Raw genomic sequence first — 72,089 nt, 5'->3', positions numbered from 1 at the left:
AGAAACGATGACAAAAGCCCAGTCTTGTCCCAGGCATTGCCAACTTTGTGGATCCAGAGCCAAAGCCTGAACGGGTACTGCACCAGGCTCCTGCCAGAGCCAGTGAATGACACTTTTCCTGTGTCTCAGTTTGGGCCCGTTGCCCCTTGCTCTGTCACTGGGCACCACTGAGCAGAGCCTGGCTCTGAGCCCTCTGAACCTCCTCCAGGCTGAACAATCCCAGCTTCATCAGCATCTCCCCATGTGACAGATGCTCCAAACAAGAAACTGCAATTGCGGCAACTCTTTCCCTAAGTTCCAATACATTACAGATTCTATTACCTGAAGTTATTTGACCATCCAAAAAGATTCACAGACTCTATGGTTATCTCCCACTGAACACATATATCTGAACTACTCTAGCTCCTGTCAGCAAAATGGCTATTTTCAACTGAATGTCTAGGAAATATTATTAAAAATACAAAGGAAATATTGCATTGTATCTCCATAGAAATGGCATTGGGGTTTTCCACCTTTGTCTGGTAATTACCAAGGGACAAGAAAGTGCTTTGTTGAAAAGCAAAACGATACCTTTTATAGCTTGCAAATGCATTCTGTGATCTGAAAGCGAAATCATTTTCATGCACATCTACATTGGCAGTGAATATCCTGCTAGCCAAAATAGCTAGGCCTAGGCAGATCCTGACTTAAGAGATGTTTGAAGCAACTTGACAAACACACTGATGTTAAATATCCAGAACCACTTGTGCAAACCCATGGGAAGTGTGGTGACACAGTGAAGAATAAGGTTGCAAATAAGGTTATATGCTTGCTCAGCATGTCTACTCACTTGAACACACCAATACACTTACAGAGTTTAATATATTGACTTTAGTTGGTTATACTTGAATACTCTTCAGAATAACAGCATAGAGGCAGTGAGGTGAATCCCATTCCTTTCTGTGCATTATTACCACTGTAAAATACATTTCATGTAGCTGCAAATCTAGTGATAAGTAAACAGAACTAAACTCTGCTGGAGATATTCCATGTAACCCAGAGAACACAGCTCAACATTGCCAGCACTTGAGCACTGGTAGATAGAGCCACTTTTTCCCTAGAAGACTTTCAGTTGCAGGTACCACCACCAAGACCCTGTGCTAAGTGAACAGATGCTGCTTTTACCTTGTGACTTTTCCATGTAGAAACACATTTTAAGCAATGTCTTTCAGTGGCACTATCTGAGGATTTTGGCAGTGTGGTGGAGGGAGTTGTGCAGAGAGATATTGAATCTCTCAAAGCCCTCCTTGGCATTACATCCATTAACCTCCATTTCTGCAGTGAGACTGAAGTAGCCTTGTAACTACTTAGGGTCAATATGCCCCATTTCAGTTTGGAAATACCTCTCTGGAAAATGCCACTTTCACAAACCAACAAACTACTGGGAGTAAATTTACGTAGCAGGATGTTTTTTTAGAAAAAACAGATGCCTAAAATTGCCAGTGATATCCTAAAAGTGAACCTTCTCTAGGGACAACATTAAAGCAAACCCAACTGAATATGAGAAATCAAATAATAATACACTGATTTTCTTATGAAGCAAATACAGACTCTGACACATCCACCCACACAGAGCAGTTCAGTGACAGGCAGTAAGACAAAGCAGCAATATGAGCAACATGGGACTCAGGAGGAATAAACAATACATTTCTTCTGTCAACAAGAATATATTCCTCCTTCCATCTTTTTAATAAGTCACGCACAATATGTTAATGTATTGGGTTTACATGGCAAGGTTTTGCTAGCAGGGGGCTACCAAAGAAGCTGGTACAAGCTTCCCCTATGTCTGACAGAGGTAATGTGCAGACACTGCTGACCAAGCTCAAGCCCATCATGGTGGTAGAGCCTCTGTGATAACATGTTTAAGAAAGTGGAAAAATGGCTGTGCAACAGCAGCCAGAAGAGTTGAAATACATGAGAGCAGTAACTCTGGAGACACCAAGGTCAGTGAAGAAGGAGGGGGAAGAGGTGCTCCAGGTGCTAGAGCAGATTCCCCTGCAGCCTGTGATGAAGATCATGGTGAGGCAGGCTGTGCCCCTGCAGCACATGGAGGTCCATGGTGGAGAGGATATCCACCTGCAGCCCCTGGAAGGGACCCACACTGGAGCAGTTCATGAAGAACTGTCCCCCATGGGGGGGACCCCAAGCTGGAGCAGGAGAAGAGAATGTGGAATCTTTTCCTGAGGAGGAAGGAATGGCAGAGACAATGTGTGATGAACTGACCACAACCCTCATTCCCTGTCCCCTGCACCACTGAGAGAGGTCGTAGAGAAAATCAGGAATAAAGTTAAGCCCGGGAAGAAGGGACGAGTGGGGGAGAAGGCCATTTAAGATTTAGGTTTTATTTCTTATTATCCTACTCTGATTTGATTGGTAATAAATCAATTTTCCTCACTTCAGATCTGTTTTGCCCATGATGGTGATTGGTGAGGGATCTCTCCCTGCCCTTATTTTGACCTACAATCCTTTTGTTATATTTTTTCTCCCCTGTCCAGCTGAGGAGGTGAGTGATGGGGCAGCTTGGATGGGCACCTGGTGTCCAGTCGGGGTCAAGCCACCACAATTATTTTCTATTTCCAGTCAAACAAATCAGAGCAGAATCACTGTTTTCACTATCTGTTTACACTGAAAATTACTAGCTCTTGTTAAGAGGCATAATATTTGAGATAGGGCTTGGGTATAACATTTCTCTGTAGTGTAAATTCTGCAATTTGTAAACAAAATGTCAGTTACAGAGTAGTTCAACTTCTACTCTTCAAGCCTGAACATATGAATCAGATGAACATATAAATCAACATCTCTTTAATGTCAGTGAGTATTATTTTACTTACTTGCTCCTTGATCTGTGAAATTCTTATGCTCACTGCCTCTCTTCATAAAATACATTTCATTTCCTGCGCAAGGTGCACTTTTCCCTATAGTTTTCTTGCTCATTATTATGATAAGTAATATTATTTTTGTCTGTTTTCGTATATTCAGAAGATGGAATCAGGCTTTCAATTAAAGTATTTGGAAACATGTGAACAGGCAGTAGGAAGTAAGAAGAAAAACTACAAAACCCAAAGGCACAAAGTGAGGACAGTCTCAGAAACTCAAACAAGTCATAGAATCATAGAGTAGTTAGGGTTGGAAAGGACCCCAAGATCGGCTAGTTCCAACCCCCTGGCATGGGCAGGGACACCTCACACTAAACCATATCACCCAAGGCTTCGTCCAACCCGGCCTTGAACACCGCCAGGGATAGAGCCTTCACTACCTCCCTGGGCAACACATTCCAGCACCTCATCACCCTAACAGTAAAGAATTTCTTCCTTATATCCAGTCTAAACCTCTGCTGTTTAAGTTTTAACCCATTACCCCTTGTCCTATCACTACAGTCCCTAATGAATAGTCCCTCCCCAGCATCTCTGTAGGCCCCCTTCAGATACTGGAAGGCTGCTATGAGGTCTCCACACAGCCTTCTCTTCTCCAGACTGAACAGCTCCAACTTTCTCAGCCTGTCTTCATACGGGAGGTGCTCCAGTCTCCTGATCATCCTCGTGGTCTCCTCTGGACTTGTTCTAACAGTACCATGTCTTTTCTATGTTGAGAACACCAGAACTGCACACAATACTCCAAGTGAGGTCTCACGAGAGCAGAGCAGAGGGGCAGGATCACCTCCTTCGACCTGCTGGTCACGCTCCTCTTGATGCAGCCCAGGATACGGTTGGCTTTCTGGGCTGTGAGTGCACACTGCTGGCTCATGTTCATTTTCTCATCGACCAACACCCCCAAGTCCTTCTCTGCAGGGCTGCTCTGAATCTCTTCTCTACCCAACCTGTAGCTGTGCCTGGGATTGCTCCGACCCAGGTGTAGGACCTTGCACTTGCCATGGTTAAACTTCATGAGGTTGGCATCAGCCCACCTCACAAGTGTGTCAAGGTCCCTCTGGATGGCATTCCTTCCCTCCAGCGTATCAAATGAACCACACAGCTTGGTGTCATCGGCAAACTTGCTGAGGGCACACTCAATCCCACTGTCCATGTCACTGACAAAGATGTTAAACAAGGCCGATCCCAATACCGATCCCTGAGGGACACCACTCATTACTGGTCTCCAGCTGGACATTGAGCAGTTGACCACATCTCTTTGCATGTGCCCATCCAGCCAGTTCTTTATCCACTGAGTGGTTCACCTATCAAATTGATGTCTCTTCAATTTAGAGACAAGGATGTCGTGTGGGACAGTGTCGAACTCTTTGCACAAGTCCAGGTAGATGACATCAACTGCTCCACCCCTGTCCATCAGTTCTGTAGCCCCATCATAGAAGGCCACCATATTGGTCAGGCAGGATTTCCCCCTAGTGAACCCATGCTGGCTGTCACCAAGCACCTTGTTGTTTTTCATGTGCCCTAGCATGCCTTCCAGGAGAATCTGTTCCCAGATTTTGCCAGGCACAGAGGTGACACTGACTGGTCTGTAATTCCCCAGGTCATCCATTTTCCCCTTCTTGAAAATGGGGGTTATATTTCCCTTTTTCCAGTCATCAGGAACTTCACCTGACTGCCATGATTTTTCAAATATGATGGCCAGTGGCTTAGCACCTTCATTCGCCAGCTCCTTCAGGACCCGCGGATGGATTTCATCAGGTCCCATGGACTTGTGTACGGTCAGGTTTTCAAGATGATCTCGAACCAGAACCTCTCCTACAGTGGGCCCAAGGTCTTCATTCTCACAGTCGCTGCATCTACCTTCCAAGACTTGAGTGGTGTGCTCAGAGCCTTTACCAGTGAAGACCAAGGCAAAGAAGTCATTCAGAACCTCAGCCTTCTCCAAATCTCCAGAAGCTAATCTCCCGATAGCTTCTGGACGGGGCCTACGTTATCCCTACTCTGTTTTTTATCAGCTACATACCTATTGAATCCCTTCCTGTTATCCTTAACATCCCTAGCCAAGTTTAATTCTAACTGGGCCTTAGCTTTCCTAAGCTGGTCCCTGGCTTCCTGGACAACATCCCTGTATTCATCCCAGGCTGCCGGTCCTTGCTTTCACCTTTGAATTTTTCTCAGCAGCTCCTTATCCACCCAAGGAGGTCACCTGGCCCTTCTGCTGCACTTCCTTCTAGTTGTCACAGTAGTCAAGATAGGGCAATGCTAGGAGTAACATCATCTACCTCTAACTCTTCTACCAAAGCATCACTTTTGTTTCTCAAACACATTAATTCTTTTCAAAATTAGGCTAACACAACAATAAAAACCAGTACAGAATCTCAGGAGACAGTTTAAGCAAAACTCAACCCTGACCTGAGCCATGACTTAATAAATATATAGGCAGAATTCAGATCTGTGTTTTCCTGGAGAAAACACCATGATGTGGATGGAAAGTAAAATTTAGAGCACATCAGCATGGGAATTTCACCACAACCTCAACCTAAACCCAAAGTATGAGACCATTGCTGCTAAAATTCCCGGAGGGAACTGCAGATGTGTAGAGACTGTAAAAGGACAACTCCCTGTTCCCTCACCATGCTCCAAACTGCTTCTCACTGCTCATCTCCTGTTCTTTTGCTCAGTCTAGGACAACAGAGTCAAGTGAGGTAGGCATTTATCTTCTTTTCCTTAGGAGATTACACTACAGACAAATTAACACCATAGTCAAGAATTTTTACCCTCCATGTAGTTGAAGGTGTTTAAAATACCAAGGGGTGTAAAACATTATTGTGTACATTTTAAGTTGGGGTTAACTACTTGTAGTCATCGCTGTGGAGGAGCTCATCCATTACACAGAATTACATTGATGCCACAGACTTCCTGTCACACACACATTGAGAACAAGAAAATAAGCATGCAGCAGAACAGGAAAAAAAAAAAAAAAAAACCAACAAAAAAGCCACACAAGAGATTACAAAGATTCTGGAAGAGAAGGAGCATTTGTCTGTGCCTGGGTGAACCTTCTGCACAGCTCTTTTAATCTGCCTCCTTTTCTCGCCTATGCAAGAATGCCAGGCATGCAGTAAATTTCACACGTTCACAGCATAAATATATCCTTGCCATGACCTCTGGGACACTACACAAATCAGACATGCTCACAAGCAGCCGAGCAACATCCACAGTTTAATCCAATGAGACACATGTGTGGGTTCACAATTTGGAGAAAGAAGAAGAAATCCTCTCATTAATCTGCTCCATACATACAGCACAGAAAACACAAGACAGCCCATTCAAGAGGTACCACAGTCAATGGGAAGTGAAAGTACTCAGCATCATCCAGGAGGTATTCTACCTCTCTCAGGATCAAGGCATACTCCATTTCTTCCTTAGGGGCCTTCATATCTTTTGCTTCTAACAAAATGAAACTGCAGCTACTCACACTGATTTTCACTAACTACAAGGCAGGCAGAAATGCTCAAACATGATTTTTTCAAACGGCCTTGATGCTGTCACTAACAAGTGAGCAACTTCCTGTGAATATTTATTAAAAATTCACTGTGGCCTTAATAGACTTCAATAAATTTTGCTCTTTTCCCCTGCTACTTCAATTTGCTGGAAAGCCTGTAATGTTAAACCCACCAAAGTATAGCTGCTTTGGTTTATATGCAAATTCCTATCATCGTTGTTATATAAGTGATTATGCAATGAAAATATACATAATATACAAACCTGCCCATGTCACTGAGAATTATTTACAAGAGCTATAAATCAAAGCTGCATCCTGTTTTGATTTACATTTAAAGACCTACTGCATACAAAATGTTGTATATGCCCAAAATTTCCTTACAGTCACTGCACACAAAAAAAGCCAACAGAATTGAACTGCCTGCTGAAGGCTATTCTTTAGTCAAAGTCCATGCAAAATTGTATTAGAAGCTTTGAAATTAAAATATGAACATTGACTATCAGAGAGGGCCCTAAAGACAAAGACATTTACTCAATGTAAATGTTCAGTGAAGGCAAAGGTCACCTCAATATATGTATACTTTCCTGAAATCTGACCATGTTACAAACTCCACATCCTGTTCTAAAGGTTTGCTTAAGAGCTGAAATCTTTTCCTGGCAGGAATCAGCAATGAAATATTACTAACCTTGATGATTAATTACATTGTAATGGTCAAGTTATGATAACCTCACAAGATTGTAGAACCTCTTCTGTTAGGGCAGAGGAGTCTGATTTATCACACCACCAGGGCAGATCAGGCATGAGCAGAAGAGCTGCATGACAAGCTAAGCCTTCAGTTTGCAGGAAACGATGTTTTATCTGAATTGGTGGCTTTGGTCCAAATCAAGCAGAAAACAAACTCTTTTGAAAATGTCTACAAACTGGAAATTCCCAGAAAGGTCACTTCAGAAACATCAAAACACCTCCAGAACACAGATCCCAAGTTCCCAGTCCTGTGGCTGATCAGTGACATGATCTCTGGCAATGGCATCTGTGAACACCAGCTCAACACAGTAGCTGTGGGAGCTCACAAAAAACCTGGGGCAGCCTTGATACTGTGGGCTACCCCAGGAAGCCTGCCCAAAGTCACACCTTCATGTTAGGGAATGCAGGAGCTCCAGCAGTCTAGCCTAAGCCAAGACTCAGCACTTCCAGACATGAATTTCAAAATGGAGTTCAAGCTTCCAGGATTTTCCTGCTTTTAGCTTTACAGCAGGTTGGAAGTGGTAGCCCAGGACACTGGCTGGAGTCTCAAGCCCTCAAGCCCTGGACAGTCCTCAGTGCCATTGGACAGGCTACTCCTTGACAGAGGTAGCTGCATTGCCTGGGCAGTCCTACCAAGGAATGCCCCAGGAACAAGGGGAGCTCAATTTGGCAAGAACACCAAATGGGATAACTCCAATCAAAACATTTCAGGGCCAGAAGATGTGCTATTTCCAGCTAAACTCTGTTTCACTAATAAATCTGTAGCATGGAACAGAAATATAAAACTCAAAGGACTTACTCTCCAGTTCTTGCCCTCATATAGATTCATTTGTATTTATGAAACACAGTACAAAAAAACACTTATTCAGACCAACTTTAAGATCTTGAGACAAGAAGCTGACACTGTTATTTATGGGTACCAAGAATTCAGCAGTAATGCCTTCAGCTACTCTGTGTGCTCTGGCTGCTCCCTCCCACCTCTATACCACAAGGTACCGACTCAGATCTCTTGGCAACTGTTCACAGGGTTGAGATGAAAAATTTTCAAACTTTTGGAATAAGATAGAGTATTTGTTCTGTATAGAAAGGCAAATAATATACTGAGAACAAGGCAAAGCAAAGACAAAGTGTGACCTCTATATTTGCACATCTGCTTCAGTTCACACTCCAAGTGAGATTTGTTATTAAAAACTTCAGGTAACTGATATGCATTTTGAAGAATGTGAAAGAACAACACTGCTTCCCAGGAAGCACAGCAGGACAGTATAACACTTGCTTTTGGTTCTGCACTGACAATTCAGGACTTCAGAGGAGGATCAGTTGTTTGCAGAATCTCAAGTATATGATACAGTGCCCTGAGGGTCCCTGGTTTATTTCGGACTCCTTTTAACAAAGAGAGTTTAAATCAAGTTTTCCTGTAGAAACCAATCCCTTTTTTTCTTCTTGAATGTGTTTGTTATCAGATCACATAAGCATATTTTAATGCAACACTACAACTACTTTCTCATCTGCATTTTACACTTAGACAGCCGTATGACTTAAAGAAAAGAATACATTACTGCAGTGGTCTGAGCGGTTGGTGATGGTGTATGTGTCAGCTACTCTGGTTTGTATATCTTGGGCAAGGTTCCTTAGAATCTTTTTTCAGCATTATAACTTCTCTAACTACCCTGGTTCACAACAGAGCCTTTGAAACTTGGTCACTACAGTAGAAAGCTAAACTTCATCACCCAAAGAGTTAGAAAATGAACCTGAATCAGCATGTATCTTTTTGTCTCAATGCATTGGCTTGGGCATTCTGGCCCAAGGTGATTTGGAATGTAAGAGCCTTTTCAAAGTACTGCCAACTGAAAGTTCTTTTCTGTTAGTAGAGCCCAACCAAGTAATTCTATCACCACCACCACAGGGGTTCTGGGAAAGGGGCTGCTGGCTCTTACTTGTGGCTTCACATGTGTTGTAGGCTGAGAAATCATTGCTGCTCACCAGACTCTGCTCCGGACACAAACTGCATTCTGGAGTGAGCTGGAAGTGAGGTGAAAGCAGAACAGAGACATGCTAGACAAGGACTAAGACAAGTAGGCAAGAAGATAGATTGCTAGGATTAATAAGGAAGGCACTACTTACTTCTTTCTCTTGATTAGCAGGGTGTTAACACACATAAAATCATACAGCAAAGTCAATTCTGCCTGGGCCCTCCCCTGAAATCACACTCACATGAAAACAGAGCAGCACAGCATGTAAGTCCAGGCTATGCTGAATCCCCACAAAATCTAACAAAGCCACTAAGACAAAGCAACACTGGGGCAAGACCATTGCAACTCAGTGGTCCCTGATCACAAAGGGGGAGCTGGCACTCTTTCATTCCCACGTGTGTACCGACAATACATCCGTTCTCTTTTCCTGGGCCAGAGATTTCCCTTGCACCTTCTGGTCATTTACACATATGCAGCAAGTAAGTAAAATACTACCAGGTAGCCCTGACAGATACTGACAACCAACCTATACAGACTTTTCACATTGTAAGAGGTATGTGGACAAGAATAGTCTAAGGCTATATCTATTTTTTATAATGCTTCCTTTTAAAATTATTTAGCATAGTCCCACAGACAAAGGTCTATATTTATCTGAGGGATCTTGGTGAGTTGGCTGAATTCCATTCAGAGATTTAGGTTAATACATCTCATCTATCCTGTAAAAGTAGCAATTATGTATCTGGAAGCAAAGCTTGGTTTCCAGGGCCCCTTACCTATGCCAGTAAAGGTACCAACTGCAGCTGCAGTTTACAAGAAAAGAGACATTACAGAAACAACTCCACATTTTACAATCCAGGATTATGAACTAAATATTCCCCATGCAAACATTTCATTCACAGAACTGTGGGAAGAAGGAGATCATCTCATTTAGTACCAAAAAAAAACCAAAAAACAAACTTGTGACTCCAAACATGTATTTTGAGAATACCAAAGAACTGTGACATTTTTGCTATGCCAGAAAAATTATCACATCTTGATTGATTATTTTGCTTTCTCACTTCCTTTTCCATGCTGAAATGTCAACTATTTTAAGTAAAATCAGAATATTACTCAACCACAAACCAGAAAAAAGCCTTGATGCCACAGCTGTCATCAAAAAGGCACATTCCAGTTACACACTTGCAGTTTTACTATTGAGAAAACAGAGACGAAACCGTTCCAAATGCTTTGCTGCTTAATGACACAATCACTAGCGTATTATTAAAACTCAACACTCTGACATCCCAGTCATTATATCTGCGAACACTAAGACATTACGCAATGAGAAAACAATCCTTTTATTGAAACCAAGGATGTCTAATTGTGACAGGTGAATGTTTTAGCTACAGAGATGAAATCCATACACATACTATTTTTATGCAATGTTCGTGTTCCATTTACACAATTTGCTAGTTTAAAAGGCTTTTATAGTCAATCAAGAGTTCAAGTATGAAACTTCATAACAGATGAAAATTATATTGTGTTACTGAAGTCAGCTAGATAAACAATACTTTCTGATTATGATGATATCATTATGTGCTTCACGATGAACAGCAAGACAGAAAAAATTCACCTGGCTTCATATTCAAAGTAGTTGCTGAGATTCATGTATAAATGGATGAATGAACAGAAGGGTAATTGTGTATTATTTTAATATAATAAAGTCAAATTTATTCAAACTGGTAAGAAAAAAATGTGTTTCTTTGTATCTTGTGTGGAGTTCTGCCTTACTGAATTTGTGTTTGCTTATGATTCTGACAAGCTGCAAAAACTAGATATAAATACCGTCAACACTAAATTGTATCTCTATTCTTTGCAAGCAAACTGTCACAATATTATGCTCATTACAAAGCTTTTGAAAACTAATAGCTAAGTGAAACACTCGACTTAATGACTTGAAATAAATATCTTGCAACAGAACTGTGTAAGCCACTGTAAAAACAAATCTCTTAAACAGTAAAAGCACATGCACCGACCAAACAGGGAACCTGTGTGCACTGAAATCTCTCACAGCCTTGCCACCAACTTCAGTAAGAACTAGATCAAAGTAAAAACTTTCAATACTTTTATATTTCCTTCTGGATTGCGTCTTCCTTTAATTTCTTGCTATACCCAGCCAAAGATGCACTCCTCCTAGAGAAAAAAGGTGACAAAGGTGAAATGGTGCATTCCCTTTAATGTTAAGTCAAATATAAATCATGCCAAACAAATACTCTATTCAGATTCCTGTGGTTTTACTTTAGACCCTCACAGAAGGACTTGGCTCAATAAAAAGGCAAACTCCACCTTCCAGCCTTGGCAATTCCCACAGCCCTTTCTGATGAGGACAGAGCTGTTCTACTTTCCAAATATGACTGAAATCTTGAAAAACATTTGAGCCCAATGTCAGGAATACTGAAGTATACAACCAGTGCTTATTGATAACACCAAACAACAATATCAGTGTGTCTTTAGAATGTGATTATTTTGTTTAAGCTTGCTTGGCAACTAATGGTCTACATACATACCCTGTCCAGGGATGATGGCTCATTCTGTGAAATTTGGCTCATATCATTGCCTGTGGGAAAATATTATGTGGAGACATATCATCATTTTCAGTCACGCCAAATCTAATCTTAATTGCAACATTCCAAGGAGTAAATAGGTAGCAGTAGAATGCAAACAGATCTTCATTTTCTCAAGAAAAGTATTTATAGAGGCAATAAAATGCAGAATGAATTTTCTAGCTTTATTAATCTAGTTTTAAAAAAGAAGATGAAAATGAACTCTGTCTACGCAGATTTGTTTATCTTTACCTAAATGTCTGCTAGAATTATTCTATTTGCTTTTTGTTGAATGAAAAATTCAGATCAATAGAAGACTTATCTCCTTGATTTGATGTTTTATAACATCTGCTAATTAGAAAGAAGGTATTAGAATTGATGGTTTTCATCTAGATAGAGCTTAATAGTAGATTCTTGAAGCTTCTGAAAAGTGAGGTACAATTACAGTTGAGCATAGAGTTAATGTTGGGAAGGAGGGGTTGGTTGGGTTGGACTTTTTTTAAGTCACTAGAAATTATATATAAAGACAATGCTCTCCCTCCAGATGACAAAGAGAAATCAGTATTTGAAAAGAGAACAGGCCCTGTCCAGAAATACAAGCTTGACAAAGCAGCATGTTGCATATCTATAACAAACAGAAAAGCAGATTAGCAGCCATTATGCTGAGATGGTAAATCTACCAAAGATATTCTGTATCAGCAGAAAATTGGGGTGGGGGGTTTAACAATAACTTGCACTTCTGGAGGCAATCACCTATTATAGATTTCTACTTTTTTTTTCCTTGTTTCTTTTTCTTGAAAGCAAGCAAACCAAAATCCTGGAAGACCTTTATTTTTCTTCATTTATCCTACATACACATTGATATATATGTCCTATGTATACATATACATCCAACATACACATTAACAGCTACTCACAAAAACTTCTGCAGTGATCTAAGCTGTAAGGGAAAGCATGTGGAAGCTGCTAAATCAAAACCTTTAGATCTGATAGAAAAGCAGAGTGTTACAGTGGCTTCTGCAGCAGGCTTATAGCAGAAAAATCCCTAAAACACTACTAATCTTGAAGATGCACCCCCAGCACCAAACTACTCCTGGCTAGCAGGAAAGGGTGAGTCAGGAGGAAGGGTGCCCATGACTAATGCTGTGGAATTCTTACATATCGCAGGTACAGGCAAATAATCAATCACTCTCATTATTGTGATATTGTGAGGGTGGTGAGGCACTGGAACTGGTTGCCCAGAGAAACTATGGATGTCTCATCCCTGGAAATGTTCACAGTCAGGTTGGACAGAACTTGGAGCAACCTGGTCTAGTGGAAGATGTCCCTGCCCATAGTAAGGGGGTTGGAACTGGATGGTCTTTTAAGGTCCCTCCCACCCAAACCATTCTGTGATTGCTGCAAACAAATGAGCAGTAATACAGATGGAGCATTCACCAACAGTGAAGCGGATAGCATTTTAAATGATGGCAAAAATAAGAGAATAAGGATTATCAGAGCCAAAAAACAGTTTCTATATGAGGAGAGATTTAGTAGACTGGAACTTCTCAGCATAGAAATATGACAGAGGCCAATGGAATCTTGATTGGCATAAAGAATATGAATAGCACATAATTAATACCCAGCATCTCATAATATCAGAATTAATGAGGAGTTGGTTTTAAGATGAACAGAAGTTCTTTTCCACATAATGCAGAATATTTGCAGAATATATGCAGAATATGTTGCTGCAGTGTACTGTGGAATTTCTTTTAGTATTCCAGTAGCAGTCACTGCAGGTCATATGGGACATTCATGGGGACAGATTTCTGTTTTGAACCAGAATTGCACTTCTTTTGTTCTCATGAAAAAAACATTTTGAGGGAGTATTTTCTTGTCACACGTGTGGAAATCTAATCAGTGTGACACATACAACATTCAACAAAAAATGAGATACTGGCAACAATGGATATACTTCTCTGTATATGCCCCAACATGTGGAAAACTTCCATCAACACAAATGTAAGCTAATCTGAAGTGGTGTGGGTGAATATGCCATTTTAAACTTGCCTGGTAAGTCTTCATGGATTAGTATATTCTTTTTCCTAAAAACTCACCAGACAGTGAAGATTGAAATTCCAATTACATTTCTAAGCATACACTGTATTATCTTCAATTGTGCAGCAACTACAATGTCTCTAATTGAAGTTGGCTGAATGCAGAGCACCAGATTTAATTCCTGAGTCATTTTCCAGTAATGAAATAGCTTTATTCAGGGCACAGTGTGAGAACATGTTTGATGGTTATGTTAAATTTTGCTACAGCTATCTTTGGGGAGCACCTAATTTATTTATTGTCCGCATGAAACCAACCACTATTTTCCTATGTGAAAAAAAACCCCAAATTATTATTCATAAAAGTACTGCCTTAGACACATGTGTGAATAGTAGTTTAATTACATTTTTCACGTGTTCAGAAAAACTAGCAGATAATTTATGTTCATGTCTTCTTTGACATTAGTCCACAGCAAAAACACCTGCCATCCTTCCTCCAAATTAATACATACAAGAACCTCAATAAAACACAAGGGTTTTTCAGATATGTCTAGAAATGTCTGAAGTATGCAATGACTCCCATAACTTGTGAGCTGTAAAACCTACTACCCAAAACAAACAGCTGAATGGGCCTTAAACCTAGGGATCTTAAGTCAACAAGCTTGCGATAATAGTTTGTCTTCTCTTGTAAAGGAAACCATTATCAGTTCATTGCCTACCTTCTCCATTAAACTGTTTGCAAGTCAAGAGTCGGCTTCTGAGCTCCTCATTTTCTGCAAGCATTTTTGAAATTACTTTCCAGACCTTAGGCCAGACTTTAGACTGAAAGATAAAACTGAACTTTCTCAGTGAAGCATACAAAGAAGTTTATATTAAACCGTTTATAGGGCAGAACTTTTAATTCTTCAGCATGATTTTGAAGTCCAGCTGTTTTTTTGCTGAGGATTGAGAAGGGGGAGCTGTGGAGTAGGGATATATATGGGGGATATACTGAAAGAATCACCTCTATTTAAAAGTCAAAAGACATAAATTACTCCATGATTTTCCAGAGGATCTCCTCCTGTCTTGTCAAAACTCTTGTTTATCCAGGACTTGTGAAGTGCCCTTCTAGATAAGAGCAGCTTTACAAAAACCTGTGTAGAGCCATTAAACTCTCTTCAAAGTCATCCAAAATGAATGGGAAGTAAGATGGGGAATATGAAGATAGCTTATTTTTCCTGGAGCAAAACTTTCCATGTAATCCTTCAACAAGCTGTAATTCAGACCCCATGCTCAGATTCCAGAATAACAATGGCCTTGCCTATTTCATATCAAATCCAGATTCATCTGTTTTATAGATGTTGATAGCCTTTATTTTAGAGGCATAAAGGTCTGTCTATAGTGGGTACATTTCAGACTTGTGCACTGAAAATATAAAATCCAAACTATTGGCAAAGGCATTCAGACAAAGAGGCAAACTAACAAATGTAAATGACTGATAATATGCTAACGTTATGACTTTTACTAGACCCCATCCATGAAACTAGTTTAAATCTAAAGATAATTCCTTTCCCATGGACATTTATTGCTCAAACATAATACATATTCCTCATTCTTTTTGAAGACTATTTAATGTACTAGAAGAGTGATATTATAGTATGTTATTAGTTGTTCCCCTGAAGTCAGTAGTACTTTGCTGTTTTTAAATCAAATATCTGTGACATTACTATATTATTGTCTAGCTGATCACTTGTACTTCACGCATTGCAAAATCTCCTAATGACTTACTGTTTTAATAAAGGTGTCTTTTAAAATGTCAAGCATTTGTTGAACTACTGAACAGGAACAGAAATACATTGTGAATCAGAAAGTAATTTTGAATTGCTACTAGTATGGTGTTATTACCTCTCATTCTTGCTTTCGCTTATTTGTAACCTGTAGGGTTTCTTTGCTTAAAATGTAAAAGGAAGAGGAGCTGCAGAGCTTTTCCCAGCTGGGTTTGACCCAGCAAGGTGTGCAGCACCCTGGCCCAAATCCAGCAAAGCATTTCAGTACAGGCATTAAGTCAACAGCACACTCTCATTTTTCAAGGTAAGCACACACTTAAGTGCTTTATTGAATGAGAGCCAGAATTTTAAAGCCTCCAGAGAGGGAAAATAACACCATTTTTCTTTTCTGTAAGTAAGGTTTTCAGTAACAGACTACCAATTCAATCTTTTAATCTCCTTCATGCTCTCACATAGACAAAATAACCAGGAAGCAATTTTCTCAAATGCAAAGGCAGCTAATTCAGCTCCCACATTTTATACCTTTTGCTTCTTTCGTTTAATTACTTTATCAACATTCCTTGAAGGGACGGGAAAGTTGAAGGTGTCAGCCTTGGCCTCTTGAAGGTCACCTAGGAAGAGAGTTTAGAAAGCATATTCTGAGTGTTTACAACACATTCCTGAGGAAGCTGTAGATCTTCCAGAGGAACAACTTATTTCTGGTCCCAGCAGGTTACAGGATATCACATCTTTCATTGTGCTAACTATCACCTTGCTTATTTTCTCCATTATACCATGGGGAAAGAGGGTGTCTCAAACTCCACAAAACAGATTTCAAAACTGTACAGCAACCAGAAATTAAAACAACAGGCTTCTGGGCAATACAAACTAGCTTTTAATCCGCTCTTTTTCCCCTTCCTATGGCAGCTATTAAAATTCGCCTGGGCTTTAAGAGGAGGTGAGTAGACTGAGACAAGAAATCAGACAAAGCACTAAAACACAGAAGCAAGGGACATGATCTTATGGACTCAAGACATGCATAAACAGAAGGAGGAAGGACTCAGGTGAGTTCCGGTTATCCAAGTAGCTGCTGGACAGGCATGGCATGAGCTGAGGAAAAGGGTGACCCATGTGGGGTTGTTGAACCAGGTTACAGCCATGGGCTCATCTCTTGCCACAGCAGGTCCTCAGGCAAACCAGTTTCCTTCAGGGCAGCACATCTCCACCAGCAGGTATCCAAGGCAGCCACAGAGCTTCCAGTCACCCACAATCACAGGTTGCCTCCGAGCTATGGGTTGGCATCACTTAGATAATAACCCGTAACTCAGAACTGATGCTTTTAATTCCAGACTGATGCAACATTTCACTTTGCTATCTTCAGAAAAAAAGGCTTTTAGAAGGAGGAAAAAATAGAAGAAAATGAAAACATTTCAAGAGCAATGTTAGCAAAACTCAGGACCACCCTAACTGTGTCACCCTTCACTTCCAGATCACATCTTGGCTTCTTCTCCAGAAACCAGGTCATGTTCCCCATTTTCACTCCATTTCATCCCATGCAGCAGAGCTGTTTCATAACAGATCACAAACAGTGGAAAACTGCCTGATTTTGTTGTTTGCTTTTATAAAAAAGGCACCCACACCCATGCCCATCCCAACCTTCTTTGGCTCCAGCCACAAAAAAAAGAACATTAGGAAACATCTTTGAGCTGTCACAGCAGCAAGAGGTCCAGCAGCACAGCGGCTCTCTGGTTAGGTGGGAATCTTCTGAGAGGCAGGAAAGATCCTGAAGTTCAGTGTGAAATACAGCAGCCCTGTTGGACGTACCTTATTTCTGGCCTTATCGCTTCCACAGGGAAGGACGGGGAAGGCTGCAATGGAGGCAGCCACCTCACCTCACAGGATGGAGACACTGCAGCTGGACAGCATTAGGAGTTTGGGGCAAAATATAACATTTTTCACTCATGTAAGTTTAACACTATGTTCCTGCCTCAGTACCAGTCTAACTGTACCAGGCATAACAAGAAAAACACTGTGCCACCTTCACCCCTCCGTGTGCACAGTCTCTGCCTGAAGGAAGAACCCAGTGAGGCAGTATCAGCCATGCACCACACTGAAATAAACCATTCCCGCCCAAAAAGGAGACATGGTGCTGGCTCTTCCCTCCCGTGCCCAGGGGCACAGAGGTTCCAGTTATACATACCGTGCTGGCGGCTGACAGGCTCCACCACACCACAGCTCCCCACCGTCTGCCTCCTGCCACCTGCAGCAGGCCCAGGGCTGGTCTTGTGCCCTGGCACCCGGGCAGCCCTCTGCCTCCTGGCCTTCCCTCTGGGGCTCAGCTGGGAAAACAGGGGCCCATCCCGGCTGGCCTCAGTCTCCGAGCAGCTGCTGCCATAGCGGATGACAGAGCCGCAGCGGTGGGAGCCGAAGCTGTTGACATAGACGAGCGGCACACGCGGCCTACCCCGGCTGCCGCCGGGCGCCATGTGTGGCAGGGCAGGGTGGCGGCGAGGCCCTGCTGAGGCAGGGAGCTGAGGGGAGACTGGGGCAATGGGGAGCGCGTGGTGGCTGCTGCACTGTGGGGAGCACTGTGCCAGCAGCCCCTTCCTCTGTGCAGGCACAGAGGGGACCTGCAGAGCACCCCTCCTGCCCCATCCTGTCTGATCACAGACATCCCGTTTCCATGTCCCAGCTGGGAAAAGGGAGAAATAACTGTTTTCTGAGCAGGAACAACGAGCTAAGTGCAGAACAGGAGCTGGCCATGCACCATCCCAGTGTCTCCCTCACTCCCATAAGTAAGCTGCCCCACAAGGTTGCTTTTGGCCAGCATCAGTTAGGGTTTGGCTCAGAGTATGCGGACTGAAGTCATATATCGATCTACTTCATGCAAGTTATTGATGAAGGGATATAGGGGACTCCAGGCTGAAGGTAATGATGCATTGTTTGTCTTTGCTGTGACTTACAAAAGGAGAACAAGCAGCATCTCTCTGGTGTGGGTGCTTCTGCGCTGAAACACTGCTGCTGCATTGATACACCGAGTTTCCACACCAGATACTCGGAGCAGCTTACCTGCTCCTGCTGGGTGGCTCCAGCAACCCGCTGAACAATGCTCATGAAACATCAAATACCTGTTGTCATTCTGTCCTTCAAGCAACAGCAGGCACACACGGCATTGTGTGGTAATGAGGGGGTGCCCAAAGCAGTCAGGAGTCCTTCCCATGGAAGTTTTCTGCAGAGACATGCCCCATAGCAGCAGCAGGATCAGGAGACATGGCCAGTGACAAGTGGGATGTCTCAAGCCATTTAAGAGCACAAGTCCCATTGGTTTGTTTTTGCTTTGGCACTGAAATACTGCTCCGTATCATTTCACAGTTTCAGCACACTGCGCTGCTCAGAGGAGGGAAATAGTTGAGAGACAGGATAAATGTCATGAAAAGACCCGTTTCTAACTGTTCTAGCAGCAGCAGCCATATGAACGATGTCGCCCTAGAGAGAAGAGCACGAAGCAAACCGGAGGCTTCCCCCAGCCTGTGAGGAGGCTGAGCGAGGTCTCGGGGCTACTTCCCCTGGTCCCCCTCGCTGGGGTACCCTGGCAGGGCCGGGTGCTGCACAGGCGGACCCCGCGAGGTGGCAGCCTTACCTACCAAACCAGCCCGTGTCCCCGCTCCCTGGCTGCGGACCCGGCGCTCAGCGCAGGCAAAAGACCCACACTGGGAAGCGTCCCAGGATTTCCAGCTATTTTATACACTGTCAGGGGGAGGGAAAACGCGGCATTCTGCGTATGCAGCTGAAAAAGAGGAAAACAGCTTCCAGAGGCACAGCCTGAGGGTTTGCCAGAGGAAATCGCTATTTCCCAATATAAGGGCATCTACTGCAGGCTCTAAAGTGTATGGACTAAAAACGAGGTCACAGATAAGATACGACCATCGAGTCACTGCGCTTAAGATCGAATGGGATCTCAAAAACACGCAAACAGCAGACTCCCTCCTCTGCAAAGACCTGAGCTAACAAATGGTCCCAGTGAGGCAGCAGCCAGAGAGTTCAGTGTGGGGGTATTAAATCCAGAGAGATGCAACCAAATAGCTTCATTAGAAACTGATCCTGATGTGCAAACTTTGTCATGCATATTAATCCCTGGTAACGAAAGCTTTTGCTCAAATGCAGAGGTCTCAGTCCTCATGACAAAAAAATATCACTGAACACCTGCACACAAACCTAAACAGCACCATTTTCATTCCATGCCTGTCTTCTCGTTGTGTGTGAACACTTGCTGCTGCATCTTCCTGACCCAGAGTTCCCTTTGCCAACTGGCAGACTGCTTCCTTCCTATGGCCTCAGCAGGGCAGCAGGGCTGCCAAATCAGTGGTTTTCTCAGCATCTGTATTTACGGAATAGGCTTCCACCCTGATAATACAAATACACATGCTTTGTGTGGCACAGTTTTTTTCCACTTCTCCCAACAGCACATTGCCAGGACTTTGATTTCAAATGTAAATTCGGCTCAGATCCCTTTAAGAATCTGCTGAGAAAAATCAATGTCACCCAAAACCTATGAGTGTGGTCTGCAGACCTGGAAAATTCAGCTATTTTAGCTGCACGCTGTTCATCCTCCTTTTCACATGTGTGAACTGACTACTAGCCAGCTACTATCTCTGTATTTATCACTTGGAACAAACATCCAGCTTTTCACATCTTCAACTGTCTAGTTAAAAATAGACCAGATTCTAGCTTTCAGCCTGTGCCTCATCATGATGTTTGTTTCGTATTCAAATGTCAGCTTCTCCAGCTCAGACCTTGCATTGTTTCCTGAACTGTATTGTTTCAGTTTTACTTTAGCCAAGTATGCACCACCATCTACTTATCTTGACTGTCATTTTAAAATAAGGTAGGTTTTGGTGGTAGCAAGCCTACAGCTTATGCCAAGGAGAAGAAAGAAGCCAACAGGACACTGCTGGATGCATATTTAGTGATTTCCTAGTGATTCCCTGCAAAACCAAAACTCTTTCTACTGCTGGAGATTTGTTCTTCTATGAGAATTTTTTTGCAGTGGAGTTAAAAAGCTAAGTACTTGCATGATTCAACATAATTCAGGCAAGGCAGATTGCTTATTAAGTGCTACATTATCTTGATCAACTGCAAATTGTGAATACAGCTGAAATATGAATCTTAACACTGTTAACAGGGATTTTTACGTGGAAAGTATGCTAATTCTGACAACATCTACAGTCAAACCTTGTTAATTAGACCCTCAGCAGTAGCACAAACAATTACTGTATCTCCTTTTTCACAGAATGTTTAGTAAGAGTTGCTGGAGTGAGGTATTTTATTAGAATGTGGTTACTTTACAGAAGACACTGGGGACCATTTATTAGTATAACTAGGAATCATTATAAAAACCAAAACTCACTGCTTCTGGTAAATGGAAGCAATGCATTGTGCCTTCAGCTTTTGCTTACTTGTAAAATTTCATCACTTACAATGGCTCTCACAGTTAATTATGTAAGCAATAACAGAGTGCAGCAGAGAGATAAAATGGCCAGCTGCCATTTTAACACACCTGCATTTCATATTAATGAACCTGCATATCTCAGATTGTTTTACAAACCATACTTGTGGGAATCGCTTTATCCACACCAGTCGTAAGGAGAGGCGTATTTTCCCATTTCTCCATGCTGTGCATAAAAATATTTAGCAGACTAAACACCAAGTTTGTGACATAAAAGCCTGAGCCTCCCCGTGAGAGATTTTCAAATCACTGAGAAGATCCACAGACTTCATAATCAAAACCCAAACCAAGGAGAGTGAAACCCTTGCCTTGGAAGAACTTTATGTTACAGTACTTAAATAGAGATTGACAACCCCAAATAAAGCTGCAGGGGAAACTCAAAGAGGCAAAATGAGCACTGAAGATAACATGGGAATTAAACAAGCTTATTTCCTGGAAAGACTTGTAGTCAAGTGGATACAGCAAAAGGCAGGCAAGGACTTCAGTTTCTCTGATTTCATTTTTCCACACAAATGTGCCAGTTCCTGGTACTTAACAATGACATCCCTTGTTTCCATACCAGAAATAGTAAAACTTTATCAAATTTTAGGTTGCAGAAATGATGATCTTAAATGTTACTATGGCTCTTCTGGGGAATGTGCAGTCAGATCTTACATGAAAACACAGATGAAGTTCAGTCCTACCAACAATAAACCTCTAGTTATTGTCTCTCAGATCCTGGAAGAATTCTGGTTCAGTACAGAACATAAAAAGCAAAATTCACTAAATCACCCCCAGGTTCACCAGTAATGTAAATCTTCTGACACCATCTGTCCCAGCATGGAAAGCCCATTTTCTTAGCCTCTCCTCTGAAATCTAACACGATCTCAGGCCAAAGCATGCCTGCAGGCTAACACAGTCATCAATGCATCTGTCTGCATATACAAGACAGTCCATTTCACTGCAGTATAAATACTACTGAACATACTCATTCCTCAGCAGTAAGCCCACTTTGTAATGGCACAAGGTTCTTTGCAGAACTGTTCCAGATACTAAGTATTTACCCTCTCCCTGCCCCCAAAGATGTGAGGATGCTGCTAGAAAAGGAACAGAGCAGGGTTTCTGTCTCCAAGGACTGCTAGCCCTTCTGGGAAAACGGAAGCAGTCACTGCTTTGTTCTTCCATCACATTCCTCCAAAGGCATCCCCCTGTAAAAGCAACACTTGATCAAATTTTCTTGCCACTGACTGAAGAGCTGATTCCATCCCTGTGTACAGAGCAACATCTGCCTGTGAACAGCTGGCCTTGCTGAAGCAGAGCTGGGGGCTACTGCCTGCTGCTTCCAATGAGACTGCTCCTCAGAACCCTAAAAAATCACATTTTACTGAAAGAAAATTCAGAAACACTTGTCATGAATGTACTCCATACACAAACCAATGCTGGGCATGTGCTTAAAGCGACAAGCACTGTCTTGAAAAATGACACTTGGCTAAATTGACAACTTAATGCTTTCACATGCATAGCAAGGCATAAATGATCACTGAGCAAACTGATCCTGGTTCATGAGTCAGCAGCAGTGTGAGATGGCGACTTAGATTGAGCAAACATTTTCTCAGCCGTTGGGTTGGAGAAGGTTGGAGGATACTTTATTTTAATGCATTGCTCTATGGGTGAATTCCTGCCCCTCCACAGATTACAAAACTGTGTTATGAGCTGCACTCAGCATGTGTCAACTGCACCTACACCATCAGTCTGCCGTTTAGGTATTTAAGTAAAAGCAATGTTCTTTACTCACACAAAAAGCCAAGCAACATAAGCTGCTATACAGTTTTGGAATAAAAAAATGCCACATAGCTGAGGATGATAAAAACAAGTCCATTTTAAACATTAAGACTAATGCAAGACCAAAAATATGCTCTCACAGTTACACTTTACCTGCATCATGGGTTTAATCTCAGCTTTCATGACTCACCAAAATTAAAATTTCAGCAAGAAAAACACAATCCAACATAGACCTTATGTATTTCCGTATTTTACATATATCAGGAGGACTGAGAACTTTTGACTAGCAAATTTTGTGAAGGAACCTTAACAGAATAGTTATGGTTTCTGAAGCGCCCTATACAAGTTGACTGAGGGAGTTTCCTTTAGTGATACATTCAAATAAATTAACATTTAGTATCGAACTGTCTCTCTGAAAAGCTCTACAAAAAGTCAGCAAATTGCAGTTCCTGTGTCATAAAAACAGGTGATATCTGATGACATTAATCAGAGAATCTAGTTTCAGAAAGACTTTCTCCCCATCTTAAATGGGGAGCTCAGTAGTATCTTTAGAGCTCTGATTCAACCCCCTTCAATTTCTGACTGTAAAGACAGCTGCATGTATATTCTTATCCCAGAGGCTGTTTTTCATACTGACAGACTGAATCAGCTTATTTTACACAGAGGAAGAGATGTCAGTGTTTTTTCCTCATCTATCCTTTCTGAGGCTATTATTTGTCCTAGATTTCCTGTAGGCATGCAATGTTCATTTTGGACCATGGCTGAGCAGGTTTTCAGAGCACTGAATAAACAGCAGCTGGAGCATCAGGACAGACAGCAGAAGCTGTCCAACAACAACGTGTCATCTAAGAGACTCTTTCAACTATACCTTAGCCTTTAAATTTGTGCTGGATGGGTTATATCCATCTCCACCCAAAGTGAGTTTCTTCACTGATGTGGAATGTAGCAGTTCATTTAGTGAAAGTAGCACCCAAGAGAAAGCTGGTGGCTGACTCTCCTTGATGAACAGTTTGTGCTGAAAGAAAATAGTTGAGATTCACACACTGTGGAAATTCTGAAATTCCACCCAGCAGGCATACCTCCATCTTCCGAAGTCTGCCTCCAGTATTTACTTCTAGTTTTAGGACAAACTGAAACCCAAAAGGGATTTGTTGTATCATCTTTCCTAGAAAGTTACTTCTCAGCAATTCAGAAGCAGCCAAGGCCATCACTATCAAGAGTGATAATTTTCAGTTTTGGACAATCCAGACTTTTGGCATTTCATCTTAGCGAGCTGAATTTTTTAGACTCTCTGTAACAAAATGTCATTTATTAAACATTCACTAAGTATTCCGCAATCTTCGGAAAATTTTAGACTGAATATCCAGATCCCCAGCTGTAAATTAGATGCTGTATCCCGATGAACAACTCAAAGTTTATAGCATTTTAAATTTAAATCAATTAGGGAGTGCCTTTTTTGTGAAGGGCATCAATGATTCCACCACCATGGCATGAAAACACTTAAACCCTCCATGCACCAGGACCAAATTTCAAGATACCATACTTGTTAAAAAACACTATCAGATAAGCAACTGATAAGCACAGGCTTTCTGAAAGACCATTTGCACTTGAAAACGATGTCAAGACCTTATTAGCACATTGAGAGAGGCTGAACTATACCTGTTTCCAAACAATACCAATGCAGAGGACAGAGAGATAATGCTTCCCTTGCCAGCCAAGTCACATGCTAAAACTGGTCAATACATATGTGGTGCTGTTTGGCTGGCACAAAACCCAACACTGAGCAATTCATTAATCACTGGTCAGACAACCCATCTCTGTACTTTTGATCCAAGCCACACCAGCATTTTCTGCTTATTTTTAAATGGCCATTTTAAGGGATTGGAACTACCTGCATGGAGTCACCTGTGAAACTTTTAGTTCTTGTTTAAAACTAGTTTCTAAAGGCATTAGCTTCTAAGTTTGTACCAGTTTCTAAATTTGCATCATCTGAAGCCAAAGGCAATTGAAGTGATTAGCATCCTGCAGAACTCATCCTATTATAGCTCAGTTCCGTTTGATCTGCATTTCCTGAAGCACCCACAGAAAAGAATGATACTCTACAGCCACTTAACATTTGCAACAACATTCTTTAGATGATGGCACAAGATGTTAGCGCTCAGACACCAACAGCAAAGTGCTGGTCAGCACAATGAGCACAGACTGATTCCTACAGCAGTACTGTATTTTGGGCAGCAGTTTTCTCTCACAAGGTACATGTGCGTATTCCAACTCACAGTTCCACTTAACAGAGCACCTTCCAGAGGAATCCAAATTCTACTTCACTGAAGCTTACCTGTTTGCATCAAGGTAACAAAATGAAGAAAAGTTAATGGAATTCCTACCTAGTGAGGATTCAAAACTCTGAATTATGTTGAATATGTGGTCCTGTTGAATAGTCCTTGAAGGGCAGATACATAAGGTTCTAATACTTCACAAGACTTTTTAGACATTGTAAGTTTGGATATTTTGAATTAAAGGCTGACACCAGCAAGCTCTTTAAAATGCCAGACTTCTTCCGTTAGTATCAGATCACAGCCATGAGACAATCCGAAAAGAATCCTTGTCTGTCCACGCCTTGCTTGGCTCTACTCTGGCCCTAGTCTAGTTATCTTCTTGGCCCAGATGCACAGTGGTTTCTGACTTAGATGACGCACGATTTACACGTGCATACTCAGTGGTATTCTTCTCACTGAACATGTCACCTGCCCGGTTCATTTGATTTCACAGCTGTGCTTTGGTTTTCATTTTTGTCCTTGTGAATTAGCTGCAGAGAGCACCGAGAAGGAACAAGTGATCCAACTAGAACTCTGGCTAAGCTGATGTGCTTAAGGCTGTGCAAAAAATAGAAATGGCAGTGTTGAAACTGCTGAAAGGCTTTTCCAAAGCTACACTGGATTTCTAACAAGAACCAAATTCACAGAATTAAGTAGTTAGCATTCAAAAGTCCCTAAGGAAAACACATGGACACAAGCAGTGAAAAAGGTGGCTCTCACAGCCTGACTGAACAGAGAAGTTCTACAGTCCTCTAAACATTGCCCTGTCCATTTCTGCAGCATTGCACATTGATTTTGTACCAACTGGATGCAGAGTTCAGAGTACTCAGCATCTCTCAAGTGGTTATACCCTTCCTCACACACTCCCTACAAAACCATGCGCAATGTCTGGACCAGAGCAGTCTAAAGCACTTTACACATCATATAGCCAGACATGTGCAGTACACTTCATCACAATCACTTCCCCGAGCCCCATGAGATTCATCCACAAAGGAACACATTTCTACAGCAAGCTTTAAATAAAGGTTAAGAAGAAACATTGAGTTAAAAGTTTTATTCATTCAACATCTCACATTACAAATATTTAAAAATTATATGCATACTGGTATAAATAGTCATTTGCAAACTATTTAATAACATTAATTTTCACTAGCACTTCAACAAATGAACTCTTTAAAAAAAGTAACTTGTGTTATATAACTTAGAGTAGAACATACAAAAATATGAACTTAAACGTGAAAATGACTTTAATAAAAAATGAATTACCCTTATTTAAAATGCTATAATAAATACTACAACCTCCCCATACACAGTAAAAACTATATGGAAATTCAGCCAAGTAGTACAATTAACTGACATACTTAAATAACTTTTCCTTCTGATAATATGAGCAATACATTGGGGGAAAAACATATTAGGGATTAGTAAAAACTAGACACCCACTTGCTAAAAGTTTCACTTCCAAAAAATATAACAAAAAAATCTGATGAAAATTATAAAAACTAATTATACTTTAAAATTTAAAAATATAAAAAATAAAACAGTTGAATACAATATTGTCCCAATTCTTACAATGCTATCACAGTAGCTTTAAAATAAGATAATAAAATAAAGCAAATGACCAAAACCTTTTATTCCATTTTTTAAAAATAATCTCAAATTTACATTAGTAGAAAGATTGATTTCTGATTCTTTTCTTTAGAAACACCAGCAAGAAAGAGGATTTACTAGAACAGTAGAAAATGACATTTTTAAATGTCTGCAATTAAAAACAAAGAATTACACTGCAAAGATCTTCCAGAAGTCTGAAATAGGTATTGCACATAACTTGAAGTTAACTTGCCACAATTCATCACATTCAAGTTTTAAATCACCTTTTAACAGAAGGTTTTAACTCTTCAAAAACACAAGGGGTGAATTATCAAGTCTTTCCAACAGCATCCTTAGAAAAACGCTAAATTCATTCACTGCAAGTTTTAAATTTGCATTCTGCAGAGGTCTGTGTATGGAGAAGCATATACTATACCAAAAAGCACGGGGCAGTGGGGTTCCTTTACATATAAAATAATCAGAAACACTTTATTTTACATTGCAAAAATAACCATGTAATTACTCTGTAACTACATTGTAAGTACATGGCCGGTGCCATGCTAGTGTGATAAAACTACATGCGTATTAACCCCTTTGCAAATTGAAGTGATACCCTAAGACTGGTAACCTAATTACATGTTAATTATGTTTGGAGCTACATGGTAACCCCAACTACAAATCCCATGTAATCAGAAGGACATGTAATCACTAGTTAAGTACAGAGTAATGTATATAATTGTTTATGCCCTGTAAATCGAAGTGTAACCAAATAATCTGTAAACACGCTTGTCACACAATCACAAGTGAATATTAGTAGAATAACAATTTCTTACATTAGTCATGCATACTAACATTACATGCCTGCCACCTAGCAGGCTCTTTTTTCTTTAAATATAATTTAAAAGAGCAGACACATTTCTGCATCAAACACCTAACATCAATTTGTTATTAATAATAAAAATGGCTAAACATTCACCAAAAACGTCTGCATTTGTGTATAATCTTTAAAAACTTAGTAAGAAGCGGTAGACAATTCTGATGTTTCTTTACTTTTAAATTTCTACACTATATTTATGCATTTAAATTTCATGGGTCTAAAGACAGTGTCATTTGTCACTTTCATGCTTTTTCTTCTTTAATTCTCAACTTTACATATACTATTTTTCTTAAATTATATGTACACCAAATACCTGGTGCTGGGCTAAGATGTTTAAGCAACATGCTTTCTTTTCTCTGCAGATTCTAAAATAGCATTGCCAGTGCACAACATCCATAATTCAAAATGTATGCAGAGCACTGAAATGTATAAAAAGCAGAATATAAGAAAATAAAATTTATTAAAATTATTTATATTAAAAAATGAAGTATATGAAGATCTCTCAGTAATAAAAGTACAAAAAGCTACTCTTTGCAATATGAAAAATTGAGGTATTGCATAAAGAGATATCCCGTCAGTGAAAAGTGTGCCTAAAAATGCTCACTGTTGGAAAAACAAGATATACAAAAGTAGTGCATAACAAATATACATTATGTGCATGACAAAATAAGTTAGCTACAAAAACACTGTACCGAAATTCAGCAGGTCATGTACAAAGGGAAAATTATTATTCAAAGCTAGTTCTCAAACAGTGTTATTTCTTGTAATGGTAACCCATCTCACCTGTTTACTGGGTAGGATCGGCACAATAGCACACCCCAAGCCACCTACAAGCATTAAAAAAATTAAAGGAACATTCCAACTATAATTATGTACTTCAGAGAAAAAAAAGTCCCTGACAATCTACACAAGAGCACTCTGCATTTGCATTACTGTTGTCAATATTTTCAGGGATTTCATTAAAAGCAGCTCCCTTTCTATACTTGACTAGTAGACAGCAAATGTCTCCATTTTGACCTTTGGAACTTGGTAAGGTATAGTTCATTAAAGCCTGTATTGAAAATAAAAACTGCTTCTCATAAAGATAATCTGGGCTGGGGGAAGGGGATGAGGGGGCCGACAAAGGCTTTTAACTGAGCAGATGTTTTCCAAGCAGTGCTGAGGCAAGTCTTTGGTTTGAGAGATTCTAAGATGGTACCATGCCACTTGGGCACTTCAGAAGATTGCCACTGACTGCGTTTGTTTGCACACTGCTAAATAATCATTTGAGAAGCTGGCCAGGGCATTAGTTCAAAAGTAATAAAAAATAAATTTTCAGAACTACTCCTTCATTCAGCTATTTCAAACTAAACCCCTGCACCCACTCTTGACCATTCAATTAACATGTACTGTGTTAATGCTTCTCAAGGTAGAACTTATTTATAATAAAGCAGGCATTAACCTAGCAATGTTGGCACTTCAAATACCTGTGTTTCTTTTTTTCTCCATATTAAGTTCTGAAGAGGTGGAATCTTAGGATTCTTTCTACAGGAAGAGTAAGAAAGGCATATGCACACTTGCACCATTTCATGCACAAACTCAGAAAATAGTGCAAACCAAGACTTGGAAACTACTTAGGTTCATGCCTTCTGTTACAACTAAGCTAGAGGGTATTTAAAACTAACTTTACATCCAAGATGGGAAACAAATAAGCAGCCAATTTTAATTTGTGTGACACAATGGAATATCAAAACTTCAGAAAAATCAGTGATATCCTTGAGGTATTTTTAGGTTTTCTACTGTTTCACGTCAAAATGGAGAGCAAAGGCTGGCCCCTGATGAATGTTAGTAGATTAGGATATAGAGTTATATATAGCCATCAAAAATAAAATCTATATATTTATCCTTCAGGAGAGGAAATGCCAGTTAACTAGTTGTCATTACTCTAGCTTTGGTAGGATTTCTAGGGCTGTAACCAGACAATTGAATTCTTTTAAAGAAAAAAAAGTGCACTCCCCCCTCAGTAGTAACTTTACTCAACTTTTACATTCAGAAATTCTTAAAATGTAATCATTTTGATGAAAATATAGTAAGCTCTGCCTATCTCATTACTAATTTGGATGTGGGTGGTAGTCAGAGGCACAGTCAGATACTGAGCTAGAATTTCAGCCTCAAAACCCTTAACAGATTAAAAAAAGGAAAAAAAATCATTGTTGTAATGCTGCTTCAACTTTGCTCATGCATTTTTGTTGCTTTAAACATGCTCTTTCCTGTTGGCAGGTAAATGCTAACTTCATCTGTTGCTGGAAAAATCCGAAGTCGAAACAAAAAGAGAGGCAAAAACAGGCTTCCCTGGGGGAAAAGTGTCAGAACAGACTGATAGTGTTATTGTTACACGATTATTTTAATAAAAGTATTCTTATGTTCTTTATTAACAATAATTTAATTAAAAAACCAAAATACTCTATTGTTTCAATTCTCTTTTCTTAATATTTTTCTCTCCTCTAAGAAAATGTTGCATGAAATTAAGTGTTCTCTTGGTAGTAAAGACAAGAGAATGCAACTCGCTTGCAACATGTTATCAATACGAAAAGGAGTTCCCAATACAGTTTTCAATGACAAGATTCTACAAAATACCCATATTATAGGTCATTCTTTCATTATACTATTGTTAAATTACAGACTACTACAAAAGGGCATGCTATCTTGAATAAGAGAAAGGGTAGGGAGGGGTAGGGACAATCAGGATAACAGAAGAGTGCACTTAATTTGAGGCCTGCATATGAGCACTGCAGTGATCATTTAGTTCCAGCGGAATGAAATATGTCTTGGGCGATCTCCTCCCTCCTTCACCAGGGGCTTGTGGAATTCCCTGCCAGCGCGTGAATGGATAGCAGCCCAGCAATATTCACAGTAATACTGCAGACAGGTAACATTAGCACAGAAAAATGGAGCAAATTTTCCACCACAACGGGCCCCCTGACATTCATCACAAAGCTGATCATCCAAGACATATGGCTTAACTTCCACCTGTATTCAGAAAATGAGAAGAAAGTTTACAATTCTTAATGACAATGTAAATAATGACAATTCCACACTATTTACTGTGCTCTAGCAGGACTGTGATCACAGTTCTGTTTGAGGACATATCACAATCCAGAATTTTCCCTCTCATTACATGTGATCATCACCATTAAACAACCAAAACCACAGGCACTTGAGAATAATCCTGCTCCCACTGCCTTCCCTGATCCTTAAAACAGAAAACAGAAACCAATGCTGACCATCATGCCACCACTTATTTACAGAAAAGACCAATAAACCTATTGTTACAGAAGTGATACACGGACTCACATCAAAACCCTGGGCATTTATTTGCAAGTATGGTGATGAACAATTAAGATCCCACTCTTTCAGTTAGGAATGTAAACTGTTTACACAACACCAACCGCAGATTAAATATGCATGTGGTCCGCAAATCTCAATCTCTGAATTTCCAGCTTTAAAAAAAAAAAGTCATTTATTATATCAATGAACAGCACATTTGTGGTTTCTTTGTATGTGGCTTAATCTCCTCAGCAAAAGGAAACCCACCGAATCTTGACAGGATCAAATAAGCAGCTGAACATGGGACCAATGCCCACCTACGCTGCTGGCATTAATGGCCAGATGATGAGCAGTAATTCAGTACGGCAGACAAGAAAGGAGATGAAAATTTCTTCAAGTTCTTAACTGAGCATGACTCACAGGAACTTACCAGTTGGTGCTCCAACCATACAGCTACACTGCAACATCTGCAGGATACTAGCTTTTAGTCTAGGAATTTGCATACCAAAACCAAGCCTGCTGTACTGTCAGCTACAGCCCCTGCTCACAGCACTCGAGTGCTTTCTCTGTGACAGCTTTAAAGCAAAGCTTACTGCTTGCAGTATCCAAGCTAGCTAAATACAGCTCGTTTAGACATGCCTACATATTTAAATCACAACTGCAGCACTGCTATCCCCTAAAGGCTCAGATTCACCTCCAAACCAGTAATCACCTCCATTCCCTAGCTCCACAGAACTATGAAAGGTCTGTCAGAAGCACAATGCAAAGCTTCATATTAAAAAACATATGTATAAGTTCCTCTTCTAGAAGTGTTTATAGGCCTTCTCTGAAGCTCATTTAATCATGTTTTCACAGACATTTCAAAATACTCAGACTGCAAGTTGTCTCCACTGTTCAACCTGCACCTGGCTTAGGGATGTGCCTTTCTGTATCCCACAGCCTCTGAGGTATTCAAGGGCAGCTCATTCAACTAAGGACACTCACAGGCTCCTGTGATTTTAAACTTACCCAATTTTATCACAGGTCAGCCAGAGCACTGAAGTAGTTTGATGTCATGCTCAAAGTACATATAAACTACTTGGAGACAGTACAGCAGCCTTTTTCCTTTTTAAATCAATTTTTCTCCTCTTCCACTGCTGGAGTTGTGTTTCTCAAACACCCTCCTCCATGCCAGCTCAGAGAAATTAGTTTGTAAATGAGCAGAGACATATATTCCTAACACTAACATTCTGCTTTCATCACCTAGTTTTCTATCTAGTTTAAGGCTGGGTATTTATTGATGAGTGTCTTCTATAAGTGCTAAGAGGAGAATCTATGAAAATGCTATGCAGGGCTCCTTAATGTGGCAATTCTGCTGCTCTATTATGTTTACTCAGACACATTCACAGGCTGAACTATAGCACAGGTAATTATACCTCTGCTTGCTTTAGCCTGTTACTGCAGCACTGTGTTTTGTGCAAGATATTAGTCAGAGTCCTCAGCGCATTTATTCAGCATGTGCTGAAGTGCACTTGCCAAATACAGCCTGCAACTGTTACTTGTGCTAGGTACAGCAGGATTTCCAGCTACAGAGAAAAAGCTTAAATTACAGAAACTTCATCAAGCATGCTTAGGGTGGCAGCACTCATCAGCTCTGCAGTGATGGGTGCTGCAGGGCACTGAGCCTTTAATTTACATTATCTCTTTGCAGGGCACACGCTTCAGCAGCACCCCCTTGCTTAAATTTACAGGAAATCCCTTCCTGGTACTACTTCTGGTGTTATTTTTTGCAGAAAAACTTTATTAGAAAAATTATTAATAGTACCTTATTAATAAAAAGTAGTACTGCCACTGTTGTACTTTTATCACCCTCATGCACCCAGCCCCTCCTACAATGAATCCCCTAAGCACTTACCTCCCCACATTTCTTCTGAACTTCACACAAAATGGGGAAATGAGTTGGGAGGAGAGAAGGGGAAATAGATTGCAACATCTTTGCCAGAGTTCACAAGTACTTACTCAAATTTGTAGTCCCACCAGCTTCAATAGATCTATTCACCCAAGTGTCTGCTTATGCAAGCAGAAGTTGCACAAGGGCGGCCCAAATTATTTGTTCAAAGCTGTACAGAACTTATTTCAGAGCCAAGATTAGAACAAAGACATTCCAATTCACAGGCCCACAGTCAAATTGTTGCTACAATTCTTCTACCAAAGCTTTATAGCCAAAGCAGAAGTGAAATGATAATCAGCAAGGTTTGGAGATTTTCCTCTGTAGTAATTACAAAATTAAGATCAATAATGACAATCACGGAAGAAAAATCCAGAGACAAAGCATGAACTACAATGGTAGATTTAAAGATCCAAGTTTCTCCAAATTGTGGCCCAAAGATCACTGTTATTGGCAAGTCACATTTTATATAAATGAGAGTGCAGAGTCAAGCAAGCTGCAGATCCATTTGGCATATTCTTTTAATTTATGATAATAAAGGAATAAAATAACTAGATACAGCCTTTGCGTAAGCCACAGAACATGACTGTGAGGCTGTAATGCACACTAACGAGTTTACAACGTATTGCTATGATGTTCTTGAAGAAAACCCAGCACACAATGTGTAACACTGGGGCCAGATTCTGCCCACTCTCAAAAGATGCAGAACAGGAGTAAGAACTGCTCCATCCTTGGCTGATACCTTACTCCCTTACGTTATACAAACACTACAAGTGCAAATACTTGCAGCAGGAGTATATGATGAGCGCAATATTCTTATAAAAGGGCAAGGCAGCTGACATGCTTCCCATTATGCTAAGCAATTTGAGCAAGTCTGCTTCACAGTTGCCTCCCACATTCCAGAAACACCACTCCTTCATTTTTATTCTGTGCTGTATCTAAGTGGCACAATCTAGTCCTAAATATGCAATTAATCTGATATAACATTTACAGTCTTCACAATGACACACATTTACATGGAAAAGCATTTCTAGAGAAAGCACTGAACAAAAATAGGACATGCTTGAAGACCTTACCCGTTTATCTATCTCTCCATGCTGCAGCTGAACAAAGCGAGCACTGATAGCAGCTATGTAACTCTGTTGATTAGAAAATGCAACCCGCCCAGCTCCTTTTGGGTACTTCAGCTCAGGATCTGTGTCAATTCCAGCATAGCACACCCCTCCATACAGCCGATCCATTATCATTGCAAGTTCCACTAAACCAGAAAGGAAAATCAAACAGTGGTGTAGGCCTGGTAATTTTTAGTAAAAGCATCAAATAATAGTCCAGTTGTATTCATGTCCCCCACTATAAGTGTCAAGAACACTTAATATGTCCCTTGCTGAAATACCTTGTTTCCCCCACTGCTCCCCAAATCAGACTGCATATTCAACATGCCCAGCGCTGCGGAACACGCAGTGTACCTGCTCGTAAAGGCCGAGGAACACCACCAACAAAAATGGTTTTTCGTGGGTCAAGAGGCTGTGAACCATCCATAACAAAATCACTATCACTAAGGTTCCAAGGCCGGATCTGAACCTATGGACAAAAAGCCTTTTTTTTTAACCATTCACAATTCAAAGTATCTCAGTAATATAAATGAAAACAGTATTCTACAAAGAAAACCTCTTAAGCGGCTGTGCTTTCTAAACTTATTTCCTACTTGTTCAGCAATCATTTCTCAAAATGAGATGGTAATAAGCTCTGTTAAGACAGACTACTTGATCATGCTGAATTTCACCACTTCCTTGTTACCCAAATTTCTGGGGGAAAAAACTTGCCCTTTACTTACACATTTTCTTAATCATGACTGAACTGTCCTGTATGAACCACACTGGTGCATTCATATCTACGCTACTCGCGCTGTTCTAGCCAAGTGTGAGCACTAGACTAGCGTTATCTCAATGCAACAGGCTTCAGTGCACAAAGTGGTGTGTTTATTTACTGTGCAAAACTAGCCACTTTATATTTGCCTACAGCTGGCCAAATTTAAGCTACAGAAATAGAGCAGGTCTCTCCAATCATTAACAGACTTGCCATCAGCCCCAAAACCATTCATTCTTCTTATTTACAGTTCAATGTCACATGACGGATTTGTCTGTGTCAAAACATGTTACATACATTACTCAGGCAATATGAGTTCCATATTTTAATCAATAATAAGCATAAAATACTTGTAATAAATATATTTCCAGACATCAGCAATGCTGAAATTCAGCAACCTTTTTTCTAACAAAGGTACGAATTGTAATTAGACTAAAAAATTTCATCATGTCTAGTTTAAAAATAACTTGGTCTTCTCTTTGAGAACTTAATTTGACATCTTAAAGGAATTTAAACATTAGCAATCTGAAGACAAAAAAGAAGGGAAAAGGCATTTGAAAAGAACAATTTCTGATTATTCTGCAGGCCCTGACAATTCTACCTACCGGTTTGTCTTTGATAGTGGGGCTGGAAACACAAAGATAGAGCTTTCCATCTTCTTCAATACATGCATCAATCAGTGCCTGTACAGAGCTTTCATCTTGGAAGAGCAAAAATGCATACCCTACAAAAAGGAAAATAAGCATGTAACTTCTTTTGTCTATTTGCCTATAGGATAATAATTGAACCCAGAATTATGCCTGGCACCATGTTATCATGCTACCATACTGTAAAGCACAAGCTTTAAGGTGCCCTCACATATTTCCAACCCAGCCTCCTGCAAGTCCTCTTCAGAGACATGAAGAAAAGCTTGCTGATGAGCACATTCTTCCATTTCCTTTGAAAAGGATAAACCAGCAAGATGGACTGATCAAAAGCTACAGCTGTAGAAACAAACCTGCCATGTTGGTTGCTAATATAAGGCACAAATCCTTCCCAACTTCTGTGGAGGCCATTTAGTCCCTTGAAAGACTAGTCTTGACTATTATTTCAAAAATCAAGAACATGGGGAGAAAAAGGACACTGGAATAAGGTAAAAACCTTATAAGGAATAAGGAATTATTCTTGTGGTGCTGAACAAAGAAAGCAACATTCTAAATTCCATCATTTCATAACAGTCCCAAGGATTCAACTTTTTTTCTCCTAAACATTGGGTTATTGTCACAAAAAGCTTGTCTAAAATTAAGTCTTATCAAGAAAAATTACTCTAAAATGCTCATATATTACTGGTTATCAGGTATTTACCTTTAGGAGGAAAATAGGATTTGCTCTCTGCCTTATGTGGCCAGTCTACAATCAAAGGTCCAAAGCGACGAAAACTAGCAGTGATCTCATCTGTGAGGAGGACAGAAAGGAAAAGGCACAAATTGAATTAAAATAAATTGTATGGAAGACATTTGAAGAACACTGATTTCAGGTAGCTTCATCCTATAAATAAACACTCTGTGACCAGCAGATGTTCAGCAGCTCATAGCAATGCTTACTAGCTGATGGCGCATTTTTATGACAAGTCAGAACACAAATTAGAAAACACAACAGGTCAAAGACCAAGGTTTTCTTTCTACCGAGTATTATAAATAACTCATAACCCACTAATTCACAGAAATGGAGTCATTGTTTCTCTACAGCTAATGCCAAACCCAGCTTCAACTATTCTCTCACAAGAAGTCGAGACAATTTGCTGATTTGCTGGTACGCAATCTGCTCTGTCATATGCCTTATAATTGCAGAAACACTGGGAAAAAAAAGAATGGACTATCACAAGACCCAGCCATGCCTGTTCATATCACATGCTAGTACCACATGCTCAAACACAATGCAACCTTGACCTCAAACTAACATAGAATAAACTTGCAGGACAGTTATATAATTCTGTAGGAGAAATGGCAAGAACATATTACTGCATCAAGAAGAAATTCTTGCATCCATTTCAATTTTGCCTCTGACCTCCAACTGCTGGTATGAATTTGCATATGCTAGTCCCATAGAAGTCTCCTAGTTGAAATTCTGTTCTTGAAATTGAGTGAGCCTTCCTTTGCTTCTCTACAAACATGTGAACGGTCACTAGCTGAAGTTCTCTGGGCAAGAACTTTTCATTAAGAAATTCAAACAAAAGAACAAGCTTCATATTGTGAAGCAGCATCTATATTGGTACAGTGCTCAGCTGTATTCTGTTCCTGGTGTTAGAGAGCTTTCTATACTAGGATGCTGTTGGGGGTTCCTAATACACAACTTAGAAGACTTTCCCCATCCTCAAATTCAGTTAGAAATCTGAAAAGGTGTCATTAAGTATGTCTTTTTTGGTTTGCTTACACTCTTTGATGTCACTGCTAATGCAACAGCAACTGACAATCCACTATACTTGACTTACTATGCTACAGAAACTTCAGAAAACTACTAGCAATACTTTTCCTGCTACTGGCTTCTGGTGCCTACACAGTGACTGCAGCACAGCTATAAGCTTCAAGAGGTGATACTGTTTATATTTGCACCATATACTGTAGAAGTCAGTTAAATGAGTGGTAGCATATGTTTTTATTATTCAACAGCAGAAGAATAGCCTAAACTAGCTTGAATTATCTTACATTTGCCATGGGCTGAAAAGTGCTAATATCAGAAGATCCATTTACACATCAAAACCTTTCCACAGAGTTTGGATAACAATCATTCAGGAGTTAACAAAGAAAAGGTTTCACACCACAGTTTTGTCAAGAGGCCAGAAGAAGCTTTTCTGCAGGAAATTTTCTGGGTGTACCTTCATCAATATCTGGTGGCAGTCCCCCAACAAAGACTTTACGGGAATACCGTTCCACTCTTTCTCCATTCTGATGGGAGAAGCAGTGAGGTGATCCTAAACCACTGTGAAGAGTCTGATCCCCACGTCCATCATCCAAGAACCCGTCTTCCATTGGAAACAGTGAAGACTGACCTGAAGAGGGGGTTAAAAAAAAAAAAGGAAAAAACATACTAACAGAACAAAGCACACACTGCTTAAATAATACTTTAAAATGCACTAGTTGCTGCATTAGAATTGTTTGTAATTTTCCTTCCTTCTTAGTGAAGAGTTATGTTCCCAATTTCATATGACCCTTCTAGTTCTCAATATCACTCAGTAACTCAAAGGCATTATTCCAGAGAAAAGCTACCCACTTCATAACTGCACTACAACTAATGAAGATTTGAAACAAAACAGTATTTTTAATAGTTACTCAAATTGACCATTTTGTATAACATTTCATGTTTCCAATTACATTTCTTTTAATAAGGTGTAAGAATAGAAGATAATATAAGGTTTTTTTTTCCTAGGGACTTTTCCAACAACAGACATCACTAATATTTAAACTGTATATATAATTTTCCAGTGAACAGCTTCTCACAATGGGCAGGTACAATTTCACAGTGCAGATAGGAAAACAAGAATTCTAACAGCCAAATGTATTACACATTTAAATTACCTGGTATCAAAACATATCATAAACCACCCACTTGTTATTAACAAGAATAATCTGATAAAACCAGAAATAACCACTGTAATTTACTGCAAATGAAGACTGAAAACTAGGCAATACTGTGTCATTCCTAGAAGCAAGTTTACCTAGATGTTACAACAGAGTTTCGTTAATGGACTCACTCTAAGCCAAAATGTTGTAAGCATACTTCCCCTCACAACCCAATAGTCTCCTATGATTATCCTTTATCATACATTTCCTTACTAATATTTTAAATAAAATTTCTGATTTACAAATGCAACTGTACAATATAATAAAGAGCACACAAGCTGATCTCTTCCATTAATTCACCCTTTAGTTACAGCATTCAGTACCTAGACAACAAACTGAATAGCCTTCTACTCATTTAAGGAGCATTTTTGGAAATAAATATATATAGGGAAAGTAAGCAAGTAACTGAGGTGTGCTACAAGTTTTAGGATACATTTCTTTTTGCCTATGATGTGATACGCTATGCTTGCTTTTCCAGCACTCATTACAATCTACCGCAGTATGCACTGGCAAGGTTAATTTATCATGCTCTTGCTTCTTTCCTTTGAAATAAACTGATAATAAAATAAAATAAAATCCAGAAAACAGAAAATTTGATCTGTTCCAACATCCAGACATTTTCCATGAAAAAAACAAAAAAAAGCCCAAAAAAATAAAAATAAAAACACCCCAAAATCAAGCAGCTAACAAGTTAAAAAAAAAAAAAACCATCAAAACAATAAAATCCATACTCCATAGCATTTATGCAAATAAAAAAAAGGAAGGCTTGGTCAGCTTGCTTTGTTTGAAATTTCAATAATCTTTACACACCTTTAATTAAAATTAAAATCAACTATAATTGGGCCTATTTCTGTAGCGAGGCTAAGCTGGTTCCTACCATGATCAACATATCACAATACAGACTTAAATGTCATTTCGGTTTCCCCTACTGAACTGATGCCCATGTCTTTTGTTACATCTCTTTAAGACCCCAGTCCTGCAGGTATTGTTGGAAGGGAACAATTCTCCATACCTAAGCAGCCTTTTCAGGTTCACCAGCATTAGCATTGCTGTTAAATGATTCAACACGCATGCTTGCATGATCTGGTTCTTTAACCTAGTAGGCCAGGAAATATACTCACTGGAGTCTATGCTTCATCAAGAAAATCAACATCACCCAAAAGAACCAAAATAAACTCCAGCACTGACATTCATAACATACACACAAACACAACGCAGCCCTCCAGTGTAACAAATCACATAGATGATGTCCACTGTAAGGATTGTGATCACTGCAGCCTCAATAGTGCTACTGTGGAGTACTACCTAATTCAGTTCAAATGTTTATTTATAGCATGCAAACTATGTCAGTGTATGTGAAACTGATCCTTTATAATCTTAAACTTTTGGAGTTTGCCCTCTAGTAACAACTTAATGTTATTTCTCCCATGAGACATTGTCAACATTAGAAAATTAAATAGGAATATTGTTACCTCGCCTTCTCCCATATGTCCTTGCTGCATGTTAAATGAGAAAGAAAACAGCCTTTCAATCATTGTTATAAGGACCAAAAGACCTTGTTTTATTGCCTTTATGCTAACTCAGTGATTCTCAAGCCTTTTCATACTTCAGGTCATTTAAAATGGTGTTCGCAAGCTGACCTCCCCACCGCCCACAATACCATGCCATCCTTGAACCATCTCTGCTACTGATAAAACACGTGGATGACAAAGTATATACATACAGTCAAAGAGACTTTTTTTAAAACAATTTTAGTTCTTAACTTGCACATTTATTTTTCAATCTATTTCTTAACCCTCTGCTGGGCATATGACGATAAGTAAATGGATCTTTTCTCATGCACCAGGCCTCCTGACTCATTCTGCAAGGCACCACCACACTCTACCTTGCCAAGTTCAAGTGTGCTCTAACACTGATCTTCCTCTGAACCATAGGAAAAGCCCTAACACAAGGAAAGTGAAGGACTAGTGTCTAACTTTCTGCTTTGAAATTAGGCTGCTATAAAAGCTTTGCACAACACATAAAATCCTTGGTTAAATTATTACTGGCAAATTAATTAGCCAAAAAACTTAAAAGTCAAGGAGAAAAAGTCTGAGGCACCAAAACGGCCTTTCAGCCCTCCTACAATCTGTGTACAACAGTACAGATCCTCTCATACTAACTTAGTACACTTTGCTGTAACTATTCAACAGTTACACACTGCTTCTGACTTTTTGTTTTCCAAAACAAATGAGTTCTACCACTGAAAAACACATTTTTCTTTGATGGCTTCCAGAACCCATTGTCAGAATATGTCCAAGCTTTCTAATCAACCTTGCACATTCTTTCTCTTTTAATCTCATTAAAATCTGTGTCGGAAAGCAGGCCAACTGTTTTCAAAACTTGGGTTCTCCTGGCAAGTGCTATGAGAAACTCTGAGCACATCACGCATCTTATTTTGCTTCCTCATTCAAAACTGAGACTGACAATTGGTTTAAGCATTTCAACATTAGTAAACCACAAGAAGAAAGGAGTAATTTCCTCTTTCAAAATAAAAATTACATCAATCCAATTTGCTTAATGATTATTTAACATCTGTACATCCATTTTATTCTCTGATCTTTTGCTGATAGAGATACTTACAATTAATGCTAAGAATACAAAATAACAAAGCCCTAGTCTTCAGACTGGAGCATATGAACTTGAGTTTTCACACAGGCACTGGCTATATGGGAGAATATTAAAGGCCAAAGGCCTTTACAGTAATTTTTCCAGGGTAATTTTGACTTATAAATTTGAGAGGCACATATAGTCCCCTCAAAGTACAAAGTTTGAAAGAACTTGTCTCTCACAGAAAGCAATCAGCAAATCTCACTGCATTCTGACAAAGCTCAGAAGCCTTTGCAGGCATGGTTTAGAAAACATTAAGCACTTTCAAAACCAGCTCTGCCTATAAAGCCATAAAAAACTTGCTTGTGGTTTCTAAATTACTAACAAAACCACACAAACGCCTTCACTTGGTACACCCATTCTTGGCAACAAAGCATGCAGCACAGATACGGTTCCCACTGCGGATCTGTGACCACAATTTAGGTCAGCAGGCTCCTCACTGCTTTGCCACCTGTGTCACCCAAGGCAATTGGATTTTTCTCCTTTACCAGTGCGGAAAATGACAAAAAAAGCTCAGCCACCAGCTAGGAAGTATTTTGAGTGCCAAATACTACAGAAGAGGTTTTGAGAACTAAATACTAAGATTTTTTTTTTCTTCCTAATTTGCTTGTTTTTCTGCATTTGCTTCATCTAACCCACAAAATACCAACATTTGACATTTCAAAACATTGCTCAGAAGCCACAGTTTATAAACTACCCCAGTACAGCACAGATACAAACTTTCTCTGCTCACTGAATTCAGAGCTCATCACACACCATTAATTTCACACAATGTAATACACAACATGGAAACTAAAGAATGTTCTTTTGGCAGGCCAGAAAGACAGCTAACTGTGACTTACCAATCCTGTCTCTGGCTTTCATACTTTCATGTTAAGAGACATCTTTGCTATAGGAGTACTCCAGCTAAGCTGCAACATAAATGTAGTCTTAAGGTAACTGTTATGTTACAGAACCTAAAGAACACAAAGTGTTTATGCAATCGGTTCAACAGCTCACTAATAACCTATGGAGAGAGATTTCCCGATAAAATCAGTCTGAAATTTAAAATGCAGCTGCTTCAATTATTTTGTCACCTCAGCCCTCCCTGCAACACTCGTTTCTACGGTAAAAAAAACAAATCCATATAGAAAGCTAATGATCTGCAAAAATCTGCTGCTTTTGCTGTCTTTCATTTTAAGGAACTTAGTGAATAAGCAACCCACTCAAATTCTTGTGCCTTCTCTTCATTTGAGACATATAATGGGCTCCTGGCCATCTCCCTCTCTCTGTTTTAAAAAATCACATCTTTTGTGTTTAACATAGCTTCAATTAAATGTGTTGAGCTTTCTTCTCTCTATAGGAAGCATCAAAGACTGTCAGCACACTGTGTAAATCACATGTGCTGTTCTATAAAGTACACAGTTCCCAGTGACAATGATACTCCGCTGAAGAAGCAGGAAAAATGTATGCAGGAGTCCTAAATCACTCAAACCCTAAACTTACAACAAGCTTGTCCTGGAAATGCTCTTTAATTGTTCTTGCTGCCTTCCAGTTTGCAGGATGGTAGCAGGAGTTTCAGGTGTATTTTGTGCCATTAACTGTGGAAGATTTACATAAAAAGGTCAGCTCAAGAGCAGACTGTTTAAAAGGACCAGCAAGCAAGAAGATCTGTTTATCTCCAGTGAATGTCATCCCAGCTTCCTAAGACCACATTACAACTAGGAGAATTATACAAGCATCCATAGTTAATATTAATAGAAACATCACAGAGCCTTGGAATGGAGAGAGGAACAAAATGCTCAAAGTTAAATTACAGTTGTACCTTCATTCTCACTACCTTACTATAGTTGTTTTTCGGCACACAAAGCCTAGATTGATGTAATACCTGTCCAGTTCTGTACCTAAGTCATGTCTTTACTTCAAGAGCTCCTCAGGACAGGGATTCTGGTCTTTACCTTGGCACAGAGGCGAATATAATAACACACTGCCATCTTTTATATTAGTCATGGATATGCTCTCATTCATTTCCTCTCAAAGACCAAACCAAACCAGCTTTCATCAGTGAGTTCCACAGCAGCCAGTTTCTTAGGGTGGAAGGCAAATACAGTCAATACAAAAACATAGAAACTGAAACTGTTTACTCTGCTAGTTATTTTCTTCTCATAAACACAAGACAGGAGGTAATTTGGTGCTAGTCTATCTTCTGTTTCACTTAGAACTTAACTTTTAGAGATGTGAAGTACCAAAGTTTCACAAGTTTATTTCTAAATGTGAGCTAGATATCCTTGAATCTATTATGGAAAACATGTATGCTTTCATGAGTTTCATTATAAGTTATAGAAAAATAATGGAAGTACAATCTGGTTTTGCCATTCCAACAGCAAAGCTTTATTTCTAAATTATTCTGCACTAAACCATATTTTGTAACTGTAGCAAGATTGACAATGCTGTGCACAAAGCCATTAAAATACTGCCTTTTTCCCCCTACTATTCCCTGAGGGCTGGCAAGGTTGATTATAACTCCAGAGTTAGATTTTATCATCACTTCATGTTTCACAATGCACTGCAAATGGAATGCATGGACCAAGTGTTTCTACCACAGGTAACAGTACATTTCACAAGAAGTCCTGTAAGGTCATCACTAGTGAAGAATCTGACTGTATCTTTAACCAAATCAAAAGCGGAAAAATTAAAACTATAAAGAACATCTATAATCAAACCTACCTTTGGTTAAATTATATCTGTGCATGAAGGAGCAACTCAGAAACCAAGGCAGGTATTTTCAGAGAAGTATATATATACTTTCTCAAATTACAACATATTGTATTTACCTATATGTATTATACACAATGGTATTACTTCCTATTTAATAGAGCCTTAAAACTTCAGTCTTATATGGTATTTTCCACAGGAAAGCATATAGCACCGTAAAATCTTGCATGACAGGCAAAGAAAGTAGTATTTTATGCATTCCTTGATTTTAGTTCTAAAATACTGAGGACAAAAGGATCAGGCTACAGTTCCATGATTGCTGAGATAAGACACGTCCATGTGTGCAAAACTTTTCCCCAGTTCAAGCACATAATCCGATTTCTGCCAAATTATCCCCAGCACATGATATATTGACTGTGGAACAGTCACTGCACGGCAGAATGGCAGACACGTGATACCTGATCCAGGATAAATTCTGCCAATAAAGAATAAATTGATCAAAATTTAAAGCATTCAAATAGTATTTTCTTAATCTAAAATAATCTTACAAAAATTAAACACCTCTATATATACATCTGGAGAACGTGTATTTGTCACACTTTTAGCAATGCTGAAGTCAGCACAAAACCAGAAAAGCAGACTACATTTGGCTGCACAGTAAAATCAAGGATTAACACATTTGGAAGTATTGATTCTGCAAAATTAAGCCACAGAGATGACAAAACCTGCAGTTTTTTTCCCTCCTATTTTAAAAGCAGCACAATTTTAAAAAAAAAGTCAACTTATGAGAAATATAGTGCTAGTTTGTGTTCAAAATGTCCAAACAAATGCTGAAAAACAAGAGTACTATTGTAAATGCAAGTATTATGCTTTATTTCAAATAAAACCAGATGCCTAAAGACAAGTATTTACCCATTCCTTCTGTCGAGAACACTAACAAAATGCAGTTTCTGGTATTCTGTAGCATTTGAGCGCAGGTCTGACTAGAATCTGTCAATTTTAAATTCTAGGTCACTGCCACAAACTACAGCCAACATCTAAAAAACTGATTAGGTTTCTTTGGTTTCTTTTCTTCTAAAACCCTGAGGAGAATCTATGTATAAAACCCTTTTAGCTTTGGCTCTTCTTATGGTAACTCTGCTTTACCTGTGATTATGTTGAATTAATTGGGTTCACATGGTAAAAAGGTAGACCCTACACATTGCACAAAGCAGATTATCAGCATAACAACTTCTAACAGTTTGATTGTTGACAACTTCATACATCAAACAACCAGGGAGGACAGAGGGGGGAGAAGCTGAGAAACAGTGAAAGCGAAAGCTACTGTTTCCAAGGTTTGTGCAATGAGCTCCGAGTTCTTAGGGCTTTAATCTGCCCAAAGCAAAACTGCCTACCTGAAGAGACTATGCAGTTATACCCAGAAAATGCAGTAATTGCTCTCACTCTCCTGCACTGCACAAACCCAGCTGAAGTTGCACCACTGGACAATCAGGGCAGAAAGGCAAACGTGCTTCCAGCTCAGCCAGCCCAGCAATGGTTCAAATCCACATATGTGAAAAGCTCAAGCTTAACCTTCCAGATTGGGAAACCAAGACAAGTCCCAGCCAAGCTTCCGGGGAGCTGTTTAAGCCTGAGTCTGAAGGGGAAACAGAAAAAAGGAGAAAAAAAAAAAAAAAGCTACCTATGAAAAGACTGCAGTTTAGTTTGTGTGAGAGCTTTGAAAACCACCACCATCATTATTCCTTCCCTGCTGATGCTCTCAGGTAGTCTGCCCGCCACACTAACACAGTGCCAGGCAGACTGAACCCCAAGAGATGCTCTTTCATACATTTCAACAGCCACTTAACTATCCGTGAAAGGTGACAAACCAAACCCAGTCTCACTCCTTTGAAAAACACAGAAGCTTCAAAGCTGACTTTGAAGTTTTATTATCAAACAGGAGAATACAGAGAAATCTCCTAAACAAAGCTGCTACAGAACCAAAACATAGCCATAGCTTTATCTACAAGGTATCAATACTTCTTCTACAATTCCAATGATGTTTCACTGGCTCACTACAAATCAATTGAAGTGGAATCCTTCAAAATCATACACATTTGAATATAACCCTTTTTTCTCATCTAGGAACCCCCACAGGTCAGAGATAAGAAACCAAAAGCAGAAGAGCAAATAATGAAGCACAACCCTCTGCTGGAGAATGGATATTAGCTGGAATTATACATGTATTTTGGAAAAGCAGACACCCTACTGCTGGTGACATGGAGTTTTATTTGATGCTAATGTATGACTAGTGGAGAATAGACAGAAGTTACAAAAACATTCAATCTTTTCCACCAATACATCTTCCAGTTTATGCTATGGGATAATTGGCAGCATTTATCTTTTGAACACTTAAAACTATTACTATATTAATTTTAAAAATAGAAAACGAGAGGCAGAGTTTGCAACTGGGAGAAGGAAAAGCATGACACAGCTTTGCAAGCAAAGAGCAAATCAGCTTCTCAGCCACAAAACTACTTCAAATGTGTCAACTTCAGTAAATTCCAAATACATACTAATGATGGACCTTCTGTCAGGAAGAATGGAATGTCATTGCTAAATATTCCTAGATGGGCTTTTTAATTGACAAGAACAATTTATTGAGCCTATTCTAGAACTTACTGAACCATTTCTGAAAACATCTGAAAAAAGAGCAAGAACTTCACAAACCTGCCATTCCCAGTCATGGTTCATATGCACTGTGCTCCTGGACTCTTTATACACAGCATTTCACCTTAAGAGATGCTGGTATCTGCTTATACCATCATATCTATACCATGAATTCTGCCCATGGTCTAATGAATAATGAAATGGTTAATGAAATAACCCAAAATGCAATTCCTGCATGTGACTTCCAAGAGCTGCATTTACACTGGCATATACTCCCATGCTGCAAGATTTAAACCCAGAGTTCCTTAAGTACAATAATAGGTTCAAAGCAACTTATTTTTGTCTGTGGAAGGAATGATCACAAGACAGCCTGGAATGCAACATGAGGGCTTTGTTCCTTTTTAAAAGCATCCTCTGACCTCACTCCCAAACAATAAGGAAATATTAACATCAAGCAAGCTCAAGTCTCTGCAGTGTAGCATTTCCCCATTTTTCATTTTTACATGAAAAGAGCACAAAAAAGACGTTAATTTTCTCAGTATAAATGGGAAATACATGTAAATGGGAAATACATGTAAAACCCCCAGTATTATACACTTCCCTACACCTAATTCAAATGGAAAGAGAAACAGAAAACTGTGTTTTAAAAGAGTCAGCACTTTATTTCCTCTGTCTAGATTCAAAATACCATATGGGGTCAGACACCAACACTGTTTATTCTAGCAATTTCAAATGACACACAACCATGATATTTTTTAGAATGACTTCAGAAAGCTATCCCCACCTCCCTCAGCATTTGTGCAATGACACTAATGACAACATGAAGAATAGTATGTAGCGCTACTGGGAGTTACTGGGAATTTATTAATGTATCACAAATTGGTTTATGTATTTATCCCCACATTCTACCCACAAAATTTACTTTTTTCTAATACCTATCCAATCAGACTGCTGAGCTGGGATTCCTGTTAATAGGATATCTAATTAAAGCTGAAAGGGTACCACTACCCCTAAAGACACTTGTCATTTACATATTTAGAGACACTATGTGGCTGTTCCACTTACCTGGAAGTCCAACTATCAACATTACAGTGGTGAAGAAAAACTAACAAACAAAAAACTTGCACCACCAATTTGCGTTCCAACAAACAATACATTAAGCCAAGTATGGCTAAATCTATTGCAAGGTGTATTTTCAGATTTGTCTCATCAATAGTGCTCATCATTCTGCCCAATTCTGAATTAAAATAAGCAGACACTGCATACACAAATCCTACATGCATCACACTTTGATCTCAAAATATCTTACGTAATTGATGCAAATTTCACGCTGCTGCACTGTCAATCTGGGGCATATGCAAAGACTGCCCACTACTAAAAACTGTCTCTGTATGACTTTCCTACAGAGTTTATCTTTTATGCTTACACCTCATCTGTCACCTCCTTATCTTTTCTCATCCCCATTCTCCCATTTCTTCTTTATCTCCAAGTTTAAGACAAGTACTTCAGGCTTTTCCTTCTGCTCCTTTCATGCCATCTCTAGCCTGATAAACATGATGGGAATATGCAAACCAGGGCTAACAAAAGACTCAAAGACTTAAGAATTTAACATCAAGGAAAAAAGTGAACGAAGTGAGCAAAAAGACCAAATACAGGTAGTTTATGCACTCTGGGAGGGGAGACCGGCAAGCTCTCTGTCTTCTAAAATAAGGAACAGACACTACTCATGGAACACAGCTCCAAATTAAAGAGTGCTTTGAAGATGATCCAGAATGGCCAGAGATTATCAAAGCAAGAATTCAGAAAAGGAAAAAAAAAAAACAAAAACAAAAACACCAAAACCAAACTCACTTGGTGGACAGTGATATTAAACAAAGCCGAAGATTAAACACACTTCTGCAAAGCGGGATGGAGTTATTTTAACTAAGACAAAAAAAGCAAAACAAGAAAACTTAGAAAGGTTTTAATCAGATCAGCAAGGCAACTGTCATGGAATTCAGCACTGCTCTGTTGGCTGTAATACTTTTGAAGATCAAATCACTGACTTAGACATTAAAACTTTCAGCAGTATTTCAGTGCTTTGTTGTGTTTTAAAAATCCTGGCCACATAATTTGCAGCATACATTCCTAGGAAGCATTTTGTCTAAGGAGTATGAAAGGCATTTAATTTTCCATACAGGCTCTGGAGGTGGGACAGCATGGCAAGGGGCCTGCAAGAAATGTTTTAAGACTGGACAAAAAAAAAAAAGCAGGTCTCATACTCCAATGAAGTGAACAGGAATCCTAACACTGATTTCAAAGCTGGACCAGGATCAGAAAACCCTGGGATATTTGTACTGCTCTGTGGTGGCAGGGGAAGGAATTTCCTGGCCTCAAAGGGTGGTTACATTAATACACTCTTGCTCATTGCTCAATGGCTCCATTTTAGACAGATAGCATAAATCAAGGTGTTGCTCTTCCTCAGCTGAACTAATACCCTACCTCAAAACCCTCCAGTAGTGAAGTACAAGCATCCAGTTGCTTGATACCTGCATTGCCAAGAGCTGTATTTCTATAAAAGCACAGGTATCATTAGAAAGATTAAACTCCTCAGTAATTCTTGTGTCAAAGCAGCACTAGCAGAGGTAGCCAACAGTACCCGTTTCCTTACCTTATTTTCTTCTACTACTATAGCATGCATATTTAACATAAGTCAATCTCAAGTTCTGAATGCAGTTCCAAAGGCACATAAATGTCAAAGTTTTGAAATATTCCCCTCTGAGCAGCACCATTAACCTAAGACTACTTCCCACACACTGAAAATTAAGAATATCAATAAATCCAATGGAATTAATTTAATGCCAACAGTAATTCACTTCTTCCCTAAGTTTTTTTCCATCACTGAAAACAAAAAACTGCCACATTTGGGTATATCAGTTGGATTGTGCGACAATTTCCTAAATTATTCCAAATGATTGCAAAAAATGTTGATTATTCAATCTTAATGTTGCATCCCTGTCCTGGGATTTTTGTAGCCTTCATTGTAATATGAGCTTCTGCAGCAAATAGCAAGATGCACAGCAGTAAGTACTGCTTTATTTTTTTAAATCATATGCATCAGTGTACACGGATCCAAATGTATTATTAAATAATTTACAATGTTTCCTGAGACAGTATAAATGGGTCTTGGCTCTTCTCAATTCGTAAGAGAAAATGAAGGTGCCAAAGTAAAAATCTTAACCTACATTGCCTCAGGGCAACCTGTGTTCCAGTCCATCCAAAGAACGGGCAAATCCCTACTGCATTTACACCCGTCAAAACATTGACAATCCAACTGCTATAAATTAAAAACCTTTCTCTTTTTTTTTTAACTGACCCCATTTTCTTATGATACACAGTGCGCAAAGCCAGGCAAGCATTTTATAAGTTAGCAATCAGTATAGTTTCAAGACTTTAACTGTCAAAATCATCCTGTATACACTCGTGTTCTTCCTCTTGCTACACAAACAAACCAGACCCAGGGCATTCCCACTGCTTACAGCCCGGTGGAGTTTGTAGGTAAGTAATCAAAATCCTTAATTATGGAGAGTCGGGGGGGGGGAGAGGGCCTGCCTGTGACTTTAAGACCACAGCCATATTAAAACCCCCTATTGTTGTTTAATCCCGGTACTCCACAAACGGAGACGAGCAGGCAGACTTCAGCAATGCCTCCAGGAAGCTACAAGACAAACGATGACCTTTAAATCTGAGCTCACGGAAGAGCTCGCTCCAAACAGTCACTGGAACCTGCCGCTGCGGAGTATGTTCGGCACTGTTTTCCTCTCTTCTTCCTCCCCCCCCCCCCCCCTCCCCCCCCGGACAACTCTGGTCAACTCGCACCAGCTTGAAAACACAAGGGAGGTTCGGCTGCAGTCACGAAGCAACGCCTATGGCTGAGCACAGCTAAACCCCGCTAAGAGAGCAAAGATACCTCGCGGTGCTGAACCGTCATCTGCCAGCGCACACCGCCCCGGGCCCGGCGCGCCAGGGAGGAGGAGGAGGAGGAAGAGGAGCAGGAGGAGGAGCAGGAAGAAGAGGAGCAGGAGCTGCAGCTCAACCAAAGGGGCACAGAGACAGTATTCGGGATAGTCCACGCAGGCAACAATTGCAGGGGGAATTACATTCCCCCTCTGTTCCACGGGCCCGTCTAAACCAGAGCTCGGCAGTGCAGAGAGGGCCAGCTGTTGAGCTACACTGCTTTGATCTATGTGTCAGTGGGCTGCCACCTTAGAAACATTCCCTTTCATCCCTGCCAGCGATGCACAAGGCGCGCACCTCCGCGGGGAGCATTTGGTAGCGCCGGGCGGGAGGGCTGACGGCGCCCGGGCCGCCGCGGAACGGGGCTCCGCAGGATAGTGTGCTGCGTGTATTTTGTCTTCGCACTATGTATGGGCTGTGTTCACCTCCCATACTGTTTGCAGGTTTGGGGAATGGAGTTTTTTCCTTCCAAATCAAAATTTGCTTTTCTAAGCTCATCACATTAGGCATCTCTTAAAGAAGCACTTACGTCAAGCCACAAAAACAAATGTCAATTTAAAAGAGAAAGCTGTGAGTTTATCAGATCATTGACAATGGATGTAAAACCTTACATTGTGTATGGTTGTGATTACTTATAAATAATGATCTGGTTGCAGTATGTATTAATATAAAATTTCTCTTCCTTCCTGCTGCCCAGGTGATCCCATTTTCTTACTGGGTTGTTTGTTTCCAAACAAAGGCTCTGGCAAACACAAACATCAGAGCTAAATCAACAAACACTTCAGCTGCCAAGAGAGGAACTAGGGAGGAAAGCATACCAGAAGACTAAAAATACTGAACATTACCCCAAAATGTTGAATGTTGGCTGCATTTAGAAAGAAAGCATGCCCTCACTTGTTAGTAGTACTCTAACCCAACTGGAAATAGTAGGTTGCAAAAGGAATGGGAGCTGCTGATTTCAAGTAAGCCTCACATAGACTGTGTTTTCCCCATCACAGCTCCACCAGCATGAGTTGTAGTTTATTGCTATTAGACCCAGTTCAGCAATATTATGAGATAGTAGAACAATTGGTTTTCCTCTTAATTAATATGCACTCAAGTCTGTAAATCGCATTAGCCTTTCCTGGTTACTGAATAGGAGGTAAAATTCAAGCAGATCCTGAGTAGGAACCATTCAAGACAGTAATTCATGACAGCTTCCAAAAACAAATAGGGCAAATCCAAATTGTCTACAAAAAAAAATGTCTACAGCCTGATGCTGCAAAAGCAAGAGTTTCTGTGCATTTTACCCTAAACTGGATACATTAAAAACTTACAAATGAGTAATGAGTAAAATGGTTGCCCAAGGAAGTTGTGAATGCTCCATCCCTGGCAGTGTTCAAGGCCAGGCTGAACAGCGCCTTGGGTGATAGGGTTTAGTGTGAGCTACCCCTGCCTCACTCACATGCACAAGGCACCAGAGGTGTGAAGATGAGGCAGGTCTGTGTACACGCTTGCCAGGGGCCTTTGACTTTCAGAGCTCAGTAACTACATCACATAACTCCACACAGACCAACAGCAGGGAAGAAAGGTTTAACTTAGCCACCAACCTGAAGCTTTGCTGTCAATTCTTCACTGCTATGAAAGCAAAGCTGAGTTTAAAATATAAGAAAAATCTCAAAATCTATTATTTTACACTTTCAAATAGCTCATGTTGATAGATAAAGGACCACTTCCCTAAAAGGAAATGCAGCCTTTGTTATTTAGCCCTTGGCAAAATTGGAACTGATTCTCACCAGATTCTCATTAATTTTCTGGCTCATATAGGAAACCAAATGGCCCATTCTACTCAATTAACACAAACATGTTACATAATCCATACAGCTAGAAAAGAAACAACTTGTTCAATTTCTTATCTGACAGTCAGAAAACACTGTCAAAACTATTTTGGTCCCTTTCATCAAAGAACACTTTATGAGGTTTACATACTTCCTTCACAGCTGAGATGACAGTTTTTCAGATCAATATGAAAAAGCTGATGATTGATTTAAAAATAGTTAAGTAGATCTACTTGCTCGGAGAAATCCTAAATGGTGCCAGTTTTCATCATTCTACCTTTGCCGCCATAAAATTTAGAGCTGCTGTTCAACTGTCTGTCCCAGTGTCTGCATGTATACTCTGACCTTACGCTACTTCCAAAACCTTCCTTTTTGTATGCAAGTACATTTCTTTAGAGACTATTTCACTTCACAGCATTCATGCAAATACTGAGCTATTCACACCCAAATTTTGCAGGAGTGCTTTGCAGTGCCAGAAGCAGATGTACTGGCCTGGTTCTTTAATCCATTTCACTTTGCATAATTTCCAGGCAATAACCTTATATTCTGAACTGAACCATAGGATCTTTCAGTAATAAAACAGTCTGTGGTTATAAAGTATTTAAAGACAGTTCAGTGTCACTTAACAAGGAAATATTTAGTCAATCTACTACTATTACAGTTATGCTCAAATTGCCATGTGGAAGACCCAGATTCAGGAATCAGTCTCTGGATCCCAGGCTCAGTTCATGAAGACCGAATACATTGTAAAGAAGATGCAATTAGTCTTCAGGGAAAGGCTTCTGCAGGCTGTCATTGGCTGTGCAGCATGCAGCACACTCACTCATGTGGATAAAAATAACATATTGAAATGGCAGCTGCTCAGCAAAGGAAGAGGATTTGAACAGGGATAAAAATATACCTTAAAAAGAGGAGGGGGGAGAGGAGGTAAAATGCCTACCAAAGGTAAAACTGAATGTACTGAATTGATGATACTAAAGAACCACCTTTGAACCTCAAGCAGGAAACACTATTTCATATAGCAAGACAACTCAAGACCATAATTATTACTGTCTTAAACAAATCAAAACCAGCAGAACCTAATCAGCTCAGTCAAGAAGTACACACTGTGAAAGGATTTTGTTAAATTTTTAAGACTTTCCCCTTAAAATTTTATTACGGGATCCAAAACCTGCTGCTCTGAACAGACCATTTAAAGACAGAAATTATTTCCAAGAGACAGCATGTTGCAAACTGTAACTGATATCTATTATCATGTCCAAACTTTGTTTTGAAGGTGTATTTTAACATTGCACTTCTTTCTCTTGAAGTCCATTACAATATGAAAGGGGGTGGTGTTAGTGTTACATACTAAACTAATGTTGAGTCAATATTAAAGCCTCTCAAAGATTCACAAGATAGAAGTGAGACCTATTAGATCATCTAAATTATTTCCATGCCATTCTGAGATTGCTCTCTACAGTATGTTTTATTAGTGTCTTGCCTGGGCTATTTTTAAAGTCTCAAACTCAGAAGCTTTTCCTTTCTGAGAGCTTCCAACTTTAGTTTAAAAGCACTGTATACACTGATTAACCCATTTAAAAAGAACAATAAAAAACATCTTATAGATCAGTTTATTTAACTGCAGGTGTTTGAAATGGCGTGCAACTTTTTTTTTAGTCCTTTGTCTGTGTTAAGACATAATCATACACCAATACAGATGAATAAAACCCAATAGGTTTGTGAACACAAACCCTTCTTCAGACTTGACTAGTAATATGTTTTATAACACCAAGTTATGATTTTTTTTGCAGCTCTAAGTTGGTTTAACTAAAGTTATTTCCTCTCCTTCCAAATCCTGCCCTACTTACGGACGATCACTGCCACATTACCACAACACAGCAAATGCTAGTTTGAGTAAAGATCCATTCCTAAGTATATTGCAGCAACTAAGTTACTGTATGCTATGCCAGACAAGCAGCAAATTCAGTACACTGCACATTTCATTATAAGCAAACTTAATGGTTTTGCCAAGGAAATCCTTGAAAAATTAGACTTCACAACAGAGTGCTTCACGTAGGACAACATAAATTTTTCACTCAGTTTTAAGGCCTTTTCTTTATAGTTTTATAACTATTAACTGTAAACAGAATAATTTATAAAGAACTTAAGAAATAATTCCCAGAGCAATACCTGATTGATATTACTGTGTTTCAATCAGAAGGATACAACATACACAAAACTTTAGATAAACCATAAGTTGTTCTGCAGAGAGGATTAACAATCAAGCTTAAGCAGGAATTAACATGTTTCACAACTATACATCTTCTTTGCTGACACACTCATTCCATCATTCTTTAAACATGGTAAGCACTTAAAATATATTTCAATTGCAAAGAATCTTTTCAGAGCATTGAAACTAAAAGTCTTATTATTGAGCAGAACTACCCTTGTTTAGTTACTGAGTATAAATACATATGAATCTGACTCTGCTGAATTAATATTTAAAGGGAAATATTATTTGCTCTACAGCCATGTCACCTTGGGTTGTTATCTTGCCAGATTTCATCAGTTAAAAGCTGGGTTGGGCCTGCCTGACCGTTGAATACAAGGTCTCAGGGCAAATCCCAGTTGCTGCAGTTAAGGAAGGGCACTCAGTTTTCGGTTTGAGATGCAATGCTGGGGCATAGGATGTTGCCAGACAGCATATAAACCAAAAGAAAGCAATTAATAAAATCGTCGTTAATAAAAGCCTGGTTCCCAGGACATAAAGAGAGAATGTATTTTTTGTTTTATTTCATTTGGCATTGCTATTACCTATATTAAGCTCTCCTTGTCATTTCAATAGGAAAGTGTATTTTTTGGTATACTGGGGATGTGAAATGCAAGCTGCATTTCAGACAACGGTGAATACAACAAATGCAGGGTATTGCCAGTTTATCAAAGGTTGGTCGCTATTAAAACAAGTCAGATTACATTAACACTACAAGCCTTGATATCTTGAAATTTACTCCAAGAAACCACAAACGCAGGTTTGTTTTTTTAGTGGTCTCATGACTGGTAACAAAACTGAATGCTTAGATAATGAGCCTAAGTATTTACTTATACAAGTAACCACTGAACTGAAATAGATTACTCATACAAAACTAGACTTCTCAATTTTATACCGTAAGCAGTTTCTATTCAGGTTTAGATAAAACATGTAGACAATGCTTTGAATACTTTGGAAGTTGACATATTTTCAGAGAAAGATTACCTTTGCCAAAAAGAAAAAAAGATAAATCATAACTGCTGGTTGGTTGAACCTCCCTTTCCCAATACTATAAAGAATTCTGCGGTTCAAGGCCACAACAAAAAGAGAGGCAAAGGACTAAAAAAAAAAAGAAAAAGTGATGAAATTCTCTGTGTTCTTCTCAAAATGACATAGACAAAATTCATGCTTCCCTTCCCCAAGGCAGAAAGAACTATGACTTAAGCAGGAAAACACTATTAAGCAAAAAGTTACATCACACTGTGCTGCTCAAAAATGCTTGAAGTTGATCATTTTTACAGGCTGCGTACATTGCAACTATTACAAACAACACTGGCAACTTACACAAAAGATCAGCTTATGCTTGTTTCCCATTGTTTTGCATAAAGACAAACCACACTCAAGTGCTCATGTGTTGCAATAGCTTCATGTAGAGACAACTGAAAAAGAAAAAAAAAGGGGAGGCCTACCCTGTACTTTTTCTACCCCAAAATGAAGTTTTCTTATTCTAAGTAAGCAGGTATTCCCAAATATTTACTGCAGGAAATAGTCCCTTTCTAAATTTACCTTTCAATGAATCGTTTTCAGCTCTCATTATGTCAATTAGGGAGTTCTCCAGTGAATGCATGTCAAAAGTCCTTGTGCGATCCTGCAAGCAAATACAGACAAAGCCAGTTTAGGCAACACACATTGTTAAACAAGACCACCTGAAACATAAAGACTTAAGGTTTGTTCTGCATTACTACAGCATAAATAAAAACACATACACCACTGAAGTCAGTCTGATGTAGGAATATTAAAAATTAGAACATTCTGAAATATGAATCTGATCTACAGCTATCATATCCAGTCATTCAAGAACCCCAATTCAATACTTAGTTTGGATTCTGTGCTTTACAGTTAAACTTTGTTAAAAATAATTTCACAGTTAAGAAGTAAAGATCAAGTCCCAGGAGACAGAATTGCAAGGAGAAAGCATAAATTAGGTATTTCAGCCCAAACTGAAAGAAAAAATCTAAACCCAGAAACACATAGAATCTCCTTCACCTCAATTACTACTTCAACAACTGAAATAATCAAGTTCTGCACAGTCAGTTCTAAGTATTCCACACAATTAGTACTGCTCCAAATAGCTTGGTTTACTAGGTGATAACTTTGCTCTCATTTTTATTTTTTTGAATTCACAAGTCTGGTATTCCAAACATTGCTAGAATTGAAGGAGGACCCAACAAATGGGAGGCAAGATGTCTCATGTACTTTACTGGTTCATTATCTCAAGCCATTTGATGTATACTTACCAAATATTTGTCCTTCATTTTAACCAAAGCCATCATTTAACATGTGCATGGTTCAGACTTTCCCAATTAAAACAATAAATTCCATATCTTATAAATCTGACATTATATAGTGTAAGACAATGTAAAATATCCTAGCACTGCATTATTTTAATTAGCAAATTCAGAATAATTGATATCATATATAAACTTTGGACCCTTTCAGTATCCTAAAAGGTCACTAACGGAAGAAAAAAAATCATTCCCCAAATTACCTATCCATGTTATCTACATATTTATACATTTAAACATTTGTGGAAACATTTGGACAGAATTTTATACATTTATATTAATCAACCTTGAAAGAAGAACTCTAACAATAGATCCAAAGATTTTACTTTATTCCTGTTCTGGCAGATTAATCTCTGAACTAAGGGCAAGCATGGAAAATATCTGTTTAAAATAAGAAAGCAAAATGTGAGCAATTCAAGACAGACATTTGCTCTAAACTGTTTCTCTATGACTATTGTTATTACAGCAGTGAATATATGTTTTTTGTCCCTAACTCTAGCTGTGAAGCTGAAATTTCTCCAGAGCACACACACCCAGCTTTGAGCATTTTAAAACCAGTGGTTAAGTAAAAAAGTATTGCACAAAGACTGTTGTGTATCAAGTTATAATGCCCTTTACTTCCAGTTATGACGTGCTAAAGCAGTGTTGATCACAGTGTTGCAAGAGGTATTCTTTATATCAGACAACAATCAGTCATCTCAGACTTTAAACACCTAATACAATTTTAAGGGCAGGAACTCTTGAGTTCTGGTCCATTTCCAAATTCATAAGTTACATTCTAACCTCTAGAAATGCTATTCTTCAATTACAGTTTCTAACTTTTTTTCCTCTCTTCAGAACAGTGTATTACTGATACAAAACAGGTGAAGTATTTCTACCTGGATATGCTGCATTTCAAATAGAATTAGAAAGACCAGAGTTTGGAACCATTTGCTTTATTAGTCCAGCCCAATATCAAATTTGCTATAAAAAGCATAGTGCTGCCCTGTCTCTGCACAGCATTTCTTTCCTTGGTCGTTTATATTACAATGTCCTTGTGACACACCTTAAAGAAACTTATCACAAGCATTCAAATTCTGTGCTTTACTTTCACACGTTACCTACTGGTTTATTCCGTTCCCAGTAATAATTTATTGTTTTGGTTTATATATTACTAGTTCATAACTATTTCAAACTCTATTTACACTTAAATAGCTTAGCAAGATGGAGTAAAAATCCTTGGGTCTGCATCCTGAGCCCATTAGGATCCAGCAGCTGTGTAACTCAGGAATGAATACTAGAAAACAATCTCTACATTTTCAGCAGACCTCACAGCATGACAAAAATAGCCTAAAACACAGGTAGGAGTATTTTCTGAAAACCTGCTATTCCTCAGTGCTAGGCCTTCTTCCATTCTGACTGTCAAAAGTGTATTGTGCTTCTCTGTGTGGAACTGACCTCCAGTCCAAGCCATGAACAGCTAGAAAATTGTTATTTCACAAAGTGCAGAACCTCAGTAGTTGCAAGTCTTTGTTAAATCTGTGGCTCTTAACATTTCAGTTGTGCAAGAGATGTGAAGGAAGAAACCCAGTCCAAGTAATTTCTAGTTCATTGTGCTGTATACACGCTGTAGTATGATGAGCCCAAAGATAGCCTCTTGTCTGTAAAATACACATATTGGATGAGCTATAGTAATGAACAGGGAGGTTTGCTACAGTGGTTTCTAATTTTGAGAACAGAGAGTTCAAACATTTGAGAAAGAAATTTGAATTGAACTGGTTAGCTGATAGGAACACCACATCTCCAATGGAAGCTTTTTCTGGCGAGTTTATGGTTTTCCCCTTCTGAGTGCACCAGATAGTTGTCACTTTTGTAGTATAAGGTCACTAAGATTCTACTCCTACTACAAACATTTTAAAAGACAACCCTGCACACTGATTCAAAAGGTTAATTGGTCACACTCCTACCTGCAGCTATTAGCAATCACACAAAAAGGAGGACTGGCTAAACTGTGGCCCACATTCATACTCAGGCTCTCCAGTGGTTCCCGTAACTTGTACAGCAATGGAGAAAACCGCAATAGGCTAGAGCATCCTCAGTACACCTGTATGCTAGTATACATTTCTTGCCTATCTTTCCAAAAAAGGTCTCTGTGCTTACAACATACTTAATCATCTTTGTCAGTTCATGGTGCCGAATTGCCCCAGCCTCAGCACCCTTGAGAAGATTGCTTTTCCTGGGTTGTTTGAAACAGTTTGCTCCTCTATGCCTCTGCTTATCAATTAGAAGTTGGCAAATCATGTTAAGCACAACACTAAGAGCCACTATTACTGTTACATTGAATTAACGCAGAAATCCACATCTCTGGAAATGCAGAATAATTCAAGAACCTGGTATATAAATATAAATAAACAAAATACCTCTATCCTATGAAAAGATGTCAGTCATGTATATCCTAAATAAAGACCAGCCAAAATGCCATGCCTATCTGGTTCAGAGGCTTGCACAGTGCTTCTTCTAAAAGAACTCCATTAATGGAGTTGACTGCTTGCTGCAGTGCTGAAAGGGTTCATGCTACTACAGAAAGTCATCACTGGTAGTTTAAATTTCAGAGTTTTATATTAGTTTAAGGCCTTTGACAGTGAGACTGCTTTGAAAAAAGTAGCACAAATTGTGCCTGTCTTAACTTCCAAATTGACCTGCACATTTTATCAGAAACTCATATCTGAAATGTATATATGTATTATATAACCAACATAAAGACTGATGACAGGCCATATGGTAGTGGCCATATTGTTGAACAAACTTGTAACTATACATTTAATTACATAACATCAGAAAAGCTGTAACAGTCAAGATACTGATCATTAACTGGCAACTAAAGGTGAGATAGATGTTAGTTACAAGTTGTAAAGCACATAAACCACACTGTACTTGGGGAAAAAAAGTGATGTTTTCTTCAAAAGACTTCACGTGGACAGAATTAGTAACACTATAGTGGTGTTTTTTTAATGGATCAATTCACAGAGTTGCAGTGCTTTGCATGGAGCTGGACTGCTTACTGTAAACTTTTTGATTTATTTATAAAGAAAAGATACACAGGTAATGACAGACTAGACTAAAGCAGAGTATGTACACTTCAGGAACAAAATTGGTTAACTACAGCCTGCTGTTATTTATCCAGGTTAATCACAAGAACTTGGCTTTACACAAGTTTGTTTAGAGCATCTCAAAGTTTGCTTTATCAGAGGGCTCAAAGGGCACACACATTTATCCTGGGGAAATAGAACTGAGGTAGAAATACAACAGGTTGAACACAAGGCCACAAAAAACAACCAAACAAACAAACAAACCAAAAAGAAAGAAATCAACCTGCAGTCTTAATACATGCCTATGTTGAAAATGTCAGCCAACATTTCAAAAGACATTCATCAACCATAATGTTGAATAAGCAGTATTGTTTTCGCAATAATATACAAGAAGTGACAGCACATCTGGTTAAGAGAGAGCTGTCAAGACTAAATATTCTACATCAGCAAGCACAAAGGTTTTGAACTATACACTGGCCACTCCTGTCTACAGAAAAATTGTTCAGATTCTGATTCTCCTACTACCTAGAAATCATTTGTGAGTACGTGCAGTGCTCATAATAATGCAATCTCATTGTTAGAGCATGCAGAGAAGAAGTCAGGACTTATGTCACAACTTTGTCATTAGATCCAGACAGCATAAGCAAACCACTTTACCTCTGGGACTGCAGTGGTTTCCCCACTAGCACCCAGACAGATCAGAGGTCTTGTAAAACAATGAAGCCACTTGTAATAGGAAATCACTAAATTCTGATTCCTATTCCAGTTTTATTTTTTTCAAAGTCCAAAGACATGTCATTCCAAAAAGAAAGTCACTTGGTGCTAAGCATATACAATGTATATAATGGGACATCCTCATCTACAGAAGAAAGTAAACATGAATTTTTCATGCACTGGATGATCATACTTTGCACTTAAAAATCACACACCTAAATTCTACTGCACATTACAAAAATATACACCTAACTTAAGTATTAAAGTGCAGATGCATTATAGTTAATCTGCACTCACAGCATTATCATCACCTGAACAATTACAAGTCCAGAACCCAAGAGTTTCTATTCCGTGCCTCCCAGGATAGGCCTTCCAGTGCTAAAACCCCAAACTGTACAAGTAAAGCCTGGTGAGGTATGAGCCCTGGCTGATAGCTAAGGGTATGCATGATCTTATAAAATCTGATTTCTCTGAAGACTGAGGCATCAGTAATCATACAAAACATGCCATCACGTTAAGTAATTTATTGCAGGTGGTTAAGCAATATTTATTATGGAGTAGGTATAGTTGTAAAATTGGGGCCTATTTTATGTATTTAAATCTTGTCAAACCAGAATACTTGTGAAAATTAGAAAACTCACAACTATGTTTGCTACCCTCATTATAGCTTGGGAAGTCTGAAACTTTCTGAAACCTTGTGAACATTTCCCACAATTCAAAATCCTTGTGTCTCAGGCAAGGCAAAGCATGTAGGGAGAGGTGGTATTGTAGGTACTAAATACAAGTTCCACATTTTTCTTTTAATTGCAAAGCAAATTTGGACTTGATTTTGTTTCTGGGTAAGCTTCTCCTCCTTCCCACCACACTGCAAATGCTGTATTCCAGCTCCCAGTCCAGTATCCAGTGAATTAAAGGCTTTGAATAAACAGGTTTTTCCTGAAAGGATGTTGCTGTATGCTGCCCTGATCATCTTTTATAGCTTCAACAGGGAACAATAAGAAAAAGCTGGAAAAGTTAAATGACGCATAGCATAGGAGTTTTTTTGGGAGGGAGCACTTCTGGTTTAGTAAACTTGAACTTTTTTTTTTTTTTAAGTGTTAGAAATTACAGACCTTTATAAAAATTTCCAGTAACATGTCTGATGCTATTTTATCCACATACTAAGTTTCTTACGTATCTTTATTTTCCACAGTATCTTGTGTTCTCAATCTTTAGCTGGGCTGCTAAGTATGTAATTATCAAAGCAAAATGTTTAATAATAAGAGTACTTCTTTTAATCTTAGGAAAATACAAACATAATTCAAATAGCTTCTAACAAAAGCTCTTTTTAAAAAGAAACCCTGAGGTCAAAAACACACAGGAGGGCCAAAGCCAAAGTATTAACGTCAGTAGTAAGTTTATAAAACAAGAACGGTGTTAACTTCCACAGTACTTAACTTGTGCATGTCATACCACATTAGACTGCTTCTAATTCCATAGATCAGTAGCTGTGGGGAACAGCACACAAAACACTAATTACTACACAGCTGATGTCGTTAGAGAAAAAAGGGTGAACAGACATTTAAAAATCCAGTTTCAAGTGTTTATTCTCCTTTAAAATGATAGCTTGAAATTTCTTGGAATAATTGCTGCTGCTAGAATAAACTTCTGCAAAACTTGCTGCAAAATAAATTGCCTGGTTTTATACAACCAGCCACCATGATTCCCAAAAAGGTTCTTCAGAAACAAGGAACAAATAGTAAAATAAAGAGGCATGGTAAAGAAATTTATTTGCCAAATTCCTTCAAGAGGAAAGATCAGCAAATGCATTCAAGAGGTTATTTTTTACTTCCAGTACCCTGTGAATTTGTTTAACACACTTATTAAATCAAACCATTTCTATGGGCAAACAAATCATGATGTATGGCTCAGAATTCAAACACATTCTGTAATCACGTATGTGTTTTCTTAAACATTCCATATCTGCCTGAAGGAAGAGAAAGTCTCCCTGGCACAGCCCCTCAATGGATTTGAAGGGGTGATATACCTGGAAACTAGCCACTGCAGAAGAAAGGAAAAAACATTCTGAACAAGTGGATATGATGAACTGCTCTCATGGACAGAATTCTTTGAAATGGGCAATTATTTTAAGGCTGATTCCAGGAAGAAACACAAATTATTTTTAAGCATTTTTACAGAAAGCTGAACACTATTGCTTAACTTGCTTGTGCCTTCAAAGACCAACTTAAAAAACATCATCATGCATTTGAAGATGAGATCTGGAAACCTGGAAATGCCTATCAAAGCAAGATTTATTCATTGCATAACAGGCAGGATGTTCTACTCTCATGAGGAAGTGCAAGTACATAGCAAAAGGAAAGCCAAAACAATCTTGAAGGCAATGCTGCAGTAAAATGCAATTACTGAGCACTTACTTTATCAGTGCTGCTGGGAGAGAAGCAGAAGGAATTATTTTTAAAAAATCAGTAACTTTTTAAGATGCAATAGTCACAGTCAAAGCATTTTCATTTATTAATTCTCAGGGAAGGCTCTTCTATCCAAAAGATGCTTTTTTTTTTAAATTCAGAAACCATTTTTTTCTTTTGGAGACCATTTCCTTTTCAAATGAATGCACAAAGAACAATGGCTTTTCTCTTTTCAAAAGATCTGAAGGGGGAAGCCTGCCCAGTGGCTAAAGCACAATATCAAAACTTAATTTCATTAGCAGATCTGGTAACAGTCTTCTCTGACCTTGCTTCCAGTTCCATCTCTGCAACAAGAGGTTCCTACAGACATGCTACTTCTGAAATGCTAGGAGACAGAATTCCAAAGGAAAAACACTTAGAACAAAAAGCACAATGTTTTTCATGAAGCTTTGAACACCGAGCAAGCAATCATCAGATTGCAAGATTATCAAAGAGATCATCACATTATTTTCCTTTTAGCTGTGCCATTTGGAATGCCCACTTCATTGCAAGCACCTAAGGGCCATGGGCAGAAATATTTGAAGTGAGCAGTTGTTCACATTAGTGGCTTATAGGGACATTATGCAATGTTGTCCTCTCTGAAGAGGAAATGAGCACTTACACTTGGTTACCCTAAGATTTTCATCAAAACACAGGAGTTCTGTGTTTCACCAAGTGCTGAAGCAGAGGCAACCTTTGAGGAAAAAGTGATCCCCAAATATTTGCAATTGCTAGTTTATATCTTGCCTTCTAGAGAAACTAATTTTCACTAGATTGATGCAACACTTGTTAATGATTTAAGCAGCAAAACATAAATATTAAATGAAAGGGATAGTTGTATCAAATTACTCCATTATGTTGCTGCAGCAAAGACAGCTTTCAATTATTTCCTAAACAGGAATCTAAGAAGATTCCAGTAACAAAATAGCCTTATCCAGTACATGATTGCATCACCAAGGATACTTCAAATATATATGCATGAACACAAATATATAATAAGCAAAAGTCCTTATTTCTGCTTGAAGTCAGGCATACAATCAGCATAAGCAAAAAAAAAAATACGTCAAAGGTCCAATTTTACATAATTTGTTTCCAGCGATTCAAAAATTCAGGATGCTTTCGACACACAAATGACTGAGGGACCAAAGGAGCTAAAGATTTTATACAAAAAGAAGGTTATAAAAAGCAGTTGTCCAAGATGGCTTCAAAATCAATCAGCATCTTTGTAGGTCTGCAGTGCTGAAGTCCTGTTTTGCTGCCCTGCCCTTTTCTTCACAGAAGTGATAGTAACAGACTGGAAAGCAGTTCGCTCCAACACTTTCCTTTTCTTGGCATGAAGGAGTGTCAGACTTGGTCTTGACATGTACAGCTTCATCTTAGTGTTTATGTAAACAGATACCAACATGCTACACAAAAACTATTTCTTTACCATGATCAAAATACATGGGTCTGCTATTTTATGTTTGGAACACAACCCAGAAGTCAAGGTTGACTTTGCCAATTTCCTGAAATTTCCTTGATGTCAAACCAAGCACATTTCTATCGCTGTGTATGTATTTGGGCTGTATACACAGCAACAAGGACACACTTGATCTCATTCTGTCACTCTGAACATCAGCTATGTGTCAGGGTAGAGAATGAATTAAACTGTGAGCCAAGTCTCGCTGCAGTGAGGCTGAAAAAAGACCGACTCCAGCTGTGTCCCTTTTTCTAATGGTTTCAGTGTATAAATTTGGTATGCTGAACACAGGTTCATTATATTAATTACAAATCCTGACATTAAAATCAATTATTATTATGCATTCTAAATTTACAAAGACTCTACCTGACACTGAACCAGCTAGTAGCTCTGCAGTAGAATAAAGGTCTCTAATGGAAAGTTATTGCCAGCAGCTGCTCTGTTGTCAAAAGGCTGCACAGGCAGACCCTGCAAACCAAACAGAAACTGAACAGTAGAGGAAGCAGACCTGAACTGTTCCTTGGTCTGAATCCACGAAGTCATTATTAAATAGATTTCTGTTTCTTTAGGGTTGTTTACAACATGAAACATACTGGTTTTTATCTTCAGATCTTTCAAATTGTTTTAATGTAGGTCACCCTGCTTCTTACAGCATGGCTAGAAATACTGCAATCACTCTGACATTTTTACTTTTGCCCTCATTTGAAGATACTGAAAAACAACCCTCTAAATGTAAAAGAACTCTTGGGTTTTTTTGTTCACCCTAAAGGAGTTTACAAAAAGCACAGACAAGCATAAAAGCTAGATTTAACTAGGGGTCAGGTGAAAGGAAGAGTACTTCTAGCATAATTTTTACTGCAAATTAGGTTCAACATTATACAGTTCTTTCCAAATTCATAAAACGTCAGCTTGGAGGAAAGGCTGAACTGTTAGACAGCCTGCTCCTGTCAGGATACGGCCACATTAAAATATAGGAGACCACTTGTCTAGATCTATTTTTGACAACGATTTAATGGCCTGTAAGTAAAATTTGCTGCTATTACTGAGGAAAACAAACTGCACTAATTACCATGTAACAAAAAAAAAAAGCAGAGTTTCCAAAAATTGCTACAAAATGATGTTGCACTACAAGTCCATCTGACACTATAAATGAAAATACAAACACTTCATACTTTTTCTCAGATGTGGTACATTCTTGAGTACTTAAAAAGGGCTCGTATCTTCATACGTCATCTGGCAGCACTTTATTCCTTTCTCCTTTTGGTAAATATACTCACTACTTGCAGCTGAATTTGTCCATCAGCTATCAAAGTGTAGGAAACTGGCTAATACATATGTCCGGTGGGCTAAAGATACTTATATGATCACCACTATTAAAAAAAAAACCAAAACAAAACACAATAAAAATAAACCACATGACTCACAGTTCAGGGCATAATTCACACGATGACATTTCAAGTTATATATATTTTTAGTTGCAAGCACAGAAGTCATACAATCAGTTGGTGCTGTTCAAACCCCTGACCCTTTCTAAGGCATTTTGATACACTTACGTGTTATTTTCCTTATGGATATAAGAGAGTGTGCTCACCTGAAAAGGAAAAATGTTGTCAGCTCTATTCAAACTGTCTTCCATCCACGATTTTGGAGCGAAGGCTGAGCTGGGTCGAGCGTATTTCTGCAACTGGATATGATTACTTGCAAAATTCTTCTTTAAGGGCGAGATGGAGTTCAAGGGTGTTATCCCTCCGTTCAGTCCCCTGCGATGGTCTCGACCTTGGGACCCACCCCAACCACCGTATCCACCTCCACCAGGGCTCCATGAAGATGGTGTAGGCGATGGACTTTGGTAGCTGCTCCATGGAGAAGGTGGCTTGTTAAGATTATTAGCTAAATGAGGCAACTGATTAAAAGCAGCATTTCTATGTGTGAATGGAGGTGGATGAGGACTTGCAGGAGACCTCCTCTGTTGCTGATGTTGATTGTGATGATGCTGAAAATGGGGGTGATGAGGGTGGTGTTGAGAGAGGGGTCCAATTTGGGGGGAAAAGCTACCACCAAAGCCAGGGCTGACGTGGTGTGGAAAATTCTGAAACAGCAGAGCACCATTATTAGCTGAGGCAGTAGGGACCCCTCCCTGGTGAAAAAAACTTGCATCTTCATTGATTATTGTAGACGAAGAAGGAGCTATAGCTGCAGACCAGTTACTAAAACCAGTCAGAGAAGATGCAGTGGACGTCAAGGGCTGCGTCGAAGTACCTAGCCCTGAAGCCTCTTGATAATCAAATCCTGTTAACACCGGCGATTCTATTCTTATTTTCTCCTTTCCATTGCTGTTCTCTGAAGAATTATCGCCCTGATTTTCTTCAGTTTTAGCTTTCTCAGGTTCAGAGAGCATGCCTGCTTCCTGACTTTGACCAGGGGAAAGCTGCTGTTTTTCTAGGGACTCTTGCTTTTCCTGTTGCTGAGTTTTAGATTTTTCTGACCCCAGAATCTCATCCTGAATATTATGGGCAGCTGGAGCAGGAAAGAGCCAAGCTGACCCAGCACTACTGCCATTGGCAGCTGTGTTATTATTTATAAAAGCAGCAGGACTGGGGGTTGCATTTTGATGATGGTGTGGGGGCTGCAGATGTGGATGAAATCTGACTGGAAAAGCTGACTTATTTCCAGTGTTGTTTTGCACTAACACTCCAAACCCGTAATCCCCCATTTATTATATTTAGGGTTTGAATCCTCCCTTTAAAAACAAGTTGATGTTTAGTGTTTACCTCGTCCTCTTCTGAGGCGAGATTAGTATCCTGATTTTAGCTAGATATTCCAGTTTCTCCCTCCACGCTATTTCAGATTTGGATAAAGATGTTTGCTTTTTTTGCAAAAGCTAGATCTCTCCAACTATTTAAATGTGTCAATTTTGTCTGTTTCCTTCCTTTGGCCAGGAGGAAGGGAAAAATAAATCTTTGGTTCACAAAATAAGAGGTTTCCTTTTTCTAAAGGAAATGCACAGCAGTAAGAGAAAAAGCTTCTGGGGAATAAGAATAAAGAGATTGTAGCTATCCTGTTTTCTTCCTCCTCAGCAGCCTTGATTCACCCATAAATGAGTTAAGAGGGAAGGGAAAAAAAAAAAAGAAAATACAATGACGTCTGGTCCCCCGACCCCTTGGCAGCAAAAAATAGATTTAAATCTGGAATAATTTAATACATCTCTATAATCTAATATATATTTGTGTCCTGTTCAAAAAGAGTCTTTGCTGTGGGTAAGGGAAAAATTTACCTCAGGATCTCAGCATTCAGAAGGGTGAAAAGGGGGAGCAAGTTGCAGAAGAGGCTTTTTCCCCCGTGCTGTTGGGTTTAACCTATTATATTTAGTAATAATATACACTGTGTATGTGCGCGTGTGTGGTTGTTTAAAGGGGCAAGATCTTATCTCAGGAAATTAGTATTCTATGTGTGTTGGGTGGGGAGTGAGTTGTGCAGGAGAAGGGTGGATTCTTGATGCTGCTCCTTTTGGGCTGGGTTTCTGAGCTCGCCAGACTCGCTTCTTATTTATGATCCAGTATTTGCGTGTCCTTCATATGAGTCCTGGCTGTCCGATGAGGAAGATTTTCATCTCAGAAATCAGCATTCACAGTTCGGGGAAAGGGAAGGGAGGGGACAGCGAGTTGTGCAGGAGGAAGGGGAAGGAGATTTTCTTGCTCTCACTGCTGCTGGAAGGGTGGGTTCTGGTGCGGGGCTCGTTTCTTTCCACCGAGATACGCGCGTTCCCCGCAGACAGCGATCCCCGGGCTGAAAGGCCGGTGGATGTGCGAGTGTGTGTGTGTTGTGCCTCCTTCTCCTCAAGGACTCGGCATCCAGCGGGGCAGGGGCGGCCAGGCTCGGCTCGCCAGGCCCCGGCTCTCTGTGAGGTGCCCCCGCGGTGTCCCCCCTCCCTCGCAAGAGTCCTGGTGTTGGGGAAGGCAGGAGGGGGTTTTTTTACCTCAGGAGAGGAGCAGCCTCCAGCAGGGAGGGGAAGGTACTGGCGGCGGGGGGCCGGGCTCCTCTCTCCCCCATGGAAGGTGTTTAACCGGTTCTCCCAAATCTCCCGGAGATTACGGGACGGGGTCTCGGCCGCTGGGCGCAGCGGAGGGGGGACCCGGCGGACTAACCGGGGCGAGCGGTCCGGCGGCGGCGGCTCCTCGGAGCAGTCCTTCCCCTGCTGCGCGTCTTCTCGGCTCCAGGCGGGATTCCTTCCCCCTCATGTAAACCGGCCGGGCGCCGGGAGGGTCGCCGCGGGGGACGCTGCTGCCGGCGATGTAAGGAGCGGGGAGGCTCCGCGGGCGACAACGACGGGAGAACGGGGAGCGGGGGAGGCCGGCTGCCACGACACCGCCTCCGGAGAGTCGGGAGGCGCTCCGGTAGCCGCGAGCCTGGCTGCGACGGGTCCTCCGCACGGAACCTCCGCTGCTGCCGCCGCTGCCTTGTTTTACCTCTTTCTGTTGTTTTTTCTTTCTCCTTTTTTCCTGTCTCCTTCCCCTCCCCCCACCCCCCCAGCGGCCGCCGCTTCCTGCCTCGGTGCCGCAGCCGGTGCCTCCCTCCTCCTCCCCACCCGGCCGCTGCCGAGCCCCGTCTCCTCAGGACCAAGCTGCCGCACGAAATGACAACCAGCTGGAGGAGGCAGCGCGGCGCTTCCGGTTCGGCGGCGGGCGCGCCCCTGTCCCGCCCCCGGGCACGCCCCGCCCCGCCTGCCGGCTGCTGCTCCGCGCCGCCATGTTTGGTAAGGGCAGGGAACACCCCGGCTGGGGCGGCCACCTTTGTGTTTGGCACGTAGCCCGCAGCTTGGCAGCCATCATAAGTATGGGCAAGAGGTCCGATGAGTACCGGCGGGGCGACCATCTTGGTCAGAGGAGTGCAGTTACCCCTGCGGGCCGCCATCTTTGTGGAGGGCAGGTCGACCTCCTCAATGCAGGGCTGGTGGCGCGGCCGGGCCCTGGCAGGCCTGCAGGTTGTGGGCACCCCAAGCCGGTGTCCTTTGGCAGGCATTATTTGCTGTAATATCATGTGTAATATCTCAAAATAAAATCGTACCCCAAACACTGTAGGTTTGTAACACCCTTTAGCACCGAAGGGCTGGAGCTCCTCTAGTGAGCCTTACCGTGGGCCTGAGGGAGATGCATTAGAGCTCCCTCCCTTATGGAGGCGAAAGACAGCAAAATAATGTAACAAAATGTTCGGAAGGCAACTTCTGTGGAGAAAACACCACAGCACCTGACTTCTGTTTGGGATTTAGCTCTTGAAACATGGCACTGTGATACAGTGACAGTCAAATTGGAAATTGAAATAGGGGTTATTCAGGATTGGTTGCTGCTGCACAGCCCATGCTATGCTGGCCAGGTACTCCCCATCCAGCATGAGGGGAATTTATTACTATTGCGTGGGTTAAAGGGAGGTTTTCACTGATTTTCAGACATATTTGTCAATGAAGGGACAGGAGGTTTGACCTGTGACAGCCAGCGAGTTTCATCTTTCAGGATGATGGATGAGGCCATTACAACATTTTAAGCACTATAAATAGAGGTGTTTATGGGGAGGGGGATTACAGAGATACATTTGTGCAACTGTCTCAAGCATGTGGTACCTTGGGACAGGATTGCCTCAGCGAAAAGTTAAGGTTTATGGCATGCTTTAGGAAGTTCTGGATTGAAAGGGAATGCATATCAAAGCATAAACTATTCATTCGACATGTATTTTATACTGCTCTGTTATTTATTAAACATTTAATGATTATTACTTCATCACGCATAGCAAATCTGTATAAAAGTGATGGGCTTGGCTGTCCCCAGCTGCCAGGCATACGAAGTGAAATTCCAGTTTTTACTACAACAGTGGTTACCAGATGGGTAACACCACACATTACACATCTGATTTCTTTTTGTATGTTCAGTTATGTATGTGGTCTGTGGGCACAACCATAGGTCCAAAACTGACGTTCACTGTAAAATTTATTCTCACACAGGAATGTGGCTTGTTCAAGGGCAAGCATCAAAATGTTTGTCTACTACAGTTCCATTTTGTAAAACAGTTCATTTCTGGGATGCGTGCCCTTTTGCACATCTACTAATTAAAATGTGCAAATAAAATTATAGTCCAAAAGTAAGTAACAAAACCCTGTGAAATAGCTATATGTGGATACACTAGTAGAAAAATCAAGTGGAAAAGGAATCATGCAGAAACATTTCCTGAATAATTTTCATTCAGTAGTGGGGTGTCCACTACTACTTCCTCCAAGACTACACAGTCACCTAATGGTAAATTTTGATGATACAGATTCTTTCAGCAAACCCAGCATTTCTTAATTAAACAGTTTTCTTTGCAACCATGTATACCTTGTTTCCATGTGTGAAAATGGACTTGTTTACGTACAGAGAAAACATCTTTGTGAACTTGTAATTACTGGGTTATAATTTCTCCCTTTGTTTACTGTTCAACCTGTGTGAGCACATCTGATACGAAGTATTATTTTCCTGTGTAATTTTTCTAGTCATACTGTTATTATCATCATCATCATCATCAGATCCAGGGTTAACAAGCACTTCTGTCAAGAAGCTATGAACCTGGCTCCAGCAATAGATTGCTATTACATGAATAGTTTGGGAAAGACTGAGTAGATGGCCTGAGTTTAATTCCAGGCACACCCTTGCAGTGCATTAGGGTAGATGCAGATCACCTAGAGTGATATGAACAGAATTTCCAAAATCTGACTTTAATCACTCGTCTTGACAAACATGGTTTGCTGAAACCATGGAGGTTTCTTAACCTAGCATTTTGATGATATCAGCTGCCCAGCAGGATTTGTGTCATTTTATTCAATCCCATAGAGGAAAAATGCCTAAACAATGTGCAGGGATTGCATTCATTACATTAGTTGCGAAAGGAGAATAAATCTCTGAAGAAAGTGAGTATAATCTATATTTAGCAACCTGTGAGGAAGTTGCAACTTGGATGGCTGGATGATGTGAAGAGTGGATAAGGAATTGGCTGAAAGGTAGCTTTCAGAGTTGCACTCAGTAGCTCAATGTCTGTTGGACATCAATGACTCTGATATCAGTGGAGACCAGTGACAAGTGGAGTTCCTTGGGGTTGCTATTGAGACTTTTGGTGTTCAACATCTTTGACAGCAACATGGACCATAGGATTGAGTACACCCTCAGCTTGCAGTTCAGAAAGCCAACCATATGCTGGTTTGCACCAGGAGTGTGGCCAGCAGGTTTAGAGGGGAGATTCCCCCCCTCTACCTCCACTCTCTTGCGACCCCATATGGAATACTGTGTTCAGCTCTGAGGCCTCCAACCTGCGAAGGACATGGACCTGTTGGAGTGAGTCCAGAGGAGGCCACAAGGATAATCAGAGGGCTGGAGCAGCTCTCCTGTGAAGACACGAGAGAGAGGCTTTGACTTGTTCAGCTTTGAAAAGAGAAGGCTCCAGGGAGACCTTAGAGAAGCTTCCAGTGCCTAACGAGGGCCTATGAGAAACCTGGAGAGTGGCTTTTGACAAGGGCCTGTAGAGACAGGCCAAGGGGGAATGGCTTTAAACTGGCAGAGGGGAGACTGAGATGAGGTCTTAGGCAGAAGTTCTTCCCTGTGAGGGTGCTGAGATGCTGGCACAGGGTGCCCATTGAAGCTGTGGCTGCCCCATCCCTGGCAGTGTTCAAGGCCAGGTTGGACAGGGCTTGGAGCAACCTGGTCTAGTGGAAGGTGTCCCTGCCCATGGCAGGGATTTGGAACTAGCTGATCTTTAAGGTCCCTTCTGA

The 72,089-nt window shown here is 39.9% G+C and overlaps 2 protein-coding genes across 2 annotated transcripts; both read right to left on the bottom strand.

Moving 5' to 3' along the window:
• Positions 1-10,900: 10,900 nt before the first annotated feature.
• On the bottom strand, positions 10,901-17,977 carry C10H5orf47 (chromosome 10 C5orf47 homolog). The gene is made up of 5 exons (XM_013127360.3): positions 17,692-17,977; positions 16,035-16,123; positions 14,466-14,568; positions 11,678-11,727; positions 10,901-11,303 (listed from the first exon to the last, which is right to left on the bottom strand). The coding sequence occupies exons 1-5, from the start codon at positions 17,975-17,977 to the stop codon at positions 11,277-11,279; spliced, it is 555 nt and encodes a 184-aa protein (XP_012982814.2). The 3' UTR covers positions 10,901-11,276.
• An 8,135-nt stretch (positions 17,978-26,112) lies between these two features.
• Positions 26,113-68,795, bottom strand: CPEB4 (cytoplasmic polyadenylation element binding protein 4). Its single transcript, XM_013127362.3, has 8 exons — positions 65,895-68,795; positions 55,840-55,921; positions 37,494-37,667; positions 35,984-36,073; positions 35,245-35,363; positions 34,240-34,354; positions 33,850-34,031; positions 26,113-30,549 (listed from the first exon to the last, which is right to left on the bottom strand). The coding sequence occupies exons 1-8, from the start codon at positions 67,014-67,016 to the stop codon at positions 30,322-30,324; spliced, it is 2,112 nt and encodes a 703-aa protein (XP_012982816.1). The 5' UTR covers positions 67,017-68,795; the 3' UTR covers positions 26,113-30,321.
• Positions 68,796-72,089: the final 3,294 nt, after the last annotated feature.

The sequence above is a fragment of the Melopsittacus undulatus genome, chromosome 10, assembly GCF_012275295.1.
Source record: "Melopsittacus undulatus isolate bMelUnd1 chromosome 10, bMelUnd1.mat.Z, whole genome shotgun sequence".
Lineage (NCBI taxonomy): Eukaryota > Metazoa > Chordata > Aves > Psittaciformes > Psittaculidae > Melopsittacus > Melopsittacus undulatus.
The sequence above is the reverse complement of the archived record's forward strand: the minus strand, read 5'-3'. Positions and strand labels throughout refer to the sequence as shown.

What these genes read in the sequence shown, in the direction of transcription:
- C10H5orf47 (XM_013127360.3), bottom strand. Translation starts at nt 17,977, where the DNA reads ATGGCGCCCGGCGGCAGCCGGGGTAGGCCGCGTGTGCCGCTCGTCTAT. An exon ending in GCCTGTCAGCCGCCAGCACG is followed by an intron (nt 16,124 to 17,691) that starts GTATGTATAACT and finishes CTCTCTTCCTAG; the next exon opens with GTGACCTTCAAGAGGCCAAG. An exon ending in TTAAACGAAAGAAGCAAAAG is followed by an intron (nt 14,569 to 16,034) that starts GTATAAAATGTG and finishes TTTATCTTTCAG; the next exon opens with TCTAAAGTCTGGCCTAAGGT.
- CPEB4 (XM_013127362.3), bottom strand. Translation starts at nt 67,016, where the DNA reads ATGGGGGATTACGGGTTTGGAGTGTTAGTGCAAAACAACACTGGAAAT. An exon ending in ATCCTATTTTCCTCCTAAAG is followed by an intron (nt 35,364 to 35,983) that starts GTAAATACCTGA and finishes TCCTTTTTGTAG; the next exon opens with GGTATGCATTTTTGCTCTTC. An exon ending in CCACTATCAAAGACAAACCG is followed by an intron (nt 34,355 to 35,244) that starts GTAGGTAGAATT and finishes TTTTGTCCATAG; the next exon opens with GTTCAGATCCGGCCTTGGAA.